Below are 72,089 nucleotides of genomic sequence, written 5' to 3'. Positions count from 1 at the left end.
CTTAAAAGTCTGGCAGCACCTGTTATCCGCCCCTGTAAAAGTGAACAAACACAGACACCGACAAAATCAATATAATTATTTGCTTAGAATGGGAAAAAATTGGGGGGGGGGGGAGGGGAGTAAGTCATCATTTTATATTTTGATAATGAAGGTATCATAATTCCACAGATCGCAAGTTTTTGTTAGTTTGTTTTCCCATATTATTGATCCAAATACTGCATGATAAACATCCTGAATGACTTTGAGCAAATTTAATCTGCTCAAAGTTCAAAGTGTTGTTTCGCTTTCAAAACTCTAGATTTCTTTTAAAATGTTTCCTATCATTTAGTGTGTCAAAACGTCTTTAATAATCAACTGAATGGGACATCTGGCAGAGTCTGATGAAGATGTGATTGATCAAGATCAACATGTCCTCAAGTCAATCACAACTCTTGAAACAAGGGAAACGCTCTCGGTGGTCTCTCCTGCATTACGCAATTCGATATGATGAAAAATTGAGGTTGGGACATTATTTATAGGCAGGGTGGCCCATTAGCAGGGTGGCCCATTAGCAGGCCCCCCAAAATGAAATCCTCTAAATATAATCACATTTTGAAGTGAATATTGACTAAGAATCATCAGAAGAATTATTTACTATTAAATGTACCACGATCGGTAACTTGAATGAAATATGAACAAATTAATAAAACAAATTATTAATTCTCATATTAAGTTGTGAAAACATAATCCAAGTCTACTGACCTTTCACCATGTGACCTGGAATTTGTGTCCTATGATTTGTGATACTTGATAACCCTTGGGTACAAGTTTCATGGGATTTGAACAATCAATTTTGAAAATATGCTAAAAATTTAAAATCTTGATGTTGATGCCACAACAAAGTCTAAGTTTGTTGACCTAAAATGACCTTTGACCTTAACTTAGTGACCTGAAATACTACTCACATGCTTGGGGAGACTTGATAACCCTATAGTCTAAATTTCATTGACTAAGAACTTAAACTTTCAAAATTATATCAAATATTCAAAAACTTAACCATAGGTTAAGTTTTCGATGATGATGCCACAACATAGTCCAAGTCTGTTGACCTGAAATGACCTTTGACCTTGACTTTGTGACCTGAAATTCTAATCACATGATTGGGGATACTTGATTACCCTATAGTCCAAGTTTCATTGACTAAGAACTTATACTTTCAAAATTATATCAAATATTCAAAAACTTAACCTTAGGTTAAGTTTTTGATGTTGACGCCGCCGCCGTCACCGGAAAAGCGACGCCTATGTCTCGCTTTTTGCTACGCAGGCGAGAAAAAAACCAGATGGATCTTCAACTGCGTGCCAGTCGAAAATGATGCCTCCACCATAGAGTGACTTAACGAACCAAAACGGACTGAAGTGATTTTTAAAATTCAAGTTTGATTGTAATCCATTAACAGGTTCTCAAAATAGCTTGATTACAAGCTATTTTTCATATACATGTATGACCCTTTGACATTGTGACCCCCAAACCTAATCGGTTCATTAGCTCTGCAAGAAACATATATGACCCAAGTTTGGTGGTAATCAATCAAATGGTTCTTGAGATAACGTGATCACAAGCTATTTTGGCATACATATGAGCCCTGTGACCTTTGACCCCCAAATCTAATCAGTTCATTGGCTCTGCAAGGTACATACATGACCCAAATTTGGCAAGAATCCATCAATCAGTTCTTGAGATAACGCGATCACGAGAACGGAACATAAGGACGTTTGTAGGAACGGACAACCCAAATTCATAATGCTTCTGGCTACTTTGTAGCGGAGGCATAAAAATATTGGTAGTCTGGAATTTCTTACCATTGGTTAATTTTTGTTTTGATTTAGTTTCCCAGTAGCAATAATTATCTCAATGAAATATTACTAAAGAGATGCCATTGAATCTAATGAACATGTTCATATCTCCTTAAGATCTGTGTGATTTGGTATATGTATGAATAAGAAAGTGTTTTTTTTAGAATAAAGCATGAAAACTTTTTAATTATTTAATTATATGGGCACCTTTCATTGTATGACACATCATCCGATTATTACTTCCCAGTAAATTTCCTACACCAACTGAAGTTCTCACATCGATCCTAGATCGAATACTATAATCCTAATCTAGCCTAAAGCCCTAACTTCATCCTGAACACTATATCTTTAACGACTTAAAGCCTGGAGCGAATGTTGGAGGAGGAAATGTTGGATCAGGAAGCTTGAGGTTTTAGCCCTTTCATGTGACAAAACTTCAGCACATCTTACCTCTAAAACGTTGTACTCTGCAATGAGCTTGTTATACCTAATCACAGCCTGCTCTGCCGTTCTTTGATAACTCTCTACCTCCCTTTTGGCCTCTCTCTGGGTATCTTCCACCATTTTCTTTCTTTCCTTTTCAGCTGCGTCTATTTTGCCTTGCATCTTTCTCTGCATGGAGTCCATCTTTCTCAGAATCTTCTCCTCAGCAGCCTTGACAGCGGCTCGTTCATTCTTCTTGGCTTTGGCATGCTCTGACTCGAGTTCTTTTTCTGCGTGTTTACGTAGGGTCTGCATGCAAAGAAAAGAAGATATGATAAGATATTTATAACGTTTCATACATGCTCTGCTTTTAGGACATTACTTGGCGATAAAAACACATAAAAAAGCATTAATCAATCACAACCGTTTAAAACAGAGATTTTCCATCTCCTACTAGCATGTGCAATTCTTCTGTCTTGCAATAATAATAATAATAATAGTGGGTTCTTGTATAGCGCTCATGTCTGTCATACGTGACACCCCTGGCGCTTCCGTAAGTTAGACTGTCGTGTATTCAGCACTATTGAGTATACAGTCAAACCTGTCTATAGCGAACGCCCAAGGGAAACACAAAAAGTGGTATTTGTAGACAGGTTGGCGTTGGCGGCCATTATAAGCCGATCGGTTAATCTAACGACGCAAGTTTCTGTTGGTGTTTAAAATTCAATAAAGAAAGAGTGGTACGGTTTTTAGTCAAAATAGGTACAAAATGATTTGACATTTTTATTTCTTTAAAATTGTCCGGCATTTTTTTAAAGCATGTCAAAAATTAGAAAAAGAAAAAATGTGTGAGTCTGAAAATTTATTGACAGAAAGCGTGCGGCCCACTCACCAGGGAAAAATTAATATCTATTTTTCGGGGGCTACTTTTCAAGCTTGCCTGCATGAAAATAACATTCTAAAATTTGTTTTGCATTGAACTCTATGCAAATTTACGGGGGCTCTTTTGGGCATTTCGGGGGCTATTTCGCCCCGAGCCCCTGTGTATTTTTTTCACTGCCTCTCGCACGCCAGCCAGTGCGCGAACAAGCGAGGCTTCGATCACAAAGTTTATGTCGATGAAACTGCAGAGATGGCAACCCTAATGCACATCGTACCGCCAGTACCGGCCCAGGCCACTAGGCCTGGCGTTCATGAATAGCACGCACTGTATTGCACTTGCAATGGGCCTGCTGAATCAATCAATTGGTTCCTGAGAAAACGGAAAAATAATAATAATATTTAATTTTTATATAGCGCTTAATACAAATGTCTCTAAGTGCTTTACAAGCTATTCTTGCATACATAATGAGCCCTGTGACATATTGACCCCAAAATCTAATCCGTTCATTGGCTCTGCAAGATACATACATGACCAAAGTTTGGAGGAAAACAATCAACGGTTCTTGAGATTACGCGATCACGAGAACGTGATGTACAGACGGATGTACGTAAGCACAGACAGACGGACTAACCGAAAACATAGTGCCTCCGGAATAAAAGCTTGGGGTTGAATAGTTTTTTGTGTGTAAATGACCGTTAGATCTAGCTTCATGGGCTGCCTCTGTGCGAGCCATATACAGCAGAGCGATTGAACAAAATTTGCTTGAGCACTGCTGTGGCTGGTCGCTACACGGCTGCCGCTGGTGGTCAATGTGTGGACCTTTTCGGTGGCCAGTGGAAGCAAAATGAGTGGCTGCTCGTCGCTGTCCACGGGTCCTTAACTTCATGAAATCTCATGGGGGATTTTAAGTGGTCATTATGGACAGGTGGTTGCTAAGACAGGTTTGACTATACCAATTATCAATCTCTCACAAGTCTGATCCATGTAGCTTACCTAGCTTTAGTCTACATTTCCTGACCACTAACTGACAGACAGATAACTACTATCCTGATAATATATTACTATAAAATAGGCTTTACCAAGATGGCAATCAACATTTTGAAAAATTAAAACCATAATTGAAATATTTGAAATTATTAAACAAATGAATTAAGAATTAATTCATGAAACATTTTTAAGATTCATTTTCCGTTCAATCCTGCCTAACCTGTAACTGACTGTTGTATAGTTTCTCAAATGATGTCCTGTCTATTTCTGCCTGTTTTCGAAGCGTCTCTTGGTATGCCTTGCTCTCCTTCCTAATAGCTTCTACATCCTTTTCAGCCTGTTTCTTGATGGCTTCTCTCTCCTTCTGAACAGATGCAGACATGTTAAGGTGTGCTCTTCTCTCCACCTCTTCCATGTCTTTCCTTGCTTCCTCACGGACCTCACATAACTCCATTTTTCTCCTCTCCAGCTCTGCATCAGTTTACACACAAAAATACATGAAGAGTGAATGATTTAGCTCCGGAAATCGCCAAAGGCACCTCTAGAAAAATGAAAATGTGCATGAAAATCACTGCATTGAAAGGTAGCTTTACATTTGAGCAAATATCCAAAAAGAGATGCTGTGAACAATAACTGTACAAAATTGCAGCTGCGTAAACTTGGAAAAAAAAACTAAGAACATTTTCTCTCTTGTGAAGGTGTTCAGGATGTCTCATGGATGCAATGGTTTATAAATAGACCACTATACTGCTACTCACCTAATTTAGTTCTCTTCAATTCTTTAACTCTTGACCTCAAAAGCTCTATGCCAGCCATGGCCTGTAGGTGCTCTGCCTCCATGTCGTCATGACCACTGACCGAATGTATCCTATCATTATGAACTTCTGTGACCTTTGAACCCTGATTATTCATTGATGACCCGGAAGCAATCGGTGAGGGACATCTATCTAGATCCATATTCTCACTGCCACTACCAATCTCACTCCCTATCCCAGAATCTAGCCTCTTTGTGGAGCTTGAGTTTACTGGGCTTGGGGTAACTTGACTCAAGTCTGCTGGGTTAGTGTTTTTATCTGGTGTTGCTGAAGCAATCTTTGCACGTATGTCAGCTTTAGAATCTTCAATCGCCTCAGGAGTCTTGGCCCTTACTACGGGAACCTGCTTGACGCGTGCTAGAGGGTTTTGACCCAACAGCCAATGAGAATCATCTTCTTCACTGCTTGGTCTCCTTCGCTTCATAGGGGGACACTTATACTTGTGGTAGAATGAAGGGTTCAGGCGTACCTCTGCAAAGTAAATGATACAGACCATGTGTGTTACATAATAAGCAAATACACTTTAAGAAACGTGATACAATACAGACAACTATAATATCCTATTTTATTGTGTACAAACAAGAAGCACAGGACTACTTAATTTCATCAAGTGTCCTCCCCATATCCAGTTAAATCTGCCAACTCAAAGTCTCATGAGGTGAATTTTCCAAATCAAAATCAGATATTTTGTTATGACCAAACTATGCAAAACATGTTACACCTAACACTTTTTAAGTCGAATTTTGCATTAGTTAAACTACTTAAAATTTCAAATTTGAATTATGCAGAGTTACATGTAACTGCTGAAAAATCTTCTTTCAGGCAGTATACTGATTCATAACACTCAATTTGTTTCTGTTCTTTTGGTTTTTCTTCCTTTCAGGTAATACCATTGCACCTTTCGCCTTTATCTTTAATACTAATGGTTCAAATTTCAAATTTATTTGAAAGGGTGTCAACAAAAGAATTACAATGTAAGTTTAGTTTACCGGTAATACAACTTTTTAACTTCAGGCTTTTCTTTGCCAAAATTAAGTGATTTTGGGGTTCTTGTTTAAATCAGCTCACTCTCATGACCTAAACAATACATGGGTGTTTTATATTTATGATCTCATGATTTATCTTTTTTTTTAAATTGAATTATGTATATATCTTATGTAATTATGTCTATTTATGTATATCTGTGTATATTCGTGTATATTTACCATCAACTAATGAGGAGAGCCTCCTACAGAGACTCAGTTTCTTTTGGTAATCCCCAGGCATTAGTTGATGGCTTTTTTCTGTTATTGTATCTATTATTGTACTTCGTTTTGTTTTGTTTGTTATTGTTATACTTATTTATGTTCCTGGAAATAAAATAAAATAAATAAAACCAGAAATATCGCAATCTGCAATGCCGCGCAATGTGAATGTATCCCCCGGCAGTGGCAGCGATTTTGTGTCATCCTTATGTTCGAAGGAGGGACAAAGATCCCCTATCCCCTCCCTGAAACAAAAGGATGACGTATAGATCGTGACTAGTGGCTCAGACTATTGTCAAGACTAGGAGCAGCATCACCAAAACAATATGTGTGTAGATTAGAGTATAATGCATCTCTGTAGAAAATTTGAAAGAAATCTGTCAAGAAATGTGGCAGTTAGCGCGCACAAAAGACAGGCATCAAAATATGACCTTTGACCCTATAACAGACGGTAGACAGGTGGCAGCATCACCAAACACTAAAGATGTGTATATTGTACTAAGACACACCTCCATACAACATTTGAAAGAAATATGCCAAGAAATGTGGCAGTTAGAGTGCATAAAAGACAGATATGACCTTTGACCATATAAAAGATAGGACAATGAGGGCAGCATTGCCCAAAAGTGTAGATTATACCAAGATACATTTTTAATTCTCTATACAAAATTTGAAAGAAATCCGTCATGAAATATGACCTGCAGAGCACACATTAACCATCTTAAAGAATATGGCCTTTTAACCTATAGAAGACGGAACATTGAGAGCAGCACCACCAACAGTTATAGGTATGTAGATTATACCAAGATACATCTCCATACAAAATTTGAAAAGAATCTGTCAAGGAATGATGCAGTTAGACTGCACACTAGAGTGCACACTAGTCACCATCAGAATATGACACCTGACCCTATAAAAGACGAAACACGGGAGGCAGCATCACCAAAATCTATAGGCTTGTAGATTATACCAAGATACACCTTTGTTAAAAATCTGAACAAAATCCGTTGAAAAATGTATCAGCATCAAAAGTTGTAGGTGTTGAGATTATACCACGATACACCTCCATACAAAATTTTTCAGAAATCCGTCAAGGAATGTGGCAGTTAGAGCGCACACAAGAATATGACGCGGCGGCGGGCGGCGGCGGCACGCTGCTGAATCCAAAGTACCCCACCGGCATACAATGAGAGTCTGTGTGCAAGTGCAGAGCTGCCAAGTTTTATTTTGCATTTTCAGTATTCTTATCCCCCAAAATCTGTATTTTGACCAAAAAATCCGTATTTTTTCTGCATGAAAAAAGTATACATGCATATATCGGCAATGTACGATCACTTATTACATTCCCGTCCCACACGCTAACAATTGTGTTTTAGATCTACACTAAGCACTGCACAATGGACTTAACATTATTTTGCCCTTTCAAAAGTAGCTTAAATGAACATTCATTACCGTCATTGACTGGACAATTCCTTCAGTCTTTTCTGCAAATGTCCTTCATTTTAGTTCTAACTCTTAAGTGTCACTAATGTACATGTTACTTCCAAAGCAACAACGTCGTTAGCATGCACAATTAGTACGCACACACACACGTGTACGCATATTGGCAAGTTGCAGCACCGATTCCACTTCAGTCCCACACGCAGACAATCGATGCTCTAAGGACCGCACACACGCACAGTAAACATACAAACGGATATCCAAAGTCGAAACACGTCTTTCAGCGCACGGAGTGCACCAGCCATGCCCATAGACTAATACACAATTGACACGGTGTGCGCACCGCCCATAGACTTATACACAACCAATTTTTTCTTCTTCCGTATTTTAACATGAAAAAACGTCCGTCCGTATTTTAAGTTGATTTCCGTACGGAATACGGCAAATCCGTACTACTTGGCAGTGCTGCAAGTGGCTCACTTACACTTTACGACAAGGGGGGGGGGGGGGGGGTGTACACAAACTTCAAACATAGAAGAGCATACATGTACACATACAAAATATTATACATTTTACAAATTATTTTTTTAGAACTTCTTACCTACTTTCTTGCAAACATTGATTGAGTTAAGAGGCTGAGCTCCAGCTTTTGCAGAGGTCGACTTGCACTTTCTTAGCTGGCGCCTATCCATTCCAACACTGAAAGTACAAGAAAAATAAATTATATGTAGATGTATTAAAGGTATTATTACCCGTATCAGACATCTGAGCTGGTCATTTACAAAACCGTATTGCCCTAGTTTTCACTAGCAGTGGGAACGGATGGGTATATTCTTTGTATTTTCCTTGGTCTCCCTGCGCGTATTGACTTTGCGTGTAGAGACGAGTGAAAATATACCTTGGTATTTTCATTGCGCATCTATTAATATTATGCGTACGAGAACCTGCGCACTTTGCGCGCACTCTATTGTGACGTAATAATCACACCAAATACACACTGTATGTAGTGTATCGAAAATTTTGTCAAGCACTGGATGCACAGTGTTGGTTTGACAAAGTTTGTTCAGTTCTTGAGATTGTCATGGTGGATGTCTGTATTTGCTCTAGATGTCTGATTTGGATAACAATAAAAATATTGACTGGCTTTACTTTCGGGGATATCAGAAATATTGACCGCGCTAAGACCATATTGCCCTCGTCTTTCGACTCGGGGCAATATGATCTGAGCTTGGTCAATATTTCTGATATACCCCTCAAGGCCAGTCAATATTATATAATTGTTTAACAATGTTAAATCTGAGATGCACGGCGCTACGTCATAGCAGTGTCTGCGATACGGTGAAATATTGAAGCCCTAAAAAAATTGCGCTGCAAAATGATCAAGAAATGACTCAAAAAAGTAAAAATCTTTAAGTGACCGGTTTAACCATACTTTTTTTCCCCAATCCTGTAGTGTTATGAAAACTGTTAGGAAAACACAAAACTTGATTTCAATTTCCATTCATAAATATCTTGATAATCAGACAGGCGATCGTTTTGTAAAAGTCATGGGGTTCCTTGACCTACAGGTTTACAATTATCATTGCGGCATGAGCTAAATCCAGCATTTTGTTTCAGAATCTGAGACAAAGCTACCCACTCCCTTTTTAGCAAAAAAAGCCCCCAAAACTAAAGATCCAATCAAATAAGTTGTAACCTATTGGATGGTAATAAACGGTGCATTTTCACAAAAATTGTGCAAAATAGTAACCAATTGTTCATTAGTTACAATGGATTATTTGTCATTAAAAAGAGCCATTTGTTGCGATGTAGTCAGTGATTTCAGTGGTAGTCAGGACTTTTTTTCTTAGTGCTGGTACACTTGATCCATAAAATACAGATAACCTTGTGCCAGTCAATCCCGACAGGGCAGAGTTATATGTGTCGACTTAGGCAATCTTCAACTTATGCATAAAATCATAGAAATTTGACGTAAGCATACATTTTGTATGTACTACATATACCGTAAATCTCTGTGTATAAGGCACACTTTTTTGCCGCCGAAAAAAATTGTAAGTCGGGGGTGCGTCTTATACACAGGTACACACACACACACACACAAAAAAAAAAGTTTCGATTTATGGCACTATGTCTGGCAATGTCTCCCAGGTCAGTTATCGGTGTGTTGACTCACCACTCGGAAACTAGAACACTCAGATTTGTCTGTCATCTTGGTTTGAAAGTAATCTTTCTAATAGATCTCAATATGTAGTTTATAATAATAATTCCTCCAATTTTGCTTCGGCGTACCACAAGATTTCATCCTAGGTACTCTACCTTGTAGGCAGGGTTTTTTGTTTTACCTCTTAATTGGTGTTGGTATAAAAAGTTATAGTAAATGTAGTGCTGTAGCTCAGAACCGAAAACCCAGGCAATTTTTCAAATTTAAAAACCTGACCCGGAAAAGCCTGGGCTGCGTCTCATGAAACCGTCATAAGTACAGGTTGAGCGACATCCCATTGAAATGCGTGTATTAAGTTTAACACGCATTTCAATGGGATGTCGCTCAACTTGTACTTATGACGGTTTCGTGAGACGCAGCCCAGTTGACCCGAATAGAGTGGGACTGGCATTATTATTGATTTTAAAAAGGCTACCTATATATACAACAACAAATCTTGTGTGACCTACTGACCTTGTCCTAAATAAAGGACACACAGCGCTACATTTTTTTATTCTGCTGCCTGTGGTCTAGACATGCCATGTGCGCAACTTCTAGCCAGGATCAAGACAGTTACATACAGAACTGTAAGTCCCAGATCAGCATACATTATCAACCTTAAATCTAGACCACTCCCTAAGACGGAGCCAGACATATTAGCCAATAACCAAACAAGTCAAAATACAGATGTCTCTGTAAGAGTGCCCATCCCACATGCTCTACTATTATTGATCAATTTGTCTGTCATATCAAAACAAGCATCACATGGAGGGCACATTACACGCATCCAAGATTTGCATACATTTTGGATTTTGTGCTGGTAACCGATAACAAAGGCCACGCACCCTGTTCAGAGAAACCGTGGTGTAATGTTACACCCAGCTGACCGTCTGCTGTCTGGCATGCTTTACTGTATAAGCTGATATTTTGGCGTAGATATTTTCGCAAATGACAGGCTAATAGACGTTGCTTTCGGGAATAGCACACAGAAGATTTAATGAATTGGCATGAAGTATTCTCAAACTTTCTCACGCTAACATATACACACACAGACTCGGTCATGTAAGTAAACACACACAAGTTTAGGTAGCCCATTGCACCACATACAGCTGAGTAACGTACATGTACCGTTACGAGAATTTCATGCATGCATTGTGCAATCTGTGCAATATATGCTCAGGGAGAGAAAGAACACGCGGGGCAGGAGGCGACGGCATTGCATTATAATTACTACATACATAAGGCAGTTTAGTAGCTAGCGATTTAAAGAGGATGCAAGCACATAATTTAATGCTGATATTTCGCGCTCCGGAATGATGAGGTGCCAATACTTTTGCGTGTTGATAAATTAGCCATAATATGCAATTCATGAAAGTAACGAAAATAACAGCTGGTGTCTGGATTACATTTGGCCTGCGATTAGTCTATGGGGCCCATATCCTGCACGTATTACCTTTTCCGTGCGGAGGCAGTATGCATGGCCGTGAGATTTTTGTACGGATTCAAGTGCTCCGGGTTGACTACGATTTTGTTCCCGCGGGATGTTAAACAAGCCCGTAGCCCGTAGATATGTCATAGGTGGCATTGCACATCCCCACACGGGCATCGCGTGGAGGTCTCACGCTAATCGTGCAGCAAATGCACAATATTTCAGTGAACATGGGGGCAAAAGACGCTGAAAAAACGGCACGGCGATGCACGGTCACCATGCCTTCTCTGCGCAACCTCTTCATGGAAGCTGCACGAGCTCCGTACGATTTCCACGTGGAGGTTGCAGAGACTGCACGGGTGCTGCACTGAAATTGCATGATTTTCCATACAATCTCTGAGCAACCTCTGTACGGATTTGCCCCGGTCTGCCCTCGAGGGCCAATACAAGAAATGGCACGATGCTCTTAGATAATGTAAACACAAACATTGTAGCCCGTAGCCTCCTTTCGAACAGGTTGACTATCCGTCGTGAGGACTCCTGACGACGGATAGTCAACCTGTTCGAAACGTTGAGCCACTCATCCTCTCCAAGCGCTATAGTTCTCCTTAGAACTATATGCTAAGAAAGATAACAACAGTCCTTTTCAGGACTCCTCAACCCTCTCTCTCTCTCTCTCTTTGTCTCAAATGGGGCACCCGCAAACCTACTGTACAAAAACATTAATTTTTAGAATAATACAAAAATTAAAAATTCTTCTTTACAACATACCGATCAAATATTTTTTAAAGACAAAATAAATATTTTTGTCTTATTTTAAACACTGTATGCTTCTTTTAAAAGCTGATACTTACTTATTACTCACAACAAGTTTCTATACTGACAGCTGTTGCAAGGCGATTTCGGACTAGTCATGGAAGGAATGTGCAATACACTTCATTAGCGTGCGGAAACAAACATACGTGATCGTACCAAGAAATCATTACAACTACGAGAGCACAATAGGAAAGGCAACAACTACTCAAAATTACTGTAAGCAGATACATAACTTGAACGAAGAATACAATAGTTTCTCCTGTTTTCCAAGAAATGCCACAGAAAAAGTGATATTTTAGGAGTTACTAGGTACATTTTTTATTGCAATGGGCCTGCAACGAGGTACGTGCACATGTACTGGTTATGTTAATCACCCAGGTGTTTATGTTGATCTCCACATCATTAGCGTTTAAAGTCCATTTGTCCCACTTTGTGGGGCTGGACATTTCCGTTATGGCTGTTTTCCAAGATTTCCTGTCTGTGGGATCCATAGGACTGATGCATCTTCTTCTATGGTATCTCCAAGTTTTCCTGGGTCTTCTTCCGGTGACAGGAAAATTTAGAGCCCTCTGGAGCCAGTGTGTTGCCTCTCTTCTTGCCACATGTCCAAACCATCTAAGTCTATTTATCCTCATAACCTGTGACACCCCCACAATTGATTGAAGGAGAACTTTGTTCTTCCTTCTCTCATGAAGTGATGCCCTGCGCATCCACCTCGCCATCCTCATCTCAACTTTCTCCATGCGCTGTACATTGGACGAATTCATTGCCCATTTTTCTCTCCCATACTACATGCATTTTCTTACACGAGCATTGTACACCATCCCTTTCACTCTTAAAGGGGTCGCCCTTGTGGTGAGAAAAGGAGAGAGCTCACAAAACTTTTTCAAAGCGCTTTGGATTTTTGCATTCAGGGCTGCTGTGTCTCCTCCTCTGACAGCCAACATGTCTCCCAGGTAGCAGAACTTCTCCACCTTATCATACGTTGTTCCATGGAGATCCAAACCTGTCACATCGTCACTGGTACATTTCTGTGAGATTGTCTCAAAGCATCTCTTACAGATGAATGTCTTACTTGCTGCCTGCAGGCTACCACATATTCTACTGCTTCTGCGATGGACCCAGCTCCTGCATTTGGTGCATCTGATTGAGTTTGCTCCAACACCTGTATAGCAAACTGCGCAGGGGTACTCTCATGTTTCCTCCGTCTCACCTGCATCAGCAGAAGACACCATGACCTTGGACTTTCCAGCATTCACTTTCAGACCCTTTCCTTCTAGGGCTGCTTGCCATAAAGACATTCTAGCTATCAGTTCTTGTTCACTCTTAGCCATCAGCCCCAAATCATCTGCGTAGAGCAGTTCCCATGGAAAGCCTTCCCGAGACGACATCCATTACGATGATGAAGAGAGGACTGAGCATTGGTGAATTCCTGCTTTGACATCAAAGCTTTTGCTATCACCACACGACGATGGCAAATAGTGCCATGACTGCTCGTACGAGCCACTCCTCAACACCTGCCATCCTCAATGCCCATCTGACAACCTCCCTTGGTACTCGGTCAAAGGCCTTCTCTAGGTCGACAAATGCAAAGTACAACCGCTGCTTCTTTGCAAGAAACTTTTCTTGCATCTAATGTACAGTGAAAATAGCATTGATAATTCCCTTTCCTGGCATAAAGCCAAACTGCATTTCATCAACTGCAACCTACTCTCCGATTCTCTTTTCTAGAACTCTCTCATAGATCTTCATGGCATGCTCAAGAAACTTGATGGCTCGATAGGACCCACAGGCCAGTGGGTCTCCATTCCCTTTATAGAGTGGGACTACTGCACTCAGAGTCCAGTCAGATGGAATGTGACTTTCATCTAGAATATCATTGAACATACCTATCAACCACTCAACACCATGCTTCTCTGATGCTAGTACGAGTTCTGTGACCACTCCTGATGGACCAGCCGATTCCCTTCTGTTATTTCCTCCAAAGGCTCACTTCACTTGGCCTCCTGGGCTTCCCAAATCACTTGCCGTGAGTTTCTCTTTGCTATCTTGTATGCTTTGTGCTCTTCCCCCCTCCCTGATTGATTCCATATTTTAAAATTTCCATTCTTCTCCTCAACAGCCACTGCGACATCCTCATTCCACCACCAGGTTTCTTTGTGTCTGCTTTTTCCTTGTGTCCATCCGCACACCACTGCTGCTGCCTCAAGCCAATTTTTTTTTAATTGCCAGCCATTCATCTTCTATACCACTGGCCTCTTGGACCTCTGCATGTCTGGATTCAATAATAGACCGAAGTCCTCCTGTACTTCTTTCTTCTGAAGTTTCCAGATCTGCAGCCTTGGCTTTAATTTCCTTTATGTGGAGGTCTGCAGTGACTAGGTGATGCTGAGAGACACATTCCTCTCTGGCAAATGCTTTCATATTCTTCATCACGGCCCAATTAGTGGCTCTTACCAGGATGTAATCGATTTGGGTTTTGTTTCCCCCAGAGTTATATGTGATAAGGTTACTGTCTGGTTTGCCAAAGAAAGTGTTTCCTATCATCATTTCCATGGCTTCAGCAAATTCTAGAATTGTCTCCCCCTCTGTGTTTCTTCTGCCAAATCCCATTCCTCCATGCAAACCCTGGTAACCATCGGCTAACATGCCAACATAGTTTTAATGATTTCTTGGTATTGTAACAAATTTAGATATGTCTGTATAATGTGCATAGTTCATTATTATTTCGGTATATATTGTTGCTTGTTGAGCAAATCTAACTCTATAGTCCTCTGTCTAAGCTGTTGTTTTTCGTCCTCAAGGAATTCTGGAATTTCTATTACGTAAGCCCAGGGGCACGCCCGTCTAAATTGTGTGTCATTGTCTTACGTAACAGCAAGGACAGATACTCACGTCACGTGCGACCCCAGACTGACCCGAGCGGAGGTCGGACTTTGCATAAACCCAGGGCCTCGTTCATCAAGAGAGTCTGCCCTCATCTTACGTAACAGCACGGATAGACACTCAGTTGCGTGCGGCCCCCAACTGACCCCTAGCGGAGGCCAGACTTTGTCCTCAGTTTGAGGACAGACTCTGCCCTTTAGCTCGAGGTCGGGTTGTATCCTTGCTGGAAGGTTGGCCTGCTAGAAGACAGTGTATATGTAAATAAAGCTCCCTATATAAAGCCAGGGAGATCTAAAATCGAGAGACTTCTTCTGGAGACTTCTTCTCAAGCCTCCTTTCCGCCGCTTTGAGAGCACGATTTCTACCGAGCTGCAAATTCACAATCAACCTACTCAATTTGTTTTGAATACCGGTATGCACGCATGAATGAGAAAGAAACTGAGTGAGAACTGAGAGGAGACAAGAGTTCGAGATCGAGAGCAGTCTGTAACAGTAGTAATAAATTTTGTTAAAGTATAATCACGTATATTAGTTTGGGTTCATGAGATTTCCTTAGTTTTCCAGATATTTGAGCCTACTTTTACCGATTGGCACGCTATTTTATTGTATCCATATCAGGAGGCCGGAACTAAGCAGTCATCTCTCGAGAAGGAAGGAAAAGGGCTTTAAATTCATCAATTCAATTCATCAATTCAAATTTTATTGGTCCAAAAGGAATTTTGTTGTGTTTACTGCTACATGCATTCTTCATAGAGAAAAATAGATAAAATGTACATGTGACATGATACATACAACATGAAATGAGTATATAAAGAAACTAAACATATACGGTAGCACATTCTTATTATATAGATATTTTCTCTGAATTTACATTATTGACAATATCAATATTATTATAATTATTTGTATTGTTACTATTATTATTAGTGTTGTAAGTAAGCTTGCAACATTTCTTTCTATTTTATTGTCAATATGATTCAACCTAATGATTTGATAGTCAACGTTATGCTGCAATAGTAGAGTACTTAACAATATAAAAGTTAAAAAAATGGATGCTTTGGTTTACACATACATGTACGCTAGAGCCTCAGAGTTATTGACATTGACTAACTAAGACCTAAAATTTCTGTCTCTTTCGTTCATTAGCCTCTAATTTGTGTAGGGTCGGTCATACAGTCAATCTGCTAAATGGAACCGATGTATATTAACCTAGGCCTTATTTTCGCGAATAAATGCATCGGATATGAATTCGCTAAAATGACATTTTAGTCCAAAGTTTGGTGGCACGAAAGTGCCACCATCTTCTGACAGCAGACCCTATGTACCCTTCTGTCTCTTAAGAGAGGAGCCAACCCTACCCAAAAAGAGGCTAATGAACGAAAGAGACAGAATTTTTCGGTCTATGACTAACTATGCTTTGCTGGAGTACTAATGCCTGGGTTGACAAATCGTCGCCCGGTTGGCAGAAGGGCGTTAGCGCGCAAGCGACTCAAAAACTACTTTTCGAATTGTTCGCATTCAAAGATTTGTTTTATATTTAAACTGCTTTCCGTCCCAAAAATCGGTTTGAAACTTGTAGGGTGTCTGATTGCGCACTCGGTTTTGTGTGCTAAACCCTTCCCATTGAGATTGCACACATCCCTATGCAGTCTACCACGTGCATGCAAAATTAGTCAATGTTTTTATTACCAAGTTGATATTCAAACCTTTGTTCTTTATGATCCTGAAGGCGATGCACAATAAGTGAGGTGTCATGAAAGAGCAGGTTTTTCTCCATATATGCCCCAAAGAGGGCATCTCTGTACTATCTTGATCAAAACAATGATTTAAACATTGTTTCCTTGGTAACCCTGAGAGTTCCCAATTTAGAGAAATGACCCCCTCATGGAAAAGTAGTTTCAGTCGTAAGGAATATATCTACATGTATGTACTTATTTTTTCACTAGACCCATAGGATCACATACGATTACAGGTTGAAAATACCCTTCCCCTTTGCATATATCGCGCTATATGCAGCTGTTGAGCAAAAATTAAAACTCTGCATGTACCACTTCTTTGTCCACTCTGGACAAAAATTGGATGAATACTGCCTACATTTTTTTTTTGGGGGGGGGGGGGGGGGGGGGGGGGGGGCTGTATCTTTTGATAGAAACATCGGTGAGTCTTCAATTTGAAATGTGTTCTTCTGAGTACCTGGTAGTTGATTTTTTCAATTATCCTACCATAATGGTGAAAAACAATGCAAAACTAAAGGGAAAATTGAAAAATCGTTCAGACACCCTAGTAGAAGGGGCTTAACTGAACATTGTGAAGATCTAGATCGATTATTAATTATTGGTTTGCATGAAGATTGAGAGATTTCAGGTACGGTGTTCGGTGTTTGTGTTTATAGAGCGTGGAAAGGCTGCTGAACCAAGCTCCAACACTGACTGTCAGTTTAGAAGGACGATACCGATCACGTTATCGATCGCTCAGCACGAGTGATGAACTACTCTACCATGTCTACAGGCAAAAAGTCTTGCGATAAAAGCATTAATCAGTAGGGGCGCAGGTTCGAGATCAAGCCTTTTGGTAAGTCAAAGCAGACCGGGAGCCAAATATCTGAAAAAGCTGCTCCCGGTCCTTAAATTTTAAGAGAACCGGGAGCCGTTTTTCAGAACCAGGAGCCGTTTCCAAAATTGATGAAAATATGTATTTTTTAAAATTATTTGTTAAAGCTAAAGATCAGTGATGGTCATGCGATTGCATTGTGAAAGAAACGTTTTGAAATCATTTTGATCATCTAGCATAGACGGACTGCAAGGTTCTGGAATCAGCAAAATGATAAGAAATTTGGCCAAGTCTTCATAAAGTTAGAAGCACTGTACACAGAAGATGTATATGGGAATACACACACGTGCGTGACACGTGCATTTCATATCTCTCAACAGGCGAGAGATACACTAATTTACCAAATATATCAATTAGTAGGCGGTTTCCCGTCAAAATTTTTATCATCATGTAATATTCAAAACATATTCTTTCACATGATTGGTAATAAGAGCTTCCATTTCATTTTTTGAAATTAGGGCGTTTCCAATACTGGCCTTTACCTTTAACCGTTACCTTTTATTGATATATACCTAGTTTAATTTCTAGTTTAAACTTTGAGCACTCTAATATTGGCCTGGGGAAATGCGCTCGTCTTTGAGTGGTATACATCCCCTGTATTGTGTGCAATGTACATGAGTGCACGCTGCAGGAATCGCCAACACAAAGCAATATAGGTAAACTATGCATACGCTCGTTCTCACAGCCAGCCGCTAGCCACGTTCGCACAGTCAAACTTTTAGACGGACTGAGAGTGTTGCTCGCGCACTCATACTCTTGATCTCCGCTCTGATCTGCACGCCGGCTAGCCGCCATAGCGGTGGCACTGGGAGTAGGAGATAGCGGTCGCTCGTATTCGTGCTCCAATTGTTTCAAGGCGATTTTAATTAGGATTCTCATTATAAAATGATTTGTTAGGGTTCATTCAGTCCACGTTTAACTCGTATCAAGTAAGTTTTTGTCACATTTGTGAACATTTAGTGCTAGACATGAGGAAGTTTCTAAAACAGAAAATGTTAATTCTCCCAGACCGGGCGCCAAAAATAAAAAGTGACCGGCGCCCGGTACTCATTTTCCCCATCTTACCGGCGCTAAAAGTCTGTGACCGTTGGGTAAAAATCGCCTGGCGCCTGGTTAATAAAAGGCTTGTCCGAGATTAAGGATCGTCCGCACAAATGATAGTCTTTGTAAACATGGACAGTCGCGTACGCAAAAAAAAGGATCGTTCGCATTTTCGCTGACAATTCTGATTTCCGATCTGTGCGTTGGCGATGCGAAAAAAACGGGTTCCGCAATGATTTACTTGCATTTTACATTGTCATTGACTTTGTACAGAGACTTTCACGATATTGATAAATCCTCTGGAAGACAGACAACCCATAAGTAGACTGTGAACTGGGGTTATATATTCTTAATCTGAATCCGTTTTACGCATCGCCAACTCCCCGGTTCGGGAATCTGAAACCCGCAGAGCTCCAATGAGGATGCGTTTTGTCCGCATATACGAGGATATCCTCGTTTATATGCGGACGGTCACCAGCTTGATTAAAAAAATCAAGTTCAGTGTTGTGGCTGCATGGTGATGGCAGATCAAGCTCCCAAGTGTCATTCATTGAAGGTCTGAAAACGTCTCACGCATGACGCGCGCACGCGATTTTGAAACGTACGCCATAGGCTATACGCAAGGCTGTTAACCCACCCGCATTAACTTGGATGGAGTCTCATGCCACCAAGCCCATTCTCCCGCCGCCTCAAAAGCTTGTAGCGGGAGAGTCCGCCACCTCTCTCAGAGCTACCAATTATCACGCAATAGGCGTGACATCACGCATTTCGAGGGTCTGAAAATGCTCTTACGCACGACACGCGCTAGATTTTGAAAAAACGCTATACCTTATATGTGTGTTATACCCTCACGCGCCGAATCATGAAAATGTCACGCATTGCCGATCTTTGAACTTGGCGTCTCTGCTCTCTCTCTCTTGTATCCTTCCTTCGCTCAGGTCGGAGATCGTCGGCACTGTGAGTCTGCTAAAGTTACATAAATGGCTTTCTATAGATCGTTATAGCTCTCCTGCCAACGATGTAGAATCTCCCGGTTTATGAAAACCTCCCGCCAAACCGTATCGTATACAAAAAAACAAAAAAGTGCTCTCATCCTCCCCCCCCCCCCCCCCCCCCCCCCCCCCCCCCCTGCTTATTCAGCGGCTGGCTGGAAACCTTGTCCATGTGCTTGCATGCAGAGTCATGAAAATGTCACGCATAGCATTAGTTGATCTTTTAACTTGGCATCTCTGTGATGGTGTTCTCACAACACCAAACTATGTTTTTATTTGTATGACATCACGACACCAAACTTGAAATCACTGATATTTGTGTAATGCCTGGGGCTGGGGCTGGGAGTGGGAGTATCGACTATCAGTATCACAGTAGACTACTGACTAGCGCTAGCCTAGGCTAGTCTAGATCTATATCGCCGGTTTCAACACGTTCACATTCACGAATCATACTCATACACATGCAAATTATGAGGCTGGTTTGGCCTTAGTTTTGGGGAATAAAAATTTGACAACCATACATATAAAAAATTTCAGGAAATATCGCAGCTAATATAACTAACCGTTGACTGCACCTTTTTACGTCCCGCATCTTTGACTGGAATTGTCGGCTTTTGGGGTGGCGTGACGAGTGCAGTGTGGAGTCGAACGCGACGGCGTGCATGTCGAGTCGAGTCGGTCGGTATTGGCGCGCGCTTTTCCTACAACACATGGTATGAATATGCATTGACTAGACATAAACAATACTTAGTCTTTATGTGCCAGACGTACATGAAACGAATCCACTTGAACATGCAAAAGTGCACATGATATAGGTCTAGTGGTGGTGTGTGTGTGTGTGTGTGGGGGGGGGGGGGGGGGGGGGGGGGGGGGGTGGGGGGGGGTGGCCGGTGGGACTTCCCCAAAGTGTTTCCCAAAGTTGACAGCCCTGTGAATTTTGTAATTGATTTAATAATCATAAATGATAAACGGTGAAAGCTCAATATTTCTGTCTTTCCTCTTCTCTCTCGTATATTAGCGCATAGAAACAATTATGTAATATGCACTATATACGAATTGAACATTTATTATTATAACAAAAGAAAACCCTTGAAAATCAACATTAATCTAGCTCTTCTTGCAGAGTGGGAGGATAAAATCTACAAACCACAATACAAAATAAAAGACAATGACACAGAATATCTTTAACATGATGTCCCAGTTTATTCCATTAAAAGCACACATGATTAGATATTCTTGTATTGTTACCACATTCATCATTAGCATTATCAATCCAAATACTAGTTTGATCAAGCAATTTTGGAACCAGAGCTACAGCAAGAGCCCCTAGTCCTGCAAGTAGGAACCGTCGCCACTAATTGAAGGACAAATCCTTGCAAAATATACACTGCAGTACCATTTCAATATCTTTTTAATTTTCCAATAGAAATATTTGTGATTGCAAGATCACATTCTCAAGAGGCAATGCACTAGGCTATTGAAATTTTGATCCAACATATTTTGTCCCACTATTAACCAACAGGCATGCTTACAGATGTGAAGAGTATTCACAATTATTTTATAGCATGCAGGCGCGCCGGAAGCAGTTTGGGACTGGGGGGGCAAACATTCCAGGGGGCTCACTTTCCAGGGGCAGTGACGTAATGAGACAAAAAGTTCGGAAGAGGGGGGGGGGGGCACACGAAATTTCTGCATCACCACCAGTCTTACACGTTACATGCAGGTCCCGCGGAACGTTTTTCAAAGTGGAGTATTATCGATCAGGTAGAGCGTAAATTGGCGTGGGGTCCAGGGAATGAGCCTCGGCAGGGGGTCAAGGGGCTGAGCCCCCGGAAGCTCAGGGGTTTTAGGTATTTATTTACGGTTAGATGAGCATCCAGGGGCCCTCTGTAAGGCAATTGACGTGTTCCAAGGGGGGGGGGGAGAGCCCCCAGAAGCTCAGAGGTTTTGATATTTAACTACGGTCAGATGAGCATCCAGGGGCCGTCTTAGGGCCCTTGGTGTGGTTCAGGGGGCAGAGCCCCAGGAATCTCAGGGGTTTTAGGTATTTAATTACAGTCAGATGAGCATCCAGGGGCCCGCCTTAGGGCCCTTGGTGGGGTCCAGGGGGCAGAGCCCCCGGAAGCTCAGAGGTTTTAGGTATTTAATTAAGGTCAGATGAGCATCCAGGGGCAGCCTTAGGGCCCTTGGTGGGGTCCAGGGGGCAGAGCCCCCGGAAGCTCAGGGGTTTTAGGTATTTAATTACGGTCAGATGAGCATCCAGGGGCCCGCCTTAGGGCCCTTGATGAGGTCCAGGGGGCAGAGCCCCCGGAAGCTCAGAGGTTTTAGGTATTTAATTAAGGTCAGATGAGCATCCAGGGGCCGCCTTAGGGCACTTGGTGGGGTCCAGGGGGCAGAGCCCCCGGAAGCTCAGAGGTTTTAGGTATTTAATTAAGGTCAGATGAGCATCCAGGGGGCCGCCTTAGGGCCCTTGGTGGGGTCCAGGGGGCAGAGCCCCCGGAAGCTCAGGGGTTTTAGGTATTTAATTACGGTCAGATGAGCATCCAGGGGCCCGCCTTAGGGCCCTTGGTGAGGTCCAGGGGGCAGAGCCCCCGGAAGCTCAGAGGTTTTAGGTATTTAATTAAGGTCAGATGAGCATCCAGGGGGCCGCCTTAGGGCACTTGGTGGGGTCCAGGGGGCAGAGCCCCCGGAAGCTCAGAGGTTTTAGGTATTTAATTAAGGTCAGATGAGCATCCAGGGGGCCGCCTTAGGGCCCTTGGTGGGGTCCAGGGGGTTTTAGGTATTTAATTACGGTCAGATGAGCATTTTTTATACCTTATTTGTGACATTGGCAGGTCACTTATTTTTTTCTCCGTCTTTCTTTCTTTTTTTCTTTAACATACTTTTTCAAAAAGGAGGGGGGGGGGGGGGGGCTCGAGCCCAGCCACTTTGCAGACCATGACATAAAGGCTTCTAAATTATAGCGTATTTCGCCTGACTGTAATTTGGGAATTTCTTATTTTCCAACAAACGCATAAAAAGGTATGACTTAAAAAAGAAATGGAGAAAAAATGCCGGAAAATCATGTCACAACATCATCATTTGTAAATCAATTGTTTCGAATAAGAAATACATCACCCCCCCCCCCCCCATCAGTACGCCAGCGTTCAAGGGCTCATGTCTTCTCACCCCTATAACAAAAAAACGGACACGCTTTCCCATTCTCGCACAATATGTCCACGATATGCGCGTATCGCTATTATAGAGACCTCCATTGATAAATACCGTATAGGTGGCATGCGCAATGTTTATGAAATTTAATTCCTGTGAACTTTCCGTTTCTTTGAATGGAATTGTATATGTGATTTAATTCAGGTTTTTATTATTGTTACGTTCTTTTGGATTAAAAATACAAGCCATGTTTACTCTTTTACTGTTTTTTTTTTTTTTTTTGGAGGGGGGGGGGGGGGCGTTTTGGGGGGGCAAAAATGCGTTTTGCCCCCCCACTTTTTTGACTGGGGGGCAACTGCCCCCCCTGCCCCCCCACTTCCGGCGCCTATGATAGCATGTATACATTATAAGTTTTTACTCATGAGCCTTGTTATATAAGATCTTACAACAAAATGGAGACACAATAAAATATCATTTTCAAATCTTGTTATAACATGTACCTCAATTCTAAAGCTATCAATATACAAAATGAAACAAAAGCCACTTAAACAGATATCCCAATTCTGCCCACCTTCTTCAAAATCTCTTTGGCAGTAACATAGTTATAATCATGGGTGTTGATCCGTAACTGATACCTATTCATCAGGGGGGGATGATCTATTCATTCATCCCCCCCTGATGAATAGGTATTACGTAAGGATCGACACCCATGGTTATAATTCTGTTTCTCTTTGTTGCAGTTTATGTATTCTCCTTTCAATGTATACATGTATCTTTCATATTTCTGTGTACCTCTCATGTGTGTAGTTTGAGGTGGACTCTTGAAGTGAAGTGAATTTAATGAAATTTAGAAATATATTATTGAGAATGGACAATTCATATGAATAAACAAAATCAAAATACTACACAAACATTTTACAAAAAAACGCAAACGTAACGTAAGTCATCATTTATCACAAAAATACAGAACCGTCTAATTTGAATTATGATTTTGTTAATATAAAAATGTTCTGATGTATTACCTGTCTCGACCAACCTAAAAGTGGATCCCAGTGCAGTAGCAATTATAGAATGGAAAAGGGCTGGGGGGGGGGGGGGGGGTGCTCAACCCCCACAACCCGCCCTCCCCCAATTCAAAGTCTTCAAGCCACGCCTAAATATTTCTTGATTATAAACAAATTAGAAAATACCCCCCCCCCACAAAAAAAAAAAAAAAAAAAAAAAAAAAATGTATCTCATTTCTTCTAGAAACACATTAGTTCATATTCTGTCAATTTTTACATAATTTGTTATCTTTAATCATTATTTTTCCCCTCGTTTTTCTCAAATAGTCGCGTGATCTCGTAAAATACACCCATCAAGGGCAAGAATGAAAGGACTGTCTCTGTTTTAGCGTTGAAGGTGAGTCCTCTTCTCAGCTGATTGGGCACTGAACACAGAAACTATCCAGTCAGTTGACCACAACCACATCTGATCTAGTGAAATATATTTTCTTGAGACATCCAGTATAGTTTAAGCCAACATCATATATTAACAAAACTATCCTACTCTAGAATAAGTCTGAATGGACCACTTGTCAATGTATTACTTTCCCATCACAAAAACTGATATAGGTTAATTTCTTCATTAAGTATAGAACCACGATTGACATTCAATGCTTAATACATCAGGAGACAATCAACCTATGACACACGAAATCAATGTTTTAACAAGGTTTAACCCTATTTAGCCCGGGGGGAAGCCCCCCCCCCCCCTCGACATTTTTCACGATAATTTTTTAACGCATATAAATCTTGCACTGTAATTTTGTGACTTTTTTCTTTCGGTTCTTGCGCATCTTTTGAAAGAAATTTTTTGAAAATCGGACCAACCATTACAAAGTCACGTGTCCTTTTGACTTTGTAATGGTTGGTCCGATTTTCAAAAAAATTCAAAAAATGGCTCATTTTTGTGATTTGTGTACAAAACATATGGAAATCTCATTTTTCAAATAGAGAGATAAAACATTGGTTATTTGGTCTTGTTTATAGTTTAGGTGTTTATTTTGGGGTCAAAATAGTTGAATAATAGTTGGAAATGAAATAAAACAACAAAAACAATAAAATACATAAGTTAAAAAAACAAAGAAATACATAAGAAATTATCAAAACAATAGATAACATAGGGAATAACCCTGGTTATTCAATTTCTTGTGTTGTATTATTATTCCAAATGGTCTTACAAATATATGTAGTGAAAAAGAATGCTTAAATATTAATAATGTCTGATTTATGGGCAAAAATGTGAATTTTATGACCTTATTTGCATAAATTACCATAAATATGCAAATGAGTGAATTTTTCAAAAAATTGAAATTACCATAGTATTCTATACACTTCACTTGACATGTATGCCAATTTTCGCGGCGATCGGTCGTTTCACGGCTGAGATCATAGGGGGAGGGCTTTAGAAGCCCCCCCCCCCCCCCCCCCCCCCCCTGGGCTATGCAGTTTCAAAATAGCCCGGGCTAAATAGGGTTAAGGTAGTACTGGCCCTTATTTTTTAAAAACTTTTGAGCTTTACAAATATGATCATAAACTAGAAGGACCTTCAACTGCACAGTCGAAAATGATGCCTCCACCATAGAGCAATTTTACAAACCAAAACAGAAGCAATTTTAAAAATTCAAGTTTGATTGTAATCCATTAACAGATTCTCAGAATATATGTATGCCCTTTGATTTTGATAGTAATCCATCCATTTCAGTTTTAAAATATCATGAGTAGAAAATAGAATAAGAATATAGTGAGAATACTTGCTCATCTGAGTGCATTATAATAATAATAATAAAATTGGATATTTATAAAGCGCACATATCCACCCTGAATGGTGGTCAAGGCGCTCTGATGTTACCCTGGCTCTGCTAGGCTACCGATTTCGATGCTCACAGCATTCAAGGAATTCCTTTCTACAGGCACCCGTTTCACACCTGGGTGGAAAGTGGCAAATGTAGATTAATGTCTTGCCAAAGGACATGAGTGCCGCGGCGGGACTCAAACCGCAGTCGCTGTGATCCACAGTCTGACGACTTATCCACTAGACCACAAACCTCTACTTGTATACATTTAATACTACATGTAATTTACATAAAACAAGTGTGGCCAGGCACCACAAAGCTATAAAAAAATTGCCTGATATGATTTCATTTTAGTTTATGTCTGATTCTTAAAGAGAAGATTATCAGCTTTAAAATGGTATATAACTTGTCACAGCTGGAGGTAGCAGCGCCAAATAAATATGTGAATAATATCCAGTTTTATAGAAAAAGCTGTTTCAAATCAGTAGTCTATTCAAGCCCTCCGACTCACAAGGGGCTGTGCAAGGTGACAAAATGAGGATTACAGTTCTATAGACATTTCTGGGAAGGCATTATCAAATTGTCTTCAAACTTGGCACACCAATTCAGCACATCCTATTCTTTGTTTTGACCAGGTATCAATGAAACAGCTTTATCTATAAAAAAAGGTATAGATTTAAAATCTTTAAAAAGTAGAGACCAGTAGCCAGGGTCATACTCAAATTAACATTATTACAACAAAATTAAGATCAAACCAGGGACTTGGGATACAACTAACAAGTCCCTGATCAAACAACATAGGTCTACAAAAACTGCACCAAAATACTACTTTTTGACCTTTTTTTGAATTTTGGAATTACATAAAACTAAGTACAGTATACTATTTCAGGAAATACTAAAAACCAAAATCTGAGCAACCTTTACCTAATCCACCTCTAATGAGCCCGAACTTGAAATCACACCACCAACCTTTTTTCCTTTTTAGTTTGTGGTGCCTGGTCATTCAATTATACATTTTTCAAGATGAAGACTAGTAACCAGCTACAAACGGAAAAAGATTACCACCAATCTATACAACATACTACAATATGGTACTTAATCTATTCTTCTATCATTACTTGATTGCATTACCGGTATACAAACATAAGATAAATGGTAATTCTACATGAAGGAGAAAACTCCTTAACCAAATTAAAAGTTTATTAAAGGTATCGTTCAACAAATAAACCCATTACATACCCTAGAATAGTGTTACAAATACCCATTAGTGTTCAATGGCCAGTGTGTTATAAATTCATAAGAAAGTATAATTTTTGTAAAATGAACCAAATACATTTTTTCTTTTATGAAAGGGATAATGTTTGCCATTTGTAAAGTAATGTAATCAGTGAGAAGAACTCTCATCTGATAATGACAGAAAAAATGAATTCTGTAATCGCTATAAAGGTTTTGTAAAATATATTCAGTAACAAATTAAAGCCTACTAATACAGATAATATTAATATGTTATCAGGGTAGGGTCCCGGGGAGGGGGGTACTCACATATTAGGACAAACGGGGTGTGCCGCTCTAATGGGTAACTTTTTCACAAAAAAATTCCTAAACATGGGTCCCACTTGTAACAAAAATACCATTAAAAAAGGGTCTGTTTTTTCAAAATTTCAAAAATTTGCAGAATTTTTAGGTGTTTGCCAGGCAAACATCAGAAAAACACCAGAAAATTGTGAAAAAAATGAGCCCTAATAATGGGTAGGGGTTTCGAGGCTTGAGCGGCACACCCCTGTCCAAACCAAATCTGAGTATCCCCCCCGGGGGTAGGGTGACAGAATACGAGAAACTAATGTCAGCCCATTGATTTAGTTTAAGCAAGGTACATTTCTGTAACACTTTCTGTAGCAAGCTATACTGGCTCATCAGACAGGCACTTGATGACCCCCAATTCTACTCCTTATCTTCCACATCAACATTCTTGTCAATCTAGCTCTGCGACTCAAGTCAGTTGATCTATGAGTCTTTCTTCGTCTCCGAGGATGCCACTTGCTTCTGTCAAAAGTAAGAGAAAACAAAGAGATATTGATGAAAATAAGACCCAGTTAAGAGCAAGTCCAAAGTATTTGGTAATTTGGTGCTCCAAAATTATTATTATTATCATTATTTCATTGGCAATAAAGATAAATATGAAATCAGAAAACAGATAATTGAGCAAATATAGATAAAACAAAATGTTCTCCTTGACTAAAGAGACTGCCAATTTAGAATTCAAAGCCTTTTTGGTATGTCATTTGTTGACATTTCATTTAAGTACAATTCGAGTAGCCCATCTCTGTATTTCTTCCATCTTACTTGACAGTAATTTAGTATACAAATGCCATACCGGCTGATAATATTCAAATATAGGTACAACAATTGTCTTGAAAATATTAGTATTGCTATTGATGTGAATTTTTCTTGTAATACAACATTCATGAACAAGTATAGTTGATTGGTTGAGCACCATGTGCTTCAACCAATAGGCCTTGTCCATTATTGTTCTACTTATTTGACCGCTGGTCCACCCATAGAGTATAAAACACACTTGCTTACAATATATTTTATCACCTGATGAAGTGTAGCAGCGGCACACTAATTGTCGTGATCTTTTAGATCCCTTGTTGACCACACAGTGCGAGACAAACAAATGTCACTAGCAATATTATTTTCGAAAGTATAGTGAAGTTACAAACATAAGTTGAAATCCAATGTATCATTTTATTTGGTCTGACCCAAGCTCAAGTAGGGCTATCAATGTAATACAATCATCAGGTATACTTAAGTTTAGATGCAGTTGGTAATTTATGGCAAAACTAGATGGACCTTCGACCGCGCGCAGTGGAAAATGATGCCTCCGCCATGGAGCAATTTTGCAAACCAAAACAGAATCAAGCTATTTTTTGCATACATAATGAGCCCTGTGTCCTTTGACATTTGACCTTGTTACCCCCAAATTTAATCAGTTCATTGGCTCTGCAAGATAAATACATGACCTAAGTAGGGCAGGAATCCATCAATCAGTTCTTGAGATAACGCGATCACGAGCTACTTTGGCATACATAATGACCCCTGTGACCTTTGACCTTGTATCTCATGACCCAACTAGATGGACCTTCGACCGCGCGCTGTCGAACATGATGCCTCCGCCATGGAGCAATTTTACAAACCAAAACAGAAGCGAGCTATTTTTGTTTTGTTTTGTTGACATTTGACCTTGTTACCCCCAAATTTAATCCGTTCATAGTCTCTGCAAGATAAATACATGACCCAAGTTTGGCGGGAATCCATCAATGGGTTCTTGAGATAAAGCGATCGCGGGCTATTTTTGCATACATAATGAGTTCTGTGACCTTTGACCTTGGATCTCACGACCCCAAAATCTAAACTATTCATTGGCTCTGCAATATACATACATGACCCAAGTTTGGCGGGAATCCATCACTCGGTTCTTGAGATAACGCGATCACGAGAAGGGACGTACGGATGGACGGACAACCCGAAAACATAATGCCTCCGGCTATTTCGTAACGGAGGCATAAAAATGTAATCAGTTCAGTGGCTCTGCAAGATATATACATGACTCAAGTTTGGCGGGAATCCATCAATGGGTTCTTGAGATAACGCGATTACAAGCTATTTTTGCATACATAATGAACCCTGTGACCTTTGACCTTGCATCTCGTGACCCCAAAATCTAATCAGTTCATTGACTCTGCAAGATACATACATGACCCTAGTTTGGCGGGAATCCATCAATGGGTTCTTGAGATAACGCGATCACAAGCTAGTTTGCATACATAATGAGCCCTGTGACCTTTGATCTCGCGACCCCAAAATCTAATCAGTTCATTGGCTCTGCAAGATACATACATGACCCAAGTTTGGCAGGAATCCATCAATGGGTTCTTGAGATAACGTGATCACGAGAACGGGACGTACATGTATGTACGTACGGACATACGTACAGACGTAAGTACGGACGGACAACCCGAAAATATAATGCCCCCGGCTACTTTGTAGCGGAGGCATAAAAATAGCTTGGACTAATAGCTGTAGAGTGTTCACCAGCAATATGTTATATTTGGTAGACAGTTGGCTAGGGAGAGGGGGGGGGGGGGAATACCTTCTTGACACTAGCACTTTATCTCTGACACTGACTAAACACCCTAGTGTAATGTTCCAACATCGTACTTGTAACCTTTGTTACCTCCGATAGTAATCAGACACTCTATAGAGATGAGGGGATGAGGGCAACATCTAATATGTTTCATACACCAGCACTGAACTTTCTGATGTGAGTTTAATAGGTTATAAACATTTCAACACCATGTCCGTTACTAAGATTGCTATGATGGTAATTTAACATACTTGGTAGGGACAATGGGGTGGAGGGGGAAGGGGGCAAACTATGTGTATAGGTTTAAAATTCAGTACAGAGTCTCCATTAACAGCACTCAATCTGTAACACTAACTAACACCTTAAAAGAGTAAAACCCACTCCATCATTATCATCCTACCTGTAGTTTAGAATGTTCTTCCAATAATCTGTCATACTCGGCAGAGACTCCTTCAGCCTGCTTCTTCACTGCATCCATCTCTTTCTTCGACTTCTCCAATTCTGGTTGGAAGAAAAGAGAAAAAAAGAAAGGAAACATTACTCATTGCCTTTATATATTGACCAAGAGAAAAACAAGAGCATGTGCCTATTCATCTTTGGCCCGAGTCATCATGGTTTTAGGGTAACCATTTGACAGGAAAAAAGAGGTTAAAAATCCTCACTTCCATCAAACATGTGACATAATTTTGACAAGTTTGATTATATTCTTGAACAGCGCTCAAAATACACGGGGGCGGTGGGCGATTCGCCCCCGTAAGCTACATAATCGCCCCCGTCAGGTTGCTCACGGGGGCGATTGCAAAATTAAAAATCGCCCCCGTGGAATTTAAAATAAAGATTATCTTTTCTGTTATAACTTTAACACAATATTGAGTTTTAATTTTCAAACCTTAAACCAATGAAATGGAACTTAGATTAGCGTGCAAGATTTCTCGTTTTATGAGTATAGGCCTATTAATTATTACCGATTCAGCTCGCAGTGCAGTGCCGCCGTCAGCAGTGGTTATAGGCCTACTGCGCCGTTAGTAGCGGTATGTGTGCACGCTACCGCGCCATGTCTGCTGGAGCTGGAGGCGATCGCGCAAGGGCAGAAACATGGTCATGGAGAAGTTTTTCGTTGTGAAAGCGTTAACCCGCTGAAATCTGGTGATTTCAAATGACCAGCAAATAATGAACCTCGACCAGTAAATCAATATTAGGGACTTTTAGATTTGCACGATGAGAACGTGGACTGCAACGTGTGACCTCCTTTCAAGGCAGTGCCAGTGCTTAAAAGGACGTCAAATGTGACTGCCAGTGCACGTCCACGCAAATCTAAAAGTCCCTATTAAGAAGAAGAGGAAGACCAATATGTCGTGGAATGATATGGTAACATGGGCAGATCTACGGGGGGGGGGGGGGGGGAGTTAGGGGGTTTAACCCCCTCCTCCCACCCCGGCCCCTTTGGGCTGCCAAGTGAAAATGTGATATTAAAGTGGGGGGGGGGGGGGGATGCTGGAGAGGAGGACTACTCTATTTAATTTTTTTCAGGGGGGGGGGGGGGGGGAGTGAAGCGCCGTTTTAGCATGACTTTCTTTTCAACTCTTACTTTCACCTATCTCAGATAACCCAAGTTTTTGGTTGCTGCGTTATATGTAGTTGATAATGCATGATTAAAATAAAGAGAGAGAGAGAGAACCACCATCATTTTGCAATGCATTTCTTAGCGTCTCAACCCTAAAAAAATAGCAAAACTATTTTTGAGGAAAAGCATTATACTGAATTAAATAAAGAATAATAGCTTTATATTGGATCATACTAATACTGATACGGGCTAAAGACAATGTGGTATTTGTATAGAGGTATTCCAAAATGACATTCTGATAATCAACATTTGTTCTGGTATCATAAATGTATATACGCATAATACAACTGATCTTTATGATTTCTTAACGTGACATAGCTTCTTCTCCCCCTGCAAACAAAAAAGAAAACAAGGTTATTTAATAAAAGGATCATGCGACAAATAATCATTGTGATTCAAATTGATGCAAGGATTTTTTTTTAATAAGCAATGCTTTTCACCAGAATCTTCTTTGTAAAAACGACTTTTACAAATCTCAGCCATGCAAATCTGCCACTGTGTTGTAAGATCACTTTCAGATTAGGAGAAGTGTATTCTTTAATGAGTATTTTACATTGAATGGAACGTCTCAACTCAGTAAGCATGGCTGAGATTTGTAAAAGTTGTTTTTACAAAGAAGATTCGGGTGAATAGCAGTGCTTATTCAAACAAATATTCGCATCAATTTGAATCACAATCATTTTGTCGCTTAATCCCTTTTAATGACCTTGTTTTCTTTCTCGTTTGCAAGGGGAGAAGAAGATATGTCACGTTAAAGACATCATAAAGATCAGTGTTGTATGCGTTTATATTATATACACAGGCCAGTAACAGCTATGTAGCTTGTAAATTTGTAAGAGGGAAAATGCTGATTGAAATGATAATGATGAAATAGCAAATAATTGAGGAGTATCATAGGTACCAATTCAATGGATATTTGTATAAAAAAGAGCCCCCGTCAGTACTAAAAGAGCTCCCGTGAGAAGGCTTACGGGGGCTCTTTTTTGGGGGGAAGAGCCCCCGTGGACAAAAAATTAATTTGAGCCCTGTTCTTGAACCAATTTTAATCTTTTCTTTTTCCATGATAAACATAAAAAGCTGTGCTGATTAAATTAAAAAATTTAGGTATTTTCCAGAAGAAAAAAAAAATCATTGACTGTGTCCTAAACTACATACATTGCAGTTGCAACAGTAACAATAGATTTTCACCAACAATCCTTAATTTGAAAGAAAAAAAATTGTTTAGAACTTCTAACAATGAAGCTAACACACACAAACTCACACAAACACACACAGACAAGAGGCAGTGATGCTGGCTTAAAACATATTGTTGCGTATTTGCAATCTCCATCCGATTTTGCTGGAGGGCATTTTGGGAGGTGGTTTAATGCTTTGTGATGGAATAACTCTTAAGAATCAATTTTAGTCTTTTTAATCTGTATTTTATGACATCAATTACCTGCTTTTGAGCTTGCTAAATCGTCCCTGGTAGTCTTTAAGTCTTTGGCAACTTCACTGTCTGCAACTGCAGCGACGACGATGTCAGCCATAGAGCCTGAGCGTGAACGACGTTTAGTCTTGGTCTCCAGCTCCTTTTATCAAAAGAGAATCATATTATCCAATCATACCTTGCTTTGTCTGTTCTTTCATATTTCTTTCATTGTGCATATACAGATATCAATCTCAATATCTACATGTAGGGCAAGGGCAAGTATACATAATATACATTTTTATGCCTCCGCCACCGAAGGTGGTGCCGGAGGCATCATGTTTTCGGGTTGTCCGTCCGTACGTCCGTCCGTACGTCCGTCCGTACGTCCGTCCCGTTTGACCGTTATCACAATATCTCAAGAACCATTTAAGATTTAAACTTAAGACTCAGGAATAGTATTTATCACCATAGGAAGACAATCTGATTAGATTTTGGAGTACGTAGGTCAAAGGTCACAGGTCACAGAGGTCAACTTATGAAATTCCTTGTATTGAGTTTGTTAGCGCGATATCTCAAGAACCATTTGAGATTTAAACTTCAAACTTAAGGATAGTATGTATCACCATAGGAAGACGATCTGATTAGATTTTGGAGCACGTATGTCAAAGGTCAAGGGTCACAGAGGTCAACTTATGAAATTCCATACATTGAGATTGTTATCATGATATCTCAAGAACCACTGGAGATTTAAACTTCAAACTTAGTGATAGTGTGTATCACTATAGGAAAACAATCTGATTACATTTTGGAGCACGTAGGTCAAAGGTCAAGGGTCATAGAGGTCAACTTATGAAATTCCATACATTGAGATTGTTATCATAATATTTCAAGAACCACTGGAGATTTAAACTTCAAACTTAATGATAGTGTGTATCACCATAGGAAGACAATCTGATTAGATTTTGGAGCACGTAGGTCAAAGGTCAAGGGTCACAGAGGTCAACTTATGAAATTCCATACATTGAGATCGTTATCGCGATATCTCAAGAACCACTGGAGAATTTTCACTTCAAACTTAATGATAGTATGTATCACCATATCATAATATCTCAAGAACCACTGGAGATTTAAACTTCAAACTTAATGATAGTGTGTATCACCATAGGAAGACAATCTGATTAGATTTTGGAGCACATAGGTCAAAGGTCAAGGGTCACAGAGGTCAACTTATGAAATTCCATACATTGAGATTGTTATCATGATATCTCAAGAACCACTGGAGATTTAAACTCCAAACTTGTTTAAATTGCTCTATGGCGGAGGCATCATTTTCGACTGCGCGCAGTCAAAATTCCATCTAGTTTTCAATGTTCTAAAGCTGAAGAAAAAATACATATTCTAGAAATGTTGATATTTGGTTAATTAGGTGACTTCTGTTCATAGTCCTCTAAAAATGTGATACAAATACATTACCGATCAGATACTTGTCAATATCTAAATAATTTTTGATGTTCAATTCTGGATGATTTTGTTTTCCTGAGCTTCATTTGAATAATCTTTACAACATTACCTTAAGCTCTTTCTTTAGACAGCATACCCAGCAAAGCTATTCTAAGTTTCAGTCCAAATTTGCAAAATTGAGGTTAACAAAATAGTCATTTTCGAAGGTGATGAGGCATAATAGTTTCTGAATAAAAGTAGAACTTTGACTTCTCTAATGTCCTAAGTAAACAGCAATCTAATTAATTTCAACATGACAACTGCTAACTGATTTATTGTTAATTACATTTCTCCTTGTTTACAAATTTGGGGCTAACAAATTCAGTCCTAGTTGATTTCTTGTAGATTTCTCCATTGTCAAGATTGGGTTGTTGCATACCTGCTTGTGTAAATTTAAAACTCTTGTATTTCCTGTTCATATACAACCTGTCAATCACAAGTACTGGACAAATATCTCTCTACAATGATGTAAAACAGTTATCTCATACATTTGTTAAACCCATGCACATTGCCAAAGACAAGAAAAAAGACCTGGAAAGTTAATATTTAAAATGTTGACATGTTCATCACAGCTGACAAAATAATTTGATCATGAAAAAAATAAAAGCCATTTTCGATGCGAATTTATATTCACACTGTGGCACAAATCATTAAAAACTAGATGGAATTCGACTGCGCGCAGTTGAAAATGATGCCTCCGTCATAGAGCAATTTTACAAACCAAAACAGAACACATTTTTCGAATTCAAGTTCAATTGTAATCCATTAACAGGTTCTCAGAATATCGTGATTACAAGCGATTTCTCATATACATATATGACCCTTTGATCTTTGACCTCATGACCCTAAAATCTACTCAGTTCATTGGCTCTGCAAGATGTCCTGAGTTAAATAGTAATCCATCTGTCAGTTCTAATGAGAATGTGTTCACAAGCTATTTATGCATACATAATGAGCCCATGACCTTTGACCTTTGACCTTATGAACCAAGAATCTACTCAGTTCATTGGCTCTGCAAGTAACATACATGACCTAATTTTGGCAGGAATCCATCAATCGGTTCTTGAGAACGCGATCACGAGCTGTTTTTGCATACATAATGTGCGTTGTGGCCTTTGACCTTTGACCTCGTGACCCCAAAATCTAATCACATCATCAGTTCTGCAAGTAACATACATGACCTAAGTTTGGCAGCAATCCATCACTCGGTTCTTGAGATAACGCGATCACGAGCTGTTTTTGCATACATAATGAGCCCTGTGACCTTTGACCTTTAACCTCATGACCCCAAAATCTAATCAGTTCTTTGACTCTGCAAGATACATACATGACTAAAGTTTGGCAGGAATCCATCAATCGGTTCTTCAGATAACGCGATCACGAACTGTTTTTGCATACATAATGAGCCCTGTGACCTTTGACCTTTGACCTCGTAACCCCAAAATCTAATCGGTTCATCGGCTCTGCAAGATACATACATGACCAAAGTTTGGCAGGAATCCATCAATCGGTTCTTCAGATAACGCGATCACGAGAACGGGACGTACGTATGTACGTACGTACAGACGGACGGACGGACGGACAACCCAAAAACATAATGCCTCCGGCTACTTCGTAACGGAGGCATAAAAAAAATAGATGTCATACCAATGCCACGATCTGCAGATCCTGTTTCTCATAACTACTGTACATGGGCTAATTTTTAACAGTTTAGTTTAGAAGTACATGAATTTCTTAAAAACTGACCTTTTGTAGTTCATCCATCTCATCCATGAGTCTTTTGGCCTGATCTGATGCCCCCTGTGCTTGCTTGACTGATGCCTCGTTAGAAGCTATCAAAGTAGCTTCCTTAGAGATTAGGTTGCACATACGCTTCAATACACTGTAGGGGTGAAATTCAGATACAGAAAATATGTTAGTTTCTAACACACAGTAAATGCTATTATATCCTGAGAGCCCATTCAGACACATTAAAGGGCCTAAGGCAACATTGAGGAATAAGAGTTGTTGAACAAAGTGCCCTTCACATTCCTGTTTCTTATCAAATACAGATCAGTCAGAATTGGAGAACTTTTGTGCAAAGCTATGTTCCTTGCCCGTCAAAGGAATGCCTCTTACCTGTAACCAATCATTTACAAGCAAAATTATGCAGTCATTTATAGTTTTTAGGTAGATTATTGCATCATGAATGAATGGCATTTATTCATCATTCTCCTTCCGAAACGCTACACCAGCTTATAGGACAGGTAAGTGTGATAGCAAGCAAAGAGGGAGATTATAAATTTATATTAGTTTATTGTGCAAAAAATAGCAAATTCACAGATTTTTTTTTTTTAAAGAGCATATTATCTTTGAAAGGTCAATATGATTACCCGTTTCTTGGCCCTGTCATATAAAGAGGTGTGTATGATCCAAATGGAAAATCAAATGCTAAGAGGCTTCTAATCAATTCAACTGACTACAGAGCAAAGAAAGGGTAACATATTTACATTATTAAAGCGACATGGTGGTTTCAGATATTCATTTTATGCCAAATACATGTTTATGTCATACATTATAACAAGTGATAGTAACTGAAGTTCTGACATTAACTTGACAGGAAAAAGAAAGATACTCACATGAAGAGGAAGAAGGCAAATCCAGCCACATAAAAGTTCCTCTGTGCTCTGAACAGCTTCATATTGAGGATGGCCTCTGCATTAGGTATAGCCACATCAAGTTCATCTTTGGCATCTGTATACTTGCTTACTTCTCTCACTGAATCTGAAAAATAAGAAAACAGTTTTTACTGAATATTATCTATTTATCTATTATTTCTGTATAATGATATAAATACATATCATTTAGATATCAGATCAAATGGTGCATAAACACATACAAGATACTTCAGAAATTATCTTGTCCTTGAAATCCCCCCCCCCCCTTTTCAAGCCATTGTACCAAAACAACATTATATAGTACACAAATATGTACATGTAACCTTCTACACACAGTAGGACATTATATTTCAAGACACACTTACACTGTAGGACTAGATCAAACTCTATCTCTGTGTACTGAACAGAAGCAGAACCCTTGAGGACATGTGTTGATCGCTTAAGGCAAAGTGACTTCTTAACATTTAAATAGCGCCAAGCCGCCAACACAGTACCAACTACAAAACATTTCCTGACATGAATAAAATCCTCAACTGTAAATTAAAAAATTGTCCCAAAAGATTTTAAATAAAATTCTTAAAAGTTTACAAATTCATATGTACTTATTGAGAGAGATTGAGTGATGATATCCTTGCCAACCCTTCCCCCTTAGCAACAAGTGAGTAGACAATTAAGGCGCGTTCATATACACTGTATGCCACGGTAAACCATAGCGGGTTTTTGTTGTTGTACTAAATGAATGGATATTTGGACAAATAAAGTAGATATATGCAACAATGGTGCTATGTATACTCACTTATTTTTGCGTTATAGGATTAAAAAATTGGGAATAGCAGAAAGTTTAAGTATGCTTTTAAACAAAACACAAAGTAAACAGTCATTGTTTACTTGAACTGTATGAACAAGCCTTCACTGCTAAAATCAGTAGACTTACCAAGGAATAGCAAGACAAGGATGAAGAGAAAGACATTGAAATAGATGTATGCATAGGCTGTGATAGACTTCACTATTCCAGAATTAAAGAATCTCTGCCACCTATATCAAAATAAAGAAATAGAAAACAAAACATAGTAATACATGTAAATGTACAAATTTCAAGGTTTCCTTTAATTTTGACCGATTCATGCTTTTCATCACAATCTGCCAATTAATTAATGTCAATAGTAGAACAGAGAGAAAAGATTGAATACATATACCTAGCTACACTTTTAATATATATATCTGTAAAGCGCTTAGGCATATCGTCGGATCAATGTATTGAGCACTATTATAAACACAGAATATTATTATTATTATTATTATATTGAATTTGAAATAAATCATTAGAGTGTCTACCTTTGCAGATTGGCATAGATTGTTTGTGAATTTTGTGATCAAACTGTTGAAAAACATAATATTTCAAAAATATTTTGATTCTCACATGTATGGCTTGATGAATGGGAGCATTAGCAGGATAAGGGCAAAAACCTCCAGATATAGGAAGGCTGCCACAAATGTCCACTGTAGTGTCATGGTGTTTCTGTCTGGTATACTTCCTTCAAGATTCCTCAAGGAGTATTTGGAATACTTGTCTGTCTTCTGTTTCCTGAAGAGATGGTAGGGGTCTAGAAGATGTTATCTGTAATTGTAAAAGGTAAATAGAGATGGGAAAGTACTAGATAATAAAATATACATGCATTGCCAAACTAGGTGGACTACCTGATATCCTATGTATAAATGTGTATTGCATTTGAAATCTCTGTTAACTATGCATATACCTATCAATTAAATGACTTCACAAATAATGCATACTGGTACTTAATTCAATCTGACCGATATTTCATCACATACGAATAAATCAAAAACTTCTTTATAATTCACTTGGGGATTAGTTTGTTCCAAAATATAATTGCTATATTCTATCAATTAATAATTTAACTAAAATTTAAAAATATGGGGACTTCAATAATTTTTTAGAATAACCCAACACGCTGTTAATTTATCCAAGTTCTAATATATACAGATAGGGAAGTTCTGTAATGGGGAAGTTCTATCCCTGAACTTTGTTTAAAAGTGAGTGAGACGGACTTGTTCAAGCCTCTTATATATATCCAGTCTATGCGAACGTAGGGGAAAACTTATGCAACTAAAGAGTACGTAAATGTACAGCGCTTTGCGCCTTAAAGGGATAGTTGAGTTCTGTTTTCAGACTGCAAATGCCTTCAAAGTGTATGGTTATTGCTCTCATTCTTATCTAGTATGACATTTCTAGTGCCCTTTTAGAACCTAAAATTGCTATGAAGGTAATTTTAGACCCCAAAATGTGTGAAATTTAGCCAATACGATCATACCAATTCAGCTCCACTTTCAAAAAAATACCGTGACCGTTAATTAATTATTTAATTAAAATAACAATACATGGGACGGCTGGTTGCAGGGTTGGCATATTTTCTGCTTCTTCTCCGAAGTGCCTTCCCCCTTGGGGTACTACTCAAAATATATTATGGATTGTATATTATCAAGGTTCTATGGAGAGGAAAGATCCCCTCTGAGTCAAACGTATTCAGAAAAAGAAAAAAAAATTAGTCACAATTTTCTGTCTGATTTTTTCAAACTGTCACCAGTCTGCTTCTCTGATTTGCCTGAAACCACCCCGCCTTTTACTCACTGAACCAGCTGAAACTGCCCGTCTGTTTTTAACGCACTATAGTATCCGTTCTAGGATCTACCGCTATAATGTTATATACGTGCGTAATCCTTTACGATGTCTATAGTAGGATTCTGCATAGAAAAATAGCGCATGTTTCATACTGTTCAGAACAATTACATGAGAGCAATATTGCAACACCTTCCCGTGAGTAATAGACCATCTTTACAAAATCTCAGGTTGCTAATGGGTTAAGGTTGGATAATTGCCATTGTAATTCTTATCACTATCTTGTTCTTTTTTTTATATCATTCCATGCTGTATTTGTATGTTTGAATGTTTTTATGAAGAGAGTGTTAAATAAACTTTGAATTTGAATTTGAATTTGAATTTGAAATATGAATATTTACAAATATTTGTCCACCTTTGCTAGTACGCTTGTTGGGGAAATTTTACACCTGATATATTTCTGTCTAAAATCCTCCTAGCTTGCTGTTTGAAAAAGCATATTATACAATGGTGAGAGGGCTGGGTATACAATCATCTACATCCATTCACACATTGAGACGATTTAGGTCAAATAGATGTTCATCTTTTCTGTACACTGTTTGATTTTAAGATCAGCATTTCTCAATGAAACAAACACTGTACTGTGGTGCAGCTAGTTAAGCAAATAGACTCATTCCATAAAGAATTCAACATTTTCCCATCTTAAAAATCAAGTGTGGACTGTGGTACTGGTAGAATTCTCCTTACCGCATACACTGTAGTTAAAAGCAAGCCTAAGTAAATGGCGCTCTATTTTTAATAGCGAAATTGCCAGGATTTTGTAGTTGCATGACATCTGGTCAAAATTCATTCAAACTTTCACCAGTCTGTTTTTTTTATTTTTCTGCTTTCTTTTAGAGTAGTTTGTAGCTAAGTATGGATTTTTCTGCCGGGACCTGCATCAAGTCAATTTCTTCTTATACCCCCTTCACATACAGTTGTACACTGATTTTCCTTACAAGTTCTTACGGATCGCCAACTCATAGTCAATCGCAAGCATCCGTAAATAACTCGCTGGTATCCGTAAATAGCTTGTCACAACTTGCAACAACTCGCAGATACTCGTAAGGATCCGTGAAAGGAGAGGCAATTTTTTGACATGTCAAAAATCTTCTTACGATTGTCCACGGATTTATTTGTTCGTAAATAACTTGTAAATAGGTCATAACAATCCGTAAGTATCGTAAACCGCTCGCATCAACACGTTACCATCCGTAAACTGCTTGCAAGAATACGTAAATGACTTGTAAAGATTTTCTCTAACGATTTGTTTCGGTTGGTTTACGTTCACGATTTGTTTACGGATTATTAACAGATTACTTACGGATCATTTCCGGATTGTTACAAGTGCTTACGTGTTGTTTACGATTTCATTTGGGTCGTGTTACAATGGCTTTATGGATTGTTACGAGTTATTGCGAGCACACTACGTGTAGTTACGAGTACTGTACAAATAGATACGTATAATTTAAGTATTCTTACGTATCGTTTTTGTTTTGGGGGAAAGGTATAAAAGCTGCGAATTTGAACACTTCATTTTCAGTTGTTATTTTTTGGTTAAATTCGTAAGGACTCGTAAATACTCGTAACTAACTCATAACAACACATTAACAGGTCGTTACTAACACGTAAGTTGCTCGAAGGTATCCGTGACAACTCCTAACAAATCGTGGAATTCTGCCATAAGTATATTGTAATAACTCGTAATAATCCTTAACAAACCGTAAATAGCTCGTAATAACTCGTAACAAATCTTAAATCGGTCGTAAAAGTGGCCAAATCGTAAGGATCCGTAAAAGATCCGTGAATTTGTGCGATCCGTAAGGACTCGTAAGAAAAATCTGTGTATGTGAGGGGGGTATTAGAGATAAAAACCAGAAGATCCAGGTGAAGTTGGAGAAGGAGAAGGTGATGGTGAGGGGCACGGCGGGGCACTGGATGCCGACGCCGTGCGTGAGGGTGAACAGGTTGAAATGGTCGGATTTGGAGCTTGGTAGTACGAGGACAGTGTTGGTGATGTAGTACCATTTCAATGCCAGATGAATAAAGACTTAATAATTTAGATTGGTGAGATAAGTTTTATTTATTGAAATTGAAGGGAGCACTGCTACTGACTTAGAATTAGACTTTATAAATTACTCCACTATTGAGTATGGTAGATTGTATGGACTGCACTAAGTGCAATAGATTGCTAACTTTATTTATTAGCAGATCAGACTAACATTCAGCAAACTTTATTTACACAAGAAAAAGTAAGATTTCAGACGAGAATTGAAGTAAGCAATCACATTTCACATTTTGTCTTATTCAGACAAGTACGGGTCTTGTTATTTGTATGAGCATTCAACATTTGCTTGCATCGAGCTAGTCTCGGTAAGCTCAGCACTCACAAGATAGGCTCTGCGCGATACTTCCCGGTTTGCGCTTCACCCAATGACGTCATCAAATCGGCCAAAATAATTCTCACAAATCTTCCGTTTGAACATGATCCATAGTACAATTTTCTGAGCAGCCGTTCTCTTAAAATTGAAAGGGATAAACTAAGCGCTGTTGTTTTTCATGCACTATAAGCTTGAAAAAGGTATAATTCAACAAATTTCTAATTTCTATTTTAGTTCGGTATTCTTAAAAAGTTTCATACTTGCAAATTCCACTGCTTGCAGTGCTTTGGACAGTAGACTATGGCCCCTGTTACACATGCGTCAGCTTTTAAACAAATTCCACTGCTTTCAGTGCTTTGGACAGTGGACTATGGCCCCTGTTACACATGTGTCAGCTTTTAAGCAAATTCCACTGCTTTCAGTGCTTTGGACAATGGACTATGGCCCGTTACACATGTGTTGGCTTTTGAAGCCGGCTCCGGATGCGGCCTCACGCCTGCAATTTAAAGCCACATCGAGATCATCAATTCCCTGTTACACATAACTCGGGCCCGCAATTTTGACCGCTGCACAATAGGCCTACAAGTACATACCAATGGTGGGTTGCGGGCGGGCGCGGCCGGCGCGCGCCTGTGTGAAGTTATCTACCGTAATGTCTCAGATCCTCATTACGATAGATAACATCACACAGGCACGCGCCCGCCTGCAAACCACCATCGGTATGCACTTGTATTGTGTAGCGGGTTGCCGTGAAACCTGTGAAAAAGTGAACCATCACTGTTTTTCCGAAAAATACTCCAAAAATGACAAGAAAATTGACATGAAACAGGTTAAAAACATAACGACTTTTAACTCATGATCTTTATTTGGACATTTAATGAATATTTACTTCATTTTGGGTATGTTTTAGTAGGGTATCTCCACGCCAGAGTTACGGGTCAAATTTTGGATAGGTTTCTGAACAAGCGCCACAGAGACTCTACTCTAGAGTCTAGCCTGTATGTAGGGAGGCCAATGCTCAGGCGTAAGGCTTCTACACCTACGATTTGTGCGCTCGTCGTCCACTTAAAAAAATTAGCAAGGAGAAAAAAATTATGTAAAAATTAAAATTGATGAAAATGAGAAAAGAAAATACAATTATACATTTCACAACATACCTATAATCACGGATCTGTAACAGTCTTTCACCATTTGTTGACGATCTTGCAGATTTTGACGTATTTTAATCCAATAATTGTTGTAGCAGAAGACCATGACGGGCGCGCACAACCGACTAAGAAAATCCTGGAGGTTTGCTCACTAAAAACCTTCTCATTGGCAGAAGGTAGACCCTAAAAATATGGGATCTGTTTTGAGTAAAGAACTTTTGATAGAGATCAACATTTCAGATGTTCACAATTGTCACTTCTAACAACTAGAAAATATAAAGAAAAAAGATTATATCTTTTTAAATACAGATTTTTACCAACTGAACATTCGAAGGTAGATAGAGTACGATGTTTATGTCAATCTTGCGTTGGTTTGAGCCCCATAGCTACAGCCATCTCAAAATGAGAAGAAAAACTGTGAACAGTGCTGTCATTGTTCTAGCCAAATATGGAAGTCTTGCGACATCATAGTATCAATATGTATGAGCTCCGGTCATATCGCGCGCCAGACAAATCTCTCGTAGTCTCACACACAGTACCTTATTCTCACAGCACTATAGACTTGAGTGTCGAGCTCGTGCAGTAAATCATGCATGAGAAATGTTTAAAAAACAGATATTTCAGTAAAAAATGTCTACGTGAGCAGTCTATACTACAATTGAGAAGTTCGGTTGAAAAGACATGATTGGATGATGTGTTGTCACGTATAGCCGAAGAAGAAGAAGGAGAGAGAGTGAGAGAGAGAGAGATCCAGGTAGCTAGCTAACTAGGTACGTACATGCGAGGTGCATGCATAGTATCATTCCGGGGATTAAATAATATGATGTGCTGATTTTGGAGGTCGTTCTTGTTGATTGTACAGTAGATCTCAGACTGAAATCATAAGGAATACTCATGAGGAAATCAAGTTATTGGAATACACATCTAAGGTAAATATCAATGAATTATATCTATTTCTTTCCTGCCAATTTTGATATCTCTTCTTCATTTTTCAACCATCGCCTTCAGCTCGTAGTAGTAGAAGATGTAATCGTTCGCACATTGATGGCTGGATTTCAGCCTGGATCGGGGCTTGCCTGCATGTCGGTGTGTATGTGTGCGACCGATTCAAGGCTAGCCGCTGTTGAGTGATTGTACTTTTGCGCGAAGTTTTAAACTTCATCATGAACTTTGTTCGGACAATGACACGCCCATTCCCTCGGGCCTGTCTAATTATGAACGTAATTTTGCGACATGAAATATAATTGTTTCAAGGCTCTTACGTACGGATAGGCGTAGAAGGAAATGGCTACAAAAGAGCTGGATATCTCCTATTTTATGGAACTTAAGGAGTCGGCAGATAGGTGAGTTGTCTTAGTGAAAGAAAATGCTTTCTTTTAATCTTTGTTTTATTATAAACAAATTAGTAATTAAAAAGTTAGATTTGGGCATTGGCCTCCCTATTGTATGAAGGGGTGACCAAAGTTCGCGGATATTTTTCTTTTCTTGCACATTACAAAATATCCAGATCAACATATATCATGTTTGATACGTAATTTATCATATAATCAGATTAAAATGACATTCCAAGGCTGTATTTACTTCAAACCAATGATAAGATGAAAATATCGGAAGGCTTACCACTACCGGCGTCTGTCAAAAAGTGTGACCTAAGTTCGCGCATATTTACTGCCCTCTTGTGATGGGCGTTACATATTTAAACATTCCAAAAAGGGACATAGCTTCGATCAGAAGCCGAACTTTATATTGAAACTTTGAAAAAGATAAATAATTCTCTCTATCATTGAAATTTTGCCCGAAAAAAATACCTTGTTAAATCTTTCAAATAAAAGACAATATTTTTCAATGTTTATGTGTTGATGACAGTATAGTCCCTATCTGCATGTCATTTATTTGTTTAAAAAGCTTATCCTGTGTCTCCTTTTTATATGTCAGCCATACATGAGTTCTCACTCTTTTCTCTCTTTGTCTCTCCACTTTCCCCTTTTAAATTGTATTCTTACGAAACCCATAGATTCATTGTAATTCACAAACACAGATACGGTGGAAGCAGGTGCGAAGGTTCCGTTTTTGGCGTAAGAAATTGGAATTTTATCATTATTTTTCGGAGTCAATCCCTCTAATAAACTGATTTTCATATAAAAAAAACACAATTTTTTATGATAAAAAGCGTGAAAAAGCTAACTTATTCACATTTTTATGTCGCATTTTGACCTTTGGAGTTTTCGACGGTGCTCAAAGATTTCGTTGTCTCAGTCCCACACAGGCATCGCGTATCGTTCTCCTGTTATAAGCACTTTTAGTGTTAGTATGGCGGTGTGACCAAAGTTCGCGCGTGACCAAAGTTCGCTTTCTCAAAAAATCGGTAAGATTTCGAAAATCTGATATCACCAATGGAAAGAGGGTCATAAAATTACCCAGAAACGAAATTTTCTTTAGAATTGGGTGCGAAATTGTGAAAATATTGACAAAAGATCCGCAAATTTTGCAGTTATTTGCGTCCGTTCTGAAAAATTATCAACTTACCGATAAGGGTCTGGAAATCTTCATTTTGAGATCCGAAATCCTCAAAATTGTTAGTTAAGAGTGGTACTAACTGATTGTACGATATCTTGCCTTGCAAATTATGATATTACCTTATTTTTGATGGATCGCATTTTTTGATAAATCAACTGTAAACCACCGTGCGTGAAGTTAGGTCTCATTGTTTTTATGACTTTTTTAGGTGCAGCGCGCACGCACGATCGGACATCGGACATCCTTCGACGGTAAATTTTTCTAGTTGAACCAATCTGTAGTAGACCTAAAAAACTTTGCTGTCCATTTGGTAATAATTGAAATAAATAAAGTTGTGTAGAATGTGAGAAATCATGGATCGAATATCACATTTTGTAGTATATTCTAAAATGTCCGCGAACTTTGGTCACCCCTTCATGCGCGAACTATGGTCACGCGCGAACTTTGGTCACACCACCATATGTTTTGCAGTGTTTAATGTGTTTATTAGGCGTAGAAGCATTACGCACAGGTATTGGCCACCCTACTCAAGTCAAATCTAAATCTCAAGTCAAATGTTTGGTGCCAAATGTTTGTGTGGCCACATTTAAATAATACCATAGGGCTCCCCATCAGCGTGGGCGTGTCCATCGGAGTATCGTGTCCAACTTCTCGGGAAACTCTGGGGCGGGCAAGTACGGTGTACCGCCCTGTACCCGAACAATATTGACTAGATTTTCTAGATCATCTAGCTAGACTCTGTAGACATGTTACTCAACTTCAAAAATCGACTAAAATGACCAAATCACACATAAATGACAAAGTCCCAGCGAGAATAAAATAAATAATTCCAAAGAGTATTCAAATGTGATTAACGATCAAGTACAGGTTTGTGAATTCTTACCCTTTCGCAAGGTGAAACTTTCTGAATTATAAAGCGGACATCATGCAGATCATGAACATGATAGTTGACTTTGGAAATTGGGATCACTAGCTGCGCGCGCGCACCGGAAGATGTTTGTGCTACGTGTACGACTCACTAGCACAACGAGTTCAGATTATTATGCAATATGTCAGAAATAATGCCCCCTCGGTGTCATCATCTTGCATGGACAATCTGAAATTAAGAACAAAACAAACTTTTTAATTGCCGTTTTTGGTATAACACACATTCCTGTTATAAAAAGTCAAAATTTCTAAACCTGAAAATCGCTGAAGAAAATTTGGAGGTCATAATGTCCGTTCAAAATAATAGTCACTGTTGCCACAAACCTGCACAAATTTCCCTTGGTTATAATTTTCCTTTAAGTACATCAGCGGTTTCTACCCGCAATCATATATTTGTTTTAATCTCCCACGGTATAGTTGGATTCATCTCCCTCTAATTTATATGTAAGCTACCTTTTCCTCCTTTCTCAGCTCTTCCTCGATGTGTATGCTTTCAGATCGAGTCCTTTTCTCCCCCCCCCCCCCCCAATTTTTTTTTATCTACTTATAATGTAGACTAGCTCCTCCTTCCCCTTCCTCCCCTCACTTTATCTCTGTCCCTTCATGCAACCTTCCCTCTCGACCCCCTTTTTCTCTCATACACACACTCTGAATCTCTTTCTCTCCTATACCCTCCCATTCCCCGTCTATTTTTTGACCCTGGATGTTAATATATTACCCTCCCCTTTTTGTATAACGTTTCTCTTCCTTTCTATCTCTCCCTCCCCCCAAGTTCCCCATGCTGCCCTCCTCAGTTCTGTAAGAGTTTGCCTCTCATTCCCTCCTCTCTCTCTCTCCCCCCCCCCCCTTTCTCTCATCCCATTCCCCTCCCCTTCCCTCCTCTTCCCTCTCTCTCTCCCTTATACTCCCCTTCATCTTTTATCTTCTATACACCATTACTATCATTATATATAGCACATAAAAGCCTCCAGTCAATTTTGATGTTCAATGGTTCATCTGACCTGTATTCTCTCAGTACTGCAGCTAACTCCGCTTCGGATGTCATATTATTTACAAGAATGACAAGTTATAAATACAATTTCTTACATTCACAGATTTCTACATCTCAACTCAACAAAACTTACACACAAATCAATTCAAATATGTCATGTGTTACCATTTACTGATGTAAAGTTGAAATTTTGATTTAGATTTTGATTTCATACGTTTCCTTGATGGCAGACATTCATGTGACATTATGAATATGACACAACCAATCAAACACTGTTTAGATGAAAAGAACAAGAGGGAAACAGATTTCACATCAGATGAATTAGATTAATTATCAACAGGATACAGTAATAACATGATGGATATGGACTATGGATTTTGACAGGTTTCCAGGTTAGGTTTTGACATGTATACAGTACTTGTCTTAAAATGCATGTCACCATAATCTTAAAGCATACCTCCATTTTTTCCAACAGACACTGTCTATGTAGAAGTTTGCAGACTGGTGAAACCCTTACCTGTGCTGCAATCAAAATCATTTGAACTCTTTTTGGTTGAATATCTGGCTATCAGACCTTATCCTGCTCAATGGAAAGACCAACATATCCAAGAGGAGTGTTCAGATTTCCCCAAGGTTCACATTCTGAAACACAAATTTCCCATACCAAGGGGTTCATAATTCCCAAAGTAAATTAGGGTTCTTTATTCAGAACATTTGTTGCATTACTCAAAAGGTTATTTATCTGAAAGTTCATGATTCTAAAATAGGTAAGGGTTAGTGATTCCTAAAATGATAATGGGGCTTGTATCATTTTTGGAGCTACACATGTATAAACCTTCATACTACCTTCATGGTAACTAACCAACAGAGTTACAAACCTTTGGAAAAAGCGTCTGATTAATAATTCAGATTAAAAATACTTGGGAAATATGACGATTCAGAAAATTGACATGTAATCTCTACCTACATCTATAGTGTCAAATCTCAAAACATTGCCTCTTGATCGACTACATTTAGTATATACTGGAAGAAAAATGTAAATAATGTGAACAGTAACAATCAATCATGATAATTAGAGACAGGACTAAAGTAGGGCGCAAAGTTTGAGTGAAAATTGTTTTGAACATCTATTAACAACGACAAATAATATAAATCCTTTTTTGTCAAAGGACAGCCATTACATTAATTTAATTTGACAATCTTTTTTTTTAAATTCACTTTATTATTTTCTTTACGTCTATTGCTAAAGGTGCTCAGAAAAAGGCAAATATACCTACAGTTAGAGTACAAGAACATTGCCCATAACTGTGTTGAGAATAGTGTCTATTTTTAATTCTCCAGCTTTACCACTTTGATGAAGGGCAGTCAACTTTTAACTTTAGAAAAGTTTATTATAGTAATAGGTGACATAGTCAACTCATAATATTACATGAATCTCAGAGGGCACATAAACAAAATATTTCTTGATTTAATGAGAAAGCTTATCTCTTCATAATTTTGGTTTTTACAAGGTCCCATTTGGACAGCAAAACTGTGAGAAACCCTATTCAGTGACGGAAGACATTTTTGCCCATTAGGCATAATTTTTTTTAAAATCACAAATTCATTACTGAAACATAAAGTCCTGAAAACAACAACAAAATACTTATCACTGAAGCAGAATCTATTGCCTAAACTTCTGAAGCATACATTCTTGTATGAAGGGGAAATATTCCATTCTAAAAAAAGAATTTTTCTGATTCCTCTTTACGGTCACAAACAAGAACAACCGACTAAGACTTTAAAATACATACAGGTGAGGTACATGTCATAAATTATGGGCAATTTACAATTTGTTATACCTTCAGGAAAGACAGGTTTGGAGCTGAAAATCTCTTCCTTTTAACAATGGACTTCAAATTCTTTGCAACAAAAAGTAACATTGGTTCACAAAAGAAAATGTCCTGATAACTTCCAGCTAACCAAGAAAGAAGAAAGAACAAAATTGTTTCAATACCCAATGGATGAGAAATACCTCCAACCAAATGAAACTATTCAGTCAATTTACAGGGGACAAGTTATTTTTGGTAATGGTAGTTTGTGCATTCCCCAATTCGATTCAGTACCATGATATCTAACAACAAATATGCAATCATATTCATGGGTGCTACAGCAAAGTTACATTCATTCATTTCTATTATCCTGGCTAGAGTTTCATATGGTTAAACAAATTGTATGAAACACACAAGAAGTGTACACAAATTGTCAACTAGAAAATGTAAAAATTGCTATATAAATGGTCAATGAAAGCCCACACAAAACATATAATATTACCTTTTTCTCATCATAGCTTATAATACCTGAATCACCACACTAAACACCTCATGATATTTTTTTTAATTTCTCTCTTTAAATGAAGTACCAATTAAATTCAAATATCAGAGCCTGGAATTTTATTGTCACACCTGTACACATATTTACTGATGGTAGTATGGTGGGGTTTGATTGCCGGTCTCCATTTTATCTTTAACAATTCTGTATCCCTCTTGTATGAAAAAAGGGAAGAAAACACATACAAAATTCAGCGTATATATCAGCAACATACCCCATAATTTATAAATCAACATGTATTGAATCTTGCCACCTAAGGTGCCATAATACAGATAAGAAAAAGCAAAAAAAACTAATGCTGAATGCAGGCTGTATGACATCATTATAACTTCATATAATGTTAACCTTTGCAATCTATGTAATGTGAGGAGGAAATACAAGCAAGAGGCTGTGTGCCTACATATGTATGGAATTTGCAATATATTACTAATCAAATCAAAAGGTTGTTATGGTAGCAATTATGCACAAGGCATACCGGTATATCATCTTCAAAATGCTGCATATTGGGACACATTGGCAACTATGTGTTGCAACTTTCCAGCACCTCTCTCTTTTGTTTTGAAGTTATGATTTGGTAAATATCCTTTTCCTAGAAGTTAATGAAGAAATAGATCTATTTCATACAGGATTGTGTAAAAGATATTTGCCAAAAGCAATTATTGTATCTACGGTGCTTGTATAAATAAAGTATTTTTAAACAGGTTATTTTTTTTTTTTAAATAGAGAAAATAGATATTTACAATTTGTTTATACTACAGAACAAATGGGAGAGGTGCTCAACAGGTCCATCAGCGTTGCCAGATTTCATTTGATCAAGTACAAATTTAAAAGTTCATGAATTTCTTATTCTCAATAGGTCCTCCTAAATCTTCAGCTGAACAGTTTCTCTCGTGTTTATCATCATCATCATCATCAACTTCAGGTGGCGCTGTAAAGCGCTGCTGTCTTCACGAGAGCATGCCATGCAACTCTTTCACCTGCCATTTGTGTTGCACCTTTCATTCCTTGTCCAGACACTTTCTTGATATCATGTTTATACTTTTATTAAAACTTAATATCAGGGTGGATTTCCCTTATAAAGCTGAGTTATGAATACAGAGTCATTATGGATCACTCAAAAAGAAAAAAAACATGATACAAATTCAAATAAGGTTTAACAAAACTTTGAAGGACACAGCAAAAGCTTACAAACGATGAACACAGCGCTCTCTATCATAATATCCGCATCACGAATGGCTGCTTCTCTAATCATTCACAAAAACTGTTCTGCATTTTCTATGAACACAGACATGAATGTATATTGTTGAAAAGTTAACACAGATACAAGAAATTCTTTGAAGAAATCACAGCATATGTCGTCGCAGATCACCGCAAGAAAACTGCATTTCTGCATTTACATTCAGAGTTGAGCAAGATCCGTTGCCATGCACTGCCATGATATGACAAATTGCCTTCACTACAATGATGGGCATGATGCAACTGAAGCACAATATGCATGTGGACATTCTCATTTAATATAATTATCTGACGCCTATTGTTTTTTAAAGAATGGTTTGCACTATCTGAAATATATCACTGATGATCATCGTTACTTCCTTTTGTCCTTCTTCATCTTCTTTGATAGTCATTTCTGCTTGTGAGAGGACGATGATGATGATGACGATGGTGTGTCCTTCTTTTCTCTACGTTTCATGGCAGAGGCACACTGCGGACAGAACCACTTACCCTTGGGCGGATTGGTGATCCCTACGCAGCCATAATGGAACCATTCGATTGGACACTGCAAGAAACAAATAAAGAGGCATCATTTAAGCCATCAAAATATGCACTTCAGTATGATATCAACCAATCAAATATTCAAAGAGCTTTTATTCCTCTAACCGAGCCTTTCTGTAAGCGGGCATTGGGCGATGTTTATCGAACAGTCCCTGACTTTTGGCGACTGGCAAGACATAAAAAATGAGTACCTGTTAAACCCTTACTGTACTGGGCTATTTTGGGCACCTCATGACTGGGGGGGGGGGCCTGGGAGGCCCCCCTCCCTATGATCTCGGCCGTCGAAAGTCTGATAAACATGAAAATGTGCATGTTTGTAGATATTTACGTAAGGAACAAGATGGTATAGTTAGTTTTTTCCTAATATGCAAATTGTTGTTGTTATAGCCTAATTAATTATGCAAAATGCTAATTTTATGCATTTTAAAGAAAATTCTACATATTTGTCTGTAGACTTGTGAAGAATCTTGAAAATGTATTGAATAAATGTTTCCTTAATCTCAAATTCATGAGGTTACATTATTTTTACGATATTTGAAAATGCATAGGTTAATTTGCATAAATTATGAATACGCATTCATGAATATCAAATCTGGAAATATACAGGGAACTAGAATCATTACAAAAATTGTCAGACTCCACTTTTTGAATGTTAATTGAAACTCATTATTCATAAGAAACTTCTTTTCTAACACAAAATAGTTATTTTGATGTAATTAATAATGATAATTTATGTAAATTTGATGCGATTTTCAAATATTTATTTTCTTTTGTATTTTAATGTTTTTTATTTCTTATTATATCTATTGTTTTATTTCTAATGTATTCTTTTGTTCTGGAATACATCAAGTTACTTTGAGAAACATATAAAAGCAATTTGATATGAATTCATATCTCCCACTTAGGAAGAAATACATCTAAACCTGTATTCACATTTCTGCTTGTACATGAATATACGCAATTATAGCATATTTTTGATGACATGCACATACTAATTGTTATGTAACACCTTACAGGTATATCCGATTTTGACGAAAATGGTATCAAAATGTGCGTAAGACTTGAGGGGAAAAGTCATGAAACGACAATTCAAAATTCCAAGCGGTTGCGGCCCAATCTCCGAAAATGAGGCCCCCCCCCCCCCCCCCCCCCAGTACAGTAAGGGTTAAGAAACTTTCACATGGTCGGCACTAAATGTTCACGATTCTGACAAAAAACTTACTTGATACAAATTAAATGTGGACTGAATGAGCTCTGAAAAATCATTTTACAATGTGAATCCTAAAGTCCTTCTGTGATAAGCTGCGAATCCCAGCGCAAATTTTCTTCACTGCTTCAAAATCACCCTTGAAATTTGTTTTTGCAGCAAATTTTTTTGATATGAGATCCGCAAGTGCTACCAATAACCATATATAGATCATAGATTGCATCGACTCGCGCATTAACAAATGGCTCAAAGAATCAAGAAAAAAAAATGTCTAATGGAGAAATAAACAAGCATTTGTATAATCATTAGAGATCTACAGAGGTTTGTTTTTGGTCAAATATATTATATAATCTCAAATGGAATTTGGAAGTCTTTCACTGACAAGTTGTTTTGACAAAAAGCTAGCCGGCCAGCTTCCCACCACAAACCTTTGGAATACCGGTAATTTTGCGCGCTGCGGATTTGCCGCTGGTGCAGTAGCCTCGTTGGCAAACTGCCAGCCTGCTAGCTTCCCACCACGGACCATCCATGTTCCGTGGAGAGTGTGGCGGAAGATTTGTTTGCGAGGTTAAGATTTCCATTTCGAGAACGCACATTACGCACCCGTGCGCATCATCGATCAGCTGTTGAATGAAAATTGAGAATTGGACAATTTTACATGTACGATTTTATGTTCAAATATCTGGTCAGTTTTCCTCTATTTCTTTGGTTTTACAGCACCTAAAAATAATTTTTTTCAAATATACTAATGACGTGGTTCAGACTGATTGTCTGATGTGTTTTTAAGTCAATTTTGTGAATACATTTTTTTGTATGAATTTGCCTATTGTTGCATGTTGTTTTTGTCTCCGTCTGTGTTTTTGTTTACATCTCAAACTGCTACCACTGCTGTGCAGTGTTTACTTTATAGTGTACTGATAGTCTAATGAATAAAATAAGGGTAAAGGTAACTGGTAACATTAAAAATTAAAAATAATACATATTTTCAATAATTTTGGAAATGGCTCTAGGTCCTGGAAAAACAACTCCCGGTTCTCTCAAAAATTTAAGGACCAGGAGCCACTTTTTCCACATATTTGGCTCCCGGTCTGCTTTGACTTACGGAGAGGCTTGCCTCTAACCCGTAACCCTATTTAGCCCGGGGTGGAGGGGGGGTGGGGAAGCTTTAGTTCCCCCCCCCCCCCCACTCTACATTTTTCTTGATAATTTTATGACTTTTGTCTTTCGAGTCTTGCACATCTTTTGAAATAATTTTTTAGAATATATCGGACCTACTGTTACAAAGTCAGGTGACCTTTTGTCTTTGTCAGCCCGAAAATCACTCATTTTCGTGATTTGTGTACAGAACAAACGGAAATCGCATTCTTCCAAAAAAGAGATAAAACATTGGTTATTTGGTCTTGTTTATAGTTTAGGTGGGTATTTTGGGGTTCAAAATAGTTGAATTATAGTTAGAAATGAAATAAAACAACAAAAACAATAAAATACATAAATTTTAAAAAACAATGTAATACATAAGAAAATATCAAAATATCAGATAACATAAGGAATAACCTGGCTCTTCAAAAAAAAAATTAAAATTATTATTATCCCTAATGGTATAAAGAATGTATGTAGTGAAAACTAATGTTTAAATATGAAGAATATATGATTCATGGGTAACTAGATGGAACTTCCGACAGCGCGCAGTCGAAAGTGATGCCTGCGTCATAGAGCAATTTTACAAACCAAAATGGAAGAAATTTTTCAAATTCAAATTGGGTCGTAATCCATTAAAAGGTTCTCAGAATATCGAGATTACAAGCTATTTCTCATATACATGTATGACCTCTTGATCTTTGACCTCATGACCCCAAATGCAAGATACATACATGTCTTGAGTTTGATGGTAATCCATCCATCGGTTCTAATGATAATGCAATCACAAGCTATTTTTGCATATATAATGAGCCATGTGACCTTTGACCTATGACCTCATGTTCCCAAAATCTAATCAATTCATTGGCTATGCAAGTTACATACATGACCAAAGTTTGGTAGGAATCCATCCGTTGGTTCTTGAGATAACGCGATCACAAGAACGTACGGACGGACGGACAACTCGAAAACATAAATGCCTCCGGCTATTTCGTAACGGAGGCATAAAAATGTGAATTTGATTACCTTATTTGCATAAATATGCAAATGAGTGAGTTTTTCAACAAAAAAAAAAAAATCAATTAACGTAGTTATCTTTACCCTTCACTTGACATGCATGCAAATAGGTGGGGCCTTAGAAGCCCCCCCCCCCCCCAGGTTATGTAGTTTCAAAGTAGCCCAGGGGGGTGTTTCATAAAGAGTTTGTAAAGTTACGCATGACTTTAAGAATGACTTGTATATGAAGTGCCAGATAGGATGCCCAAAGTTTTTTCTGATATTTCCAATAACCTCAATTAAATTATGGCAAAAAACATACTTTGCATTAAAAATGGTTGTTATAATAAGAATGTTAATCTACATCTGCAAAGTTCAACTTAATAAATAATAATCAATAATGATTGAGCATCCCATTTGGCTTCTCATAGACAAGTCGTTCGTAAAGTCATGCGTAACTTTACGAACAGCTTTATGAAACACCCCCAGGCTAGATAGGGTTTAGTAATACTACATTTTGATGGAAAATTTGAAGTGTAGTGACTGTAAATGGTAAACACATTGCTACTGACAACGTACACAGTAAACTCAACAGCACTACTGACTAAGCAACATGTAAGCAGTTTCTCAATGTAATCTGTTACTAGAGACTTTTTATACTGCTCTAGCGTATAACAAATGTCAGTTGTAAAGCAATAGATCATTAGTTTGATGGTGTTTATCATTTGAGCTTAGATTTTCCTACCATGTCCTTCATTTGAAAACATACTGTGACATTTGCCATTAGTTTACTTGGCCCCTATCACCCTACTGAAAAAAGTCAACCAAACACACACAAAAAAGCTTACCTTGGGGTTATCACATCCCACCATTTCACCATAAGACACCTGGTTACACAAGCAGTATCTAGGTTCGTTTGGATCAAAGGTCCAATCATATGTCGTTGTGGTATCTTCAGCAGGTTGTTCTGTTAAAGGTTCTGTGAGAGGAGTCAGTTCTACCCCTTGCTGCTGCTGCTGCAGCTGTGTCTGCTGCTGTGTCTGCTGCTGCTGCTGCTGACTGGTGGAACTGGATGAACTCTTGTGTCTATGTAAGGGAATGAATATGAATTTAAGTTGGTTGGACCTCACTTTTATGATAGAGTTGGCCATTTGTAATCTGTGAAGGGTTAGAGAATGAAAATGAGCCTGAAATGGTAATGAAAGCAAAGATGACAGACACACATCCTCTAAATAACGGATTTCTAACTAAGTATCAAATTTGACCTACAGACCGAGTGCTCATTGTATATCTCACATGTAATTATAATGGTATCATCCTGTGAGATATTCCAGTACCAAAATGAGTTAAAATACACATCATTACTGACCCAAACTGGGTTCACTGCATCGTTGTGCATGTAGAGCATTGCATATTGAACGAAGGTTGGAATTTGATATAGATTTTTCTTCAATTACATTTTTTAAAGTCTACTGATTTATAATGAGGTATTAATTTATTGGGTTCAAGAAATACCATCCAGACTGAGGATGGCTTCCTACACTGATAAAGGCTACCGTATTTGCCGGCGATAAGGCCGCACCGCCGCATAGGCCGCACCCCAACTTTGACATTTCAAAGAGGGAAAAAAAAAAAAAATGGACAAAACAAAATAATCATAATTTTCTCGAAAACACTATTTTTTTTTTTACAAACTGATACCAAATTCATCCATATTCTTATAATTTACCGGAAGTTTAGCTAAAAAAGTGATCGCAGGCAGATTTGGTGTCCGATATACCCCTACCACAATGTACGGTGTAATGCGAAACTGCATAAAATGGAAAAACAAAATGGCGACTTCGGATGGATGTTCGCGGCAGCTCCGTTAGACTGTCCCTTCCTTTACTTTTGCAATGCATTGGCACGAACTTAGATCAAGATCTATCGGCAAATGTTGTGTTAGGACGTTTATTTTCGTCTTCATGTCAATAATGCAAGATAAAATTGTCGGTAAGATGTTTGGAAATGTCCTGTACCATAGTGGTATTGTTATTTTACCGTTTCTAGTCCCATACGTGCAAATTCGTGTTGGTTTTGACTTTCGTTTTTTTTTTTTTTCACTCTTTCGTCGTAAAGGCCGCACCCCGACTTTTTGGTATTTTCTCTTCCAAAAATACTGCGGCCTTTACGCCGGCAAATACGGTAATACTAACTTTATATCCCTCTCTGATTTTATTATAATGAAAAAGTGTAATAGCGACGAAGATACTCACAAATCTAAACTGCTGCTACCCTTTTTCCTCCTGAAATAAAGAAATTGGAAATAAGGGGTGATAAATAACTGATATCTTTAAATACTATTTAATTTCTAAATTTATGTATTCCCTTTAACCCTTACTGTACTGGGCTATTTCGAGCACTCTCTGACTGGGGGGGGCCTGGGAGGCCCCCCCTATGATCTCGGCCGTCGAATGTCCGATGAACGCGAAAATTTGCATGTTTGTAGATATTTACGTAAGGAACAAGATGGTATAATTAGTTTTTTCCTAATATGCAAATTTTTGTCGTTATAGCCTAATTAATTATGCAAAATGCTAATTTTATGCATTTTACAGAAAACTCTACATATTTGTCCGTAGACTTGTGAAGAATCTTGAAAATGTATTGAATAAATGTTTCCTTCATCTCAAATTCATGAGGTTTCATTATTTTTATGATATTTGAAAATGCATAGGTTAATTTGCATAAATTATGAATATGCAAATTACGCATTCATTAATTTAAAATCTGGAAATATACAGGGAACTAGAATCATTACAAAAATTGTCAGACTCCACTTTTGTAATGTTGAAACTCATTATTCATATGAAACTTCTTGTCTAACACAAAATAGTTATTTGATGTAATTAATAATGATAATTTATGCAAATTTGATGCGATTTTCAACTATTTATTTTCTTATGTATTTCATTGTTTTTTTTTCTTATTATATCTATTGTTTTATTTCTAATGTATTCTTTTGTTCTGAAAAACATCAAGTTACTTTGAGAAACATATAAAAGCAATTTGATATCAATTCATATCTTCACATTTCTGCTTGTACATGAATATATGCAATTATAGCACTTTTTTGATGACATGCGCATACTAATTGTTATGTAACACCTTACAGGTATATCCGATTTCGACGAAAATGGTATCAAAATGTGCGTAAGACTTGAGGGAAAAAAGTCATGAAACGACAATTCGAAATTCCGAGCGGTTGCGGCGCGATCTCCGAAAATGTCGAGGGGGGGGCCTCCCAGGCCCCCCCCCCCCCCAGTACAGTAAGGGTTAAATAAGAAAAAATTAAATCTAGTGCATTTCACATAGAGACGTCTTCTCAAAGTGTCAATCCAAACGATGACCAAGATCATACTGTACTGCCAAACTATTATGACACCCAGCGCTCAAAATACACGGGGGCAGTGGGCGATTCGCCCCCGTGAGCTCCATAATCGCCCCCGTCAGGTTGCTCACGGGGGCGATTGCAAAATTAAAAATCGCCCCCGTGGAATTATAAAATTAAGATTATCTTTTCTGATAAAACTTTAACACAATATTGAGTATTAATTTTCAAACCTTAAACCAATGAAATGGAACTTAGATGGCGCTTTCTCTACCATCTCTACGAGTATTCCCGATACAAACAACGGAAGCTCGCGGTGCGGCCGTCAGCACAGTGGCTATACTGCGCTGGTAGTACCGGTGTGCACGCTGACGCCCAATATCTGCTGGAGCTGGAGATCGACAATCGCGCAAAGACTGAAACATGGAGAAGTTTTTCGTTGTGAAAGTTTGAATCCTCTGAAATCTGGTGATTCTTAAAGACCAGCAAATAATGTAACCCGACCAGTAAATCAATATTGAGAAGAAGAAGAAGGCATAGGATGTTGCAGGGGCGGATCTAGGCGGTTTAGGGGTTTAACCCCCCCCCCCCCCTTCCCCCTTGGGCTGCCAAGGAAAAATGTGATGTGCACAGAAAAATGCTATCATGTGTCCAGACCTACACAGTATTAGTAGATGTCAGTAGATGCCAGGAAAACATCACTAACGGGGGTTAAAAAAAAAAAAAAAAAAATCGCCTCGCCGCTTTGCGGCTCGTGGACGATGATCCACATCGTATTTGGGGTACCCCCCCCCACCCTTAGCAAAAAGCTTGATCCGCCCCTGTGTTTTGGAAGGATATGGTAAAGACTAAAAGTAAAGAAAGAATGTAATTAAGGTTGCTCTGAATAATGAGGAGGAAATTATGTGCAGAACGGGAAGAAATGGAGAAAATGTCCTCACGGGGATATAAGTCAATAAACAGCTATGTAACAAGTATTTTTTAAGAGGAAAAATACTGACTTAGATAAATGATAATGATAAAATACCAAGGAGTTTCACGGGCACCAATTCAATGGACATTTGTATTAAAATAAGAGCCCCCATGGGCAAAAAATTAATTTGAGACCTGATGACACCTATAATCATACATGGGCACAATAGCAGAATATTCACACAGCACTAGTAGCCAAACTCTATTGCTAACCTTGATCCTATGGATTTGACTCCATAGGGAAAGAAAAAATCCCCAGAAAAACTGCACTACACAAATTTGCCTTTAAAAAAGTTTTAAAAATAAAGTAATTCCAAGTAGAGGTGTCATTATACAGTGCGTCCCAGAAAAAACGAAACCGAGAATTATCAATGTTTTATCATAACTTAATCACAATTATAATTAATAAATGACACATAAATGTAAAGCTTAGATCCTCTTCTTTCATTTGATGCAACTTGTATGATTCATATTTCGTGCATGGGTGATTAAAAACAATTTGAAGAAAGGGTACCAAAAAGTCATTTGGCGAACGGGTTAAAAAATCAACCCTTCTGGAAAGACATTGATCTGCATTTACAACTCTCCACCAGGTGTAACTGAGTACCTGATATGCTTGAGTGCTAGTTACTTTGGCGGCTTGGTTATAGCCAGGGTAATGAAGTCTAAACACCATGAGCATCACAACATGACAGAAGTGAGTGATGTTAATAAAGCTGAAAATCATGATCTTACTGCTATACCATCAATAGGTATATAGTCCACATCGACCCCTCATACTAACAATTCATCATAACTTATAAGGAAAATAGAAGATCAAGTCTTACTTCTTGTTTCTGTGGCGGCTAGATTTAGTGCTTGAGGAAGAGGATGATGGGACTCCATCTGAGGTCGAAGTGTTTCCATAGGTGAAGTCCCTGCCTAACGTACCAAGCCCAGAGTAACCCCCAGACTTTATAGCTTCATAGCTGGCCTTCAAGCTTGCTGTTCTCCTTCCTTGCTGCATCTGTAAATATCAAAGCATTACGGTTGTTTGCATGAAGCATTATAACAGGGGGTAGTCAAATATGGGCTTGGAGCGATTTTGCTCCCATTACCCTAAAATAAGCCCCTTAGATAAGCAAAAGAAGAAAACATTCACATGAGGCGCAATAGCTCAGTTGGTAGAGCAGTGGTCTCGTAATACGGCAACCCGGTTTCGAAACCAAGGCGATGCGCTAGTGCCCTTTGGTAAGGCATTAATCCTCATTACCAGGTCTCTCAGAGAGGACCTAAAGCCGTCGGTCCTCTGGTTGCTTACTAACAAGCATTTATGCTTTCTTAACAGTCAGGTAAAATAACCACCACTACACACATGAAAAAACTATAAATAAGGGAAAAGGGTTGCTTGTACACATGTTGCATTAACCATACATTTGATATAGATAGTTTCGTATATATTTGTCAATCTATAATTCAGCTCTACTTCAACGTATTTGGAATTATAAAATAAGCACAAATTATGGTCTGTCACCACAATATATAGCTATAAAAATATAGGCGTCATCAAAAGGCCACTTAGAAATAAAGAAGAAACCAGAGTCATTTACATCAACTTACATGTAACGTATTTGAGACAGCCTGTGCTGCAGCCATAGCTATTGCGCTACTTGAACCCACATTATCCAGGCTGTAGGGTAAGGATGGTTGAGAGTTGCCTGAACTCTCCCTGGAATTCACAAGGGAATTGCTATTGGAACTTAGACTACTACTCCGTGATGGTGCGATGTCCTGCACTGCATTGGTAGCCAAGGTGGACAGGATCTTGTCTGCATTTACCCGTTTGTCTACATGGTTATCGTGGGAGACCTTCCTCTCTGTGGTGAAACATGTCATAGTAAATACATTACATCATTAGAGAATGGAAGATGTCACATATATATGGAATACAACTTTTAAAGAAAATCAACAGTGTTTTCAAATATGTAAGTCACAGCAAGTGTTCCATTCAAATGTAAATTCTGAATTCAGCATCTTCTAGTCACACATTTTCTCAAATTTTAAAGGCAATCTTAGTCCAGCAACAAAATTTGCAAGATTTTGTATTGAAACAGGTTAATATAATCTGTATATAAGCCAGAGCCCTGTAAATTCATAATGTGCGTGACAGATGGTGTAACCGCATCTGTCAGGTCAACTGTTTAATTTCCTGAAGTAAATAATAATTACTGATGGGAAAATGTTGTGGAGATGTAGTCAAGAAGAAAGGTCAAAACTGTAGAAAACTTAAAGTAGATATTCATTAATTTTAAAACTAACTTTATTTTCAGTATTGCAAAGTTGAACCTTTGTTTCGTCAAGGTTATCGACATTCAATGCTTGGAAACATTCGAAGTAATGATTATTATAAATTACAAAACGCTTAAATACAGCCCCGGCATAGCACCTGAAGAACTCTCCAAATGCTGCAGAGATGTGTGAGATCACATGACATCTCACACATTTTCAGTGCCTGTTTTTTCATCTTCTCTTGAGTTCTTTCTCTTACTTCACTACCGTCAGGCTAAATGTATAATCTATTGCCTCACTCTAAACCTGCGCATGGTTTTATTTTCATGAAAAATGCAGCGATACAAAAATAAAGGAATCTGTCGCTTGTAAACAAAATAAGATGCCATTGTATATTCAACTGCACACACGGCGGTATGTTCGGCATTTCTAGAGGGAACAAATACCGTCCTTAATATCATTCCAGGGGTTTTTCAATTTGAAAGTCTGGTTTCTTTGATTGTTAATTAACCCCTATCCTGTGTATTTACGAAGAAAAGATTTTAGTTATCAGAATCAGTTTCATATCCCCTTTTGAATAGTTTGAAATGCCATCACATTTATATACACTAAACTCATTATAATTTGAGAAATAATAGCTTTGCAATTATTTTCATTCTTTATGAGATTTCGTCTGCTTGGGCAGTATTAGTCCATTATGTGACGTCATTACAACAGATGCTATGGAGGTGGTTGTATTTTTATTTTTATAAATAACCTGATATGTAGTTGACCTAAAACTTGTACGATGGCCATCTGTTAGCTTACCAGTTTCTAGTGATACATTAGTTGACATATGTGTGATTTTCTTCGAATTTTTTTTCTTCAAAATATATCTTTGGAGTCTGCTCATTAATTCATGTTAGAAGACGTAAGAAAAATCTAAATCCTGCATTCTGTATAAATACTTATAAGGATAATTCACTCACTGTCTGACTTTGCGGACCCTGACTTCATAGGCTGTGAACTATCTAATTCTAAAGATCCTGTATGAAAAAGTAACAGAATATGGTAGGAAATGGATATCAGAAATGATTGGAAAGGGTTAGGATTAACAAAAAATGCAGGCATTATAACTATTTATAACGACCTTTCTCTCTATATTTGCCTTTCCCATGTGTTCAAAATAATGTTTTAATAACCGCTTACTGATACAATGAAACTGAGACCAATATTTTGTTCTCACAGCTGTTGTTTTGACCACTTTGATACAACATTAGTTTTAGCTTCCTTGGCAATATCAAATCACATCTTAAACGACTTGGATTGATTTTGTCAGATATCCTTCTAAATTCTAGTGGTACCTTAATACTTAAAAAGATGATAATAATTTTACATTATGACCACATAACTACTGAGGAGAGATATGCTTAAAATTACTCTTATATGATGAAACATTCTTATTGCATAAAAGAACAAAATTTTACACAAGTTTTGATTGTCAAACCAAAAACCTTCTAAATGTACAATGACACACTGTATAAAGCATTAAGAAAATTGACAGAGGAAAGCATAAATTGTACACTTACTTCTCTCAAGAACCTCTGTAATACCCGCATGATCTGCTTCTAGCTCCATTTTGAATCTACTCACTTCTTGATCAAGTTTTCGTAAATATCTTTCAACCTAAGATTCAAGAATTAAAGAAAATATAATAAACATGAAATTTATGAGCCTATTTATTTTTATTTTTTAATGCAAAAAAACTCTTTTGTGTTCTTGACATTTGGCAAAACCTGACTAAATTCAGCTTGTAAAAATTTCCACTTTTTTTCAATTTTTTTTTTTTTAATAGAAACAATAGGCCTACAAGTAGGCTACATAACAATATGGATTGACCATAGAATCTGCAGTGAGCACATCACTTGAAATCATATGCATCTCCAATCTTAAGATGTGTTCTTGATATAGTAATAATGTTGTGTCATGTTGCTTTTCAAGAATTATATGGAGGTATAAAATAATGTTTTACCACACATACCAATGTATTGTTAACTTAGTCCTGTATAAAATCAAATAAAAATACACATCTAACTAGATGAGGATAACTCCTTAGTTCATCAATCAAAAATGTCAACAAAAAAATTGCCAAATATTGTACAACTTTAAACATTTAACTTAAACCCCTTAAATTGTTTAGCTTTGCAAAGTTAAAAGCACAAAGGCATTCAAAAATTGACATGAGATTTTTAAAATTTCATTTGAAGAAAAAAAAAGGTTAAAGGGATATTTGAGTTCTGTTGCAGAGGGCACTACACAAAATAATTTTGTTGTGAGATAATGAAAAACTGATTGTCAAATTGACAATCATCATTTTTTAGATCAAACTTGGTTCAGAGATGTTTGGTTTTTTTGTTGACATTTCCGTGTTGCTTATATTACCCACAATTAGCCGGCTCATGTATTTTTATTTTTAATTAAATAATTAATTAACGGTCACCATGTTTTTTGAAAGTGGAGCTGAATTGGTATGATCGTATTGGCTAAATTATACACATTTTGGGGTCTAAAATTACCTTCATAGCAATTTTAGGTTCTAAAAGGGCATTATAAATGTCATAGATAAGAATAAGAGCAATAACCATGCACTTTGAAGGCATTTGCAGTCTGAAAACAGAACTCAACTATCCCTTTAATGAAATATATTAGTATAAAAATAATACACAGCAGTGAGGGCATTAGAAAAAATTACCCACACAACGTACCTTTGGAACAGTCTAACACGCCTGAGGCGTTAGCCGAGGGTGTTTGGACTGTTTTGAAGGTAACGAGTGTGGTAAATTTTGCTTACCGGAATGCCCGAACGAAATGATGTGTACTATTTGTTTTATAAGATTATGTTTTATTTGTTTTATAAAATTATGTTTTATAACATAATTTTGATAATGAACTGTCATTACCATTGGATAATGACCGGTCATTATCCAAATTACGCGTTAGGCAAAATAAATGCCTAGTCACGTGTACGCTCTCAACCAATCATTTGATTAGGATCCATGTCATCATCTTATAATACTTTCTATCACAAAACTAAGGGTCAATTCTCCAAACATTTGGAAAAACAAAAAAACACCCCCCAAAAACACAATAACATTTTTTTTTTAACATGAAAGACAAACCCCCCCCCCCCCCCCTCCCCAACAACAAGAAAAGGGGAGAGGCAATAGTAACTCATGTACTTGCATAAATGCTTTGATCCTCCCAAATCCTCCCTCCTATCACGAGCTTTCACTCAATTTGCAAACATATGTACACAAAGTTCGGATAAGAATACAAAGAATACAAAAATTACTTCACAATGTTCCCTGTACTTACTGTGTCATATACTTGGTTCGCTATTTGAACTTTTTCATCTGCACTGTCTAACAGTTTATAATATTCCTGTAAACAGCATACAAAATGAATTAAAATGACAGAAATGATACAAAAAATTGATTACTTATCATGTAAAAAAAGTATGTTTTCATTACAAAAGCTTACAAAGTTGAACACTTGTGAATATTAGATTTCTTTCAATCAAATGTAGTGATATATGAACAGAGAAATACAAACAAGGAAACTAAATATTACTTCAGCATAATTTGCAAACTAGGTTAACATTTTATAGTCTGATGTAGAAAATAAAAAGGGAAGTGTATATAATGCTACGGTCACAAAGGTTCGTATGAACGATAATTTGTATGAATCTCTGTTTTTCCATTGTCTTCCCGAATTTCCATTGTCTGAAAATCGTTTGTACGGTGTTCTTAGCAGCTTGTAAGGGCATTTGTGACTGAGGCTTAACATGAAAGAAATAACTGGAAATTAAGAAATATGTATAGTATCAATTCTAACTCACCTTTCGTAATGTATCATACTGCTGTTGTTTTGATTCAGTTTTTAATTTTTTGGCAGCCTCAAAAAATTTCTTCACTTTTTCTTCTATTGTATCCACAGAATCTGTAATTGGAAAGGGGTAAAATGGTAAGTTCGGTCATAGTAAAAGTACATTCAGAGTTACAAACATATCTATGAAATATTCATCAAGATTTATTGTTACTGATCAAAAAGAATATTCTTTTCATTAAGAACTAATCAATTGATTTATTACTTTGAGCTGTTACGTTAATACACTTTTGCTTCAAAAACATGAATATACAATGCCTTTAACATAAAATGTAATTATATTTTTTGTAGCTTACTTTCAATTTGAAGATCCATTTCTCTCATTTCCGTGAATCTCTCTTTCAATTCGATTGGTAACTGCTCAATCACTAAAATGAAGAAAAAAATATGTGGATATAAAAACATAGCATCATTAGATAGAGAAGGTAGTATCCAACAATTTCAGACAAAATCCAGCTTAAGCACTCTTTCAGGGTGGTCCACAATGGATTTAAACATTTAACAGCAACAGGTTGAATTTTTTTGTACAGGTTTGAATTTTGTTTTTACAGGTTTGAAAATCGTGCTAAGCAGGTTAACATTCTTTCTCAACCAAAAATTTATATGAAACATTAGTCTTAAATGTTTAAAAATATGCATCAGATTGCATCTGAGTCCAGATTTTGAACGCAATTGTAAACTTACACCGAGTATGAATATCACATTTGTTTAACTTGTAAATTTGAGCGAAGAATCAACCCACTCGAGACTCCGATCGTAATACAGCTGAATTTTCAGTGACATCACGGAATGAACAATGGGCAATTTAAAAAAAAAATTGACAACCAATTACACAGGTTTAAAAAATTGCCGGCTTGTTATCATTTTAGCTTCAGCTGTTTATGTTTACAAATAAGGCAACATACAAAAATTGATAACTTGTTTTATTTCAGGGGCACAATATACAATTTTAGGGAAATTGTCGGGGCTGCTTTTTTTCCATTTTGGAGTCTAATCTTTTGAGGGGCTACTTTTTCATTAGTTCATAAAAAGATACAGTTTGCCAAGTTCATATTATTAGTAGGCTTACTGGCTTATATAACTTTGATTTAGGTTTCCTGCTTCATTTTTCCCTATTGAATACCGATTAAAAAATAAAGCATTTATCTAGTTAATAATGAAGTTTTAGTGAATTTTGTTGATGCAAGAACTGTATCAAGTATAGTACTGTAACTTCACGGATATCTCCAATTCCGTTTAACCACCAGTCAAAACCGAACAGTTTTCGGTTAAACTCATTAAAAATCTTCTCTTTTTTTTTGCGTTGTTGACCGACTCTGTCGGCCCAAGCCAGGTCTGTGTGAAAAAGCGGGAAGGACTTTCATTTGACTGCGAGGTGCATTTGAAGGCGCTGATTTGTGCTTGTGAACTTGTCACAAATAATAGTAACAATTATGTTTTTAGAAGAATGTGTAAGAACATTAATGTAAATTAAAAAACAGTAGAGGACCTAGGATAGAACCTTGTGGTACGCCGTGTGTAAAAGTTGGATGAATTATTATTATAAACTACATATTGAGATCTATTACAAAGATTACTTTCAAACCAAGATGACAGACAAATTGGAGTTTTGTTCTAGTTTCGAAGTGGTGAGTCAACACACAGATTACTGAGCTGGGAGACATTGCCAGGCATAGTGCCAGGTGGAGGGGCATAAATCAAAACTTAAAAAAAAAAAAAAAAAAAAACGGGAAAACAAAACCGTCCAATTGAAAACGGAATCCTCCATGGGCGGTCGGATACCGGACGGTTAAACGTTTGACTACAGCACTAATCAAGTACTAGCAATTTCAAAGTTTTGTTGAGTCTCTTCTCTTTGACTCTAACTCTCACGGTTCGGACAGCAGTGCAGTGGTACTGCACTGTATATGTGTGTGTACTCAAAGCAGCTGCAGTATTTATGCAACTGAACCGTCAGTCACAATCAGTTTTTTGTGAAAACTTTAATTTGAAAAATAATTATCAAAGTTCAGTAAACATGGCGATGGCCAGAATAATCACAAAATAAGCTTTGATTTCATACCTCTATTCACAAAAACTATATAAAAATCGTGGCAATCATGATGGAAATAGATTGCAGTTTCGCTATGGTTTAGCTATGGGTTAAGCGAACCGCTTAGGTTCAGGTTCAGCTAATGATCCATCAAAACAAAATCGACCATTAGAACAAAATTGACCGCCAAAAACTTTGTACTACACTCTGTTTCGCAATCGCGGAAATTTACATGGTTTCGGGTACATGTGACATGGTAAGCAGAGCTGCCAAATTGTATTTTGCATTTTCAGTATTCTTATCCCCCAAAATCAGTATTTTGACCAAAAAATCCATATATTTTCTGCGTGAAAAAAATATGCATGCGTAGTCTATATCGGCAATGTTCGATAAGTTATTACATTTCCATCCCACACGTAAACAATTGTAGATCTACACCACTAAGCACGGCACAATGGACTTAACATTAATTTGCCCTTTCAAAAGTAGCTTATCAAATGAACATTCATTACCATCATTGACTGGACAATTCCTTCAGTCTTTTCTGCAAATGTCCTTCATTTCAGTTCTAACTCTTAAATGTCTCTAATGTACATGTTGCTTCCAAAGCAACAACATCGTTAGCATGCACTCGACTTGCGTAGTCACATTGCATGCACAATTAGAACACACACACACACACACGTGTACGCATATTGGCAAGTTGCAGCACTGATTTCACTTCAGTCCCACACGCAGACAAGCACCGCACACATGCACAGTAAACAATACAAACGGATATAAGTCGACAAACGTCTTTTAGCGCACGGAGTGCGCACCAGCCATGCCCATAGACTAATACAAAATTGACACGGCGTGCGCACCGCCCTTGAACTTATACACATTACACAACTGATTTTTTTCTTCTTCCGTATTTTAACATGAAAAAACGTACGTCCATATTTTAAGTTGATTTCCGTACGGAATACGGCAAATCCGTACTACTTGGCAGCTCTGGGTAAGGTATGGGTCGAGTTATTCAGAACCAAATTTGTGTATAAGACTTACACAGGGATTCAACCCACGTTATGTTGTAATAGTAGAGTATTTTAGTGGTATAAAAAAAACACCTGTCAGCTGGTATGGAGTCCATTCCGTTTAGGGTTAGACTTCGTGCATTGTACTTATGTAGGAGTGATAGTTATGCACTCATTACAATCGATCTTAGACTGAAAATTTCTGTCTCTTTTGTTTGATAGCCCCTTATTTGGGTAGGGTCGGCTCCTTTCTTTAGAGACAGAAGCTGTCATAGGGTTTCCTGTGCAAAGTTTGGACTAAAATGTCATTTTAGCAGATGCCTATTCAATCTATTTAAACTCTAAAATTAGGCCTAGGCTAATATACATCTGTTCCACTTACCAGCTTGACTGTACGATGTGTTTAAGGGTGCTTTTTCCAGATTTTCTTCCTGAACCGTTAAAAAGGTATCGGTCCAAAATGATTTTTATATTTTTAATTTTGAGCACTTTAATGGTACCTAAAATCACTCATATTTCGGATAATTTGAAGTTAGTTCATGTTCAAATTTATTTTATTGTCAAGAAATGTGGTAGTTAGAGCAAACAATAGACAGCCACCAAAACAGGAAATGTGGCAGCATCAGTGATAATCACCACACACTAAAGATGTGTAGATTTGATCAAGATAAACCTCCATAAAAAGTTTTTTTTTAATCCTTCAAGAGATGTGGCAGTATGAAGAATGCACAAAAAGGACAAATGACCTTTGATCCTATAAAGGATGGAACAAGGAGAGAAGCATCCCCAAAAAGTAAAGATGTGTATTGTGTAGATGGAGACGGCTTTCTTCCAGAAGCTTTGGTATTCAAGGTATTCAAGGTATATACAAAATTTGAAAGAAATTCATCAAGAAATGGGGTCTACAGCCATTCTGCACAATATGACCTTTTGACCCTATAAAACATGGGACACTGGTGGCAGCATCACCAAAACTAGGGGAGCATATTTTAAACAAACAAACACTTCCATACTCAATTTGAAAGAAATCTGTAAAGAAATGATGCAGTTAGACCACACACTGGAGTGTACACAAGACATCTATCAAAATATGACTTTTGACCCTATAAAAGACGGAACACTGAAGGCAGCATCACCAAAATATGTAGGCTTGTAGATTATACCAAGATACATCTTCATTCAAAATTTGAACAAAATCCCTTGAAAAATGCGGCCTGTAGAGCGCATACAAACCATCAATAAAAATATGGCCATTTACCCTAAAGACGACGGAACACTGGGGCAGCATCACCAACAATTATAGTCTAGGTGTGTATCATACCAAGATACACCTCCATACAAAATTTGAAAGAAATCAGTCAAGGAATGTTTCAGTTAGAGGGCACACAAGAATATGACGCGGCGGCATACCGCTGCTGATTCAAAAGCATACAATAACAGTTTTTAACCCTTTTTCGGTCTACAATCGTCACTAAAGACGTAGGCCTACAGTAAAGTACCAAATTTGAGTGAACTCAGTTGAGTTTTGTACAGTGGTGTTTGAAACAGTTTTTTATACACAAAAAGTATGCTAGGTCTAAATCTAATGCTGCTATGTGTTGCAGACGATTTGTCAAATCAAATGTTGGCTTCCCTACATTAAGGTCAACATGTGGGGCAATATCAAAACTGAAAAAGTAAAGTGACCATCAACTGTGATAAATTTCCATAGCATAGCCTACCCACTTTCTAGAAGTGAGTATGCCGAGTATTCTTGCAAAATACGATCGGCATTAACTTTTACTTCAGTAAAAATACAACCACAAAAAATCAGGTGACCGAAAATACTCTACAATTCTTTTTACATTCCCCCTGCATTACGTAAAAAGTTAACATTCGAGAGACTGACCGAAAATAGCATACTCCACTCATCAAATGCATTCACACGTAGACCTATTTAAAGTTCCCGCAAAAGTAATTGGTACTAAATTTCTACAAATATCATAGGTTATATGTCAATTTTGTATACCAGATATAGTTTAAAATATACGTATACCTACAAAAATTGTACTTACTTTCCAAATAATCTTCTAAATACAACATCTTGAAGACTTTTCACAGAAAGTTTAGAAGGCTAGGTTTTGGAAAATTCTCTTCAATACATACACACAATTAGACGTAGATGGCGTTTAACATACACGGACAATCCAACCCAACGAACAAAGTTCATTAATTTTGTATGAAAGCGAAACAATAAGAGAAATCGAATTTGCGATAGTTTAAAATAAATCTGACCAATCTTAAAATTCAACTCTTTCATCTAGATCTACGGGAATCTAAAACTGGCAATTTGGTCAGTGGACGTACGAACTATAGCCACAGAAAACTTTTCCGTTTGTCATTTTATCACAATTTTTTTCTTCTTCCTCCTGATCGCCATCTCCTTTTGGCCCGGCCCGCGCCCTAGCTCCTCCCCCCCCCCCCAGGGGCGTCGCTAGACCTTTTTTCAGGGGGGGGGGTGGTGTAGGGGCCAACAATTACCGACAAAATTAGATGTCCAATATCTACAAATTCAACCCTAGCCTGGGGACGAAGGCTAAATTGTGTTTCCTATGGATATCTATACAGTACTTGCATATGCGCAAAATGGTCATTTTCCTCGACGACATAAATATACGAATTATTTCTTCAATTTAGTCAGCACTGTAGCTATATATTTTAATGCAGGCGCGGAGCTAGGATCTTATTTTAGGGAGGGGCGGTAGTGAGCAAGACAATCACTTAAAAGCGCGCTCGATCGATCATTAGGGGTGTGTGCATGGGGGTGTGGGTGATGGGCCTCCCGCGCAAGCGCGGGAGCTTAGACGTTTCCTTAAATTATTAGGAAAAGAAGACGATTCGGTGTACTGTTCTCGACTCTTAATCCTGTATGAATTCAGTTTCTCCCCCTCCCGCGCGATCGCGAGGAAGTTTTGACGTTTCAGTACTTATTAGAGAAAGAAGACGTTTCGTCGTACCGCAGTTTCGACTCTACTAACAAACGATTCAAAATTATGATATTTAATACACCTACTTTATTTTCAACTACTCTATCAAAATAAACAATTATATTACATTATAGATTAGATATTGTAATATGTGGGTTTTTTCCCTATCCTTCTATTAGTTGAAATGTTTAAATTTACACTTTTGTATATGTAAAAGTCAAACAATTCTTTTTTTTATTATTATCAAAGACATTTTTACTAATAAGATTTACGTTTTTTGAAGTTTGGGATGCTGTAATTCACTAATCAAGCTGGATTAGTGTGACATTTTAAGAATATGTAATATATGTTCGCTTTGTTTAAGGTGCGGGTTCATAGAAAATCACAAATATCCATAATGGTAAATAGCGTATTACTAGAAACTGGAAAGCTAACAGATGGCCATCATGCAAGTTTTAGGTCAACTTCATATCGGGTGATTTATAAAAATA

The 72,089-nt window shown here is 38.0% G+C and overlaps 3 protein-coding genes across 8 annotated transcripts in view; all 3 read right to left on the bottom strand.

Moving 5' to 3' along the window:
• Positions 1 to 20,287, bottom strand: part of LOC590424 (translation initiation factor IF-2) — a 21,546-nt gene extending 1,259 nt beyond the window's left edge. The window contains exons 1-7 of one of the 4 annotated variants that reach the window (XM_030972404.1): positions 20,123 to 20,285; positions 19,980 to 19,981; positions 8,229 to 8,326; positions 4,887 to 5,414; positions 4,349 to 4,599; positions 2,286 to 2,567; positions 1 to 32 (exon numbers count right to left, since the gene is read on the bottom strand). The exon at positions 1 to 32 is cut by the window's left edge and continues 1,259 nt beyond it. In XM_030972404.1, the coding sequence (XP_030828264.1) occupies positions 1 to 32; positions 2,286 to 2,567; positions 4,349 to 4,599; positions 4,887 to 5,414; positions 8,229 to 8,319 (1,184 nt within the window). In that variant the 5' untranslated portion in view covers positions 8,320 to 8,326; positions 19,980 to 19,981; positions 20,123 to 20,285. Of the gene's footprint in view, positions 33 to 2,285; positions 2,568 to 4,348; positions 4,600 to 4,886; positions 5,415 to 8,228; positions 8,327 to 19,979; positions 19,982 to 20,122 lie in introns of all 4 variants that reach the window. The other 3 variants (XM_030972402.1, XM_030972405.1, XM_030972403.1) reach the window with 3 other exon arrangements.
• A 6,145-nt stretch (positions 20,288 to 26,432) lies between these two features.
• LOC587050 (B-cell receptor-associated protein 31) lies at positions 26,433 to 46,606 on the bottom strand. Its single transcript, XM_030972211.1, has 8 exons — positions 46,530 to 46,606; positions 38,347 to 38,544; positions 37,861 to 37,961; positions 36,888 to 37,032; positions 36,016 to 36,151; positions 32,797 to 32,929; positions 30,135 to 30,235; positions 26,433 to 27,630 (listed from the first exon to the last, which is right to left on the bottom strand). The coding sequence occupies exons 2-8, from the start codon at positions 38,436 to 38,438 to the stop codon at positions 27,592 to 27,594; spliced, it is 747 nt and encodes a 248-aa protein (XP_030828071.1). The 5' UTR covers positions 38,439 to 38,544; positions 46,530 to 46,606; the 3' UTR covers positions 26,433 to 27,591.
• A 4,949-nt stretch (positions 46,607 to 51,555) lies between these two features.
• LOC584196 (inhibitor of growth protein 3) lies at positions 51,556 to 70,795 on the bottom strand. Of its 3 annotated transcripts, XM_031000561.1 has the most exons (11): positions 70,687 to 70,795; positions 65,881 to 65,952; positions 65,538 to 65,638; positions 65,015 to 65,080; positions 63,229 to 63,325; positions 62,629 to 62,685; positions 60,992 to 61,248; positions 60,220 to 60,398; positions 57,306 to 57,335; positions 55,899 to 56,136; positions 51,556 to 51,714 (listed from the first exon to the last, which is right to left on the bottom strand). In XM_031000561.1, exons 1-11 carry the CDS (start codon positions 70,712 to 70,714, stop codon positions 51,559 to 51,561), a joined length of 1,281 nt encoding a protein of 426 aa, XP_030856421.1. In that variant the 5' UTR covers positions 70,715 to 70,795; the 3' UTR covers positions 51,556 to 51,558. The 3 variants fall into 3 exon arrangements, with proteins under 3 accessions (XP_030856421.1, XP_030856422.1, XP_030856423.1); XM_031000562.1 differs by lacking the exon at positions 62,629 to 62,685; XM_031000563.1 differs by lacking the exon at positions 65,881 to 65,952 and having other exon boundaries at positions 70,687 to 70,781.
• Between the last annotated feature and the right edge of the window lie 1,294 nt (positions 70,796 to 72,089).

The sequence above is a fragment of the Strongylocentrotus purpuratus genome, unplaced genomic scaffold (genome assembly GCF_000002235.5).
Source record: "Strongylocentrotus purpuratus isolate Spur 01 unplaced genomic scaffold, Spur_5.0 spur5_scaffold_6, whole genome shotgun sequence".
In the NCBI taxonomy this organism is placed as follows: Eukaryota; Metazoa; Echinodermata; class Echinoidea; order Camarodonta; family Strongylocentrotidae; genus Strongylocentrotus; species Strongylocentrotus purpuratus.
This window is presented reverse-complemented; position numbering and strand designations above follow the sequence as displayed.

Bases quoted from the DNA above. Each gene is read 5' to 3' on its own strand.
- LOC584196 (XM_031000561.1), bottom strand. From the start codon at position 70,714: ATGTTGTATTTAGAAGATTATTTGGAAA. The intron at 65,081-65,537 runs GTGAGTTAGAAT...TGCTGTTTACAG, and splicing joins AGTATGATACATTACGAAAG to GAATATTATAAACTGTTAGA. The intron at 61,249-62,628 runs GTGAGTGAATTA...GTTTCACCACAG, and splicing joins AGGGTCCGCAAAGTCAGACA to AGAGGAAGGTCTCCCACGAT.
- LOC587050 (XM_030972211.1), bottom strand. From the start codon at position 38,438: ATGACACTACAGTGGACATTTGTGGCAGCCTTCCTATATCTGGAGGTT. The intron at 37,962-38,346 runs GTGAGAATCAAA...ATTTTGATATAG, and splicing joins CCATTCATCAAGCCATACAT to GTGGCAGAGATTCTTTAATT. The intron at 30,236-32,796 runs GTAATTGATGTC...TCTTCCAACCAG, and splicing joins TTTAGCAAGCTCAAAAGCAG to AATTGGAGAAGTCGAAGAAA.